Source organism: Festucalex cinctus, chromosome 12 (assembly GCF_051991245.1).
Source record: "Festucalex cinctus isolate MCC-2025b chromosome 12, RoL_Fcin_1.0, whole genome shotgun sequence".
Taxonomy (NCBI): domain Eukaryota; kingdom Metazoa; phylum Chordata; class Actinopteri; order Syngnathiformes; family Syngnathidae; genus Festucalex; species Festucalex cinctus.
Genome location: NC_135422.1, coordinates 17,947,352 through 18,002,612, shown reverse-complemented (window position 1 = coordinate 18,002,612; position 55,261 = coordinate 17,947,352). Strand labels below are relative to the sequence as shown.

The 55,261-nt window shown below is 39.7% G+C and overlaps 1 protein-coding gene and 3 long non-coding RNA genes across 5 annotated transcripts; 2 read left to right on the top strand and 2 right to left on the bottom strand.

Moving 5' to 3' along the window:
• Positions 1-2,197: 2,197 nt before the first annotated feature.
• Positions 2,198-5,169, top strand: LOC144031263 (uncharacterized). The gene is made up of 3 exons (XR_013287482.1): positions 2,198-2,613; positions 2,983-3,069; positions 3,151-5,169. It is a non-coding gene; the product is annotated as an uncharacterized LOC144031263 (long non-coding RNA).
• On the bottom strand, positions 3,859-5,201 carry LOC144031261 (uncharacterized). The gene is made up of 3 exons (XR_013287480.1): positions 4,906-5,201; positions 4,260-4,490; positions 3,859-3,983 (listed from the first exon to the last, which is right to left on the bottom strand). It is a non-coding gene; the product is annotated as an uncharacterized LOC144031261 (long non-coding RNA).
• Positions 5,202-25,851: 20,650 nt separating this feature from the next.
• On the bottom strand, positions 25,852-44,706 carry rab11fip5a (RAB11 family interacting protein 5a (class I)). 2 transcript variants are annotated; one of them, XM_077539074.1, is made up of 7 exons: positions 44,095-44,170; positions 34,332-34,389; positions 33,866-34,245; positions 31,951-32,395; positions 28,662-31,319; positions 26,635-26,731; positions 25,852-26,499 (listed from the first exon to the last, which is right to left on the bottom strand). In XM_077539074.1, the coding sequence occupies exons 3-7, from the start codon at positions 34,227-34,229 to the stop codon at positions 26,242-26,244; spliced, it is 3,822 nt and encodes a 1,273-aa protein (XP_077395200.1). In that variant the 5' UTR covers positions 34,230-34,245; positions 34,332-34,389; positions 44,095-44,170; the 3' UTR covers positions 25,852-26,241. The 2 variants fall into 2 exon arrangements, with proteins under 2 accessions (XP_077395200.1, XP_077395199.1); XM_077539073.1 differs by having other exon boundaries at positions 33,866-34,389; positions 44,095-44,706.
• Positions 44,707-45,091: 385 nt separating this feature from the next.
• LOC144032089 (uncharacterized) lies at positions 45,092-53,380 on the top strand. The gene is made up of 3 exons (XR_013287684.1): positions 45,092-45,141; positions 45,882-46,003; positions 53,355-53,380. It is a non-coding gene; the product is annotated as an uncharacterized LOC144032089 (long non-coding RNA).
• The last annotated feature ends 1,881 nt before the right edge of the window (positions 53,381-55,261 follow it).

The following is a 55,261-nucleotide window of genomic DNA, read 5'->3' as shown; positions in this document are numbered from 1 at the left end:
CATGTGGCCACTCCAAAATGTGTGGCATAGACCCCCATGTGTGGTCGTGTAACGTGGAGTAGACTCGACATGTAGTCGCTCCACAATGCTGTGTGCGCCCATGTTAACAGTCCAGTAGATTGACATGTGGTCACCACACGATATTGTGGACATCCATGTTAATATTACTAGTAACATGATTTTGATGAATGGTCGGTCCACTATTTTTTTGCAGTATCAACACTCAATGTGTGGTAACGGCGCAACGTTAATGTGAAATAGACTCAACATGTAGTCGCTCCATAATGTTGTGCATGTCCATGTTCACCTTTCAGTAGACTGACGTGGTTGCACCACAATGTTGTGTGCCATAGATTGTGATATGTGGTCACTTCACAATATTGTTTGGAGTTCATTCTGACTTATGGTCATGCCAAAATGTTGTGTGCCATGCGTGGTCGCTCTGCAATGTTAATGTGAAATAGACTCGACATGCAGCTGCTCCACAATGCTATGCACATCCATGTTCACGTTCCAGTAGATTGACGTGGTCACCACACAATATTGTGTAGATCCATGTTAATGTTACAGTAACATGACTGATGAATGGCCACTCCACAAGATTGTGAGGAGTACATTGTAACATGTGGCTGCTCCACAAGATATTGTGCTTCCATGTTTATATTCGAGTAGACTCCCACGTGATCGCTCCACAATGTTGTGTGAATCTTTGTTAACGTTTCAGTCAACTCGGAGATCTAGAAGCTCCATAATGTTGTCATTTTCAACCTAATTTCTCTAATATTTATATTTCAAGTCCAGTTTTCCTGACATAAATTGTAATATATTGCTAACCGTGTTTAATATTAGCCCACATAAAGGCCTCCCTCCTATTTGACGCCTCCTCCCCCTGCACATAACACCCCCAAGGCCACTATTGTCGTCGCGTTTCGCTATACTCCCACCCGTCGAGGCACAACAAGGTCTTTTAGCGCTTCTAGAGCCTCTTGAACAAATTGACACCAGAAGACAAAAAACCAGCGCGAACGTACACAGGAAGTGGCCTTCTGCGCCGATTTTAGACAAACGTGTCAGGAATGTCACCGGGCGGTTGCGCAGGTGTCAGGTGCGTTACCCGAGTCGCCAAATAAAACAGACGGGGAGAGGGAAAGTAGCCGGCCATTGTGCGGCAAAAGGCCTCAGTAATCACCTGTCAAAGGAAACGGAAGGAATCTGTCGCTAATGACCGCCAGGCTTTAGCGATGAGCCGTGACGTCTGACCTTGATGTCTTGTTTTGTAAACCAAGAGGAGCAGGGGCAATGGGGGCGGGGCTTAAAAAACAACACTTCGATTCTTCTCAGGTTTTGGACAAAGAGCACACAACGTGTGTTGTGAAGGACTGTTTTCCCTTTCAGGACATCCAAGTTGTATACACGCTAATGCACACGCATTCACTGAAGTTTCATCTGCTAGATAAATAAACAAAATCGCAGGTGCTTTCTCACGCTCACATGCACAACTTCTAGAAGACGACGAGAAGATGATATCGGTTTAGAATATAGATCACATTTAAAGTTGGTCTCATCTGTATGTTGGATCCTGACTACAAGGCGGAGCTCATCTGAGGTATAATCAGCAAGGCTGGGTTAAAAAAAATTGAATAATTGATATCGAATCAATTTTCCTTTTCGAACCTGATATCGTGTCATAAAACTATTAATTGATCATTTTAATATTTATTAAATATAAAAGAAAATATAATTTTATGGGCTGATTTTTATTTTATTTTACTGTTTTCTTGACATTTACTGTTCACATGAATTTAAAAGTATTTACTTACATTCATGAAAGACCTGACCTATTGCACAATACAATACATATTACAATACAATTATAATTATAATACAATTCAGAATCTTTTGAATTTATATTCATAATTATGAACACATTTTCATTTCATGCTCATCAGGACGAGGGCTGTGTTTAGAAAAAAAATGAATAATTGATATTGAATAAATTTTCCTTTTCGAGCCTGATACCGAGTCATAAAACCATGAGTTTGTTATTTTAATATTTCTTAAATATATAAGTAAATATAATTTTATGGGCTGATTTTTTTTTTGTATTTTACTGTTTTCTTGACGTTTACTGTTCACATGAATTGAACAGTATTTTCTGACATTTATGAAAGACCTGACATACTGCACTTGAAGACAATAGGTCGCTTGCACATCGTAATGCATCATGGGAGTTTTTCCTTCGGGCGCCATATTGGGTGTCCACCGGTTCACAAGGTACACTCGCGAGTTACACGGTAGAGCTTATCAACCTGATGTAATTTTCGCAGTATTTTCACGATTTACCGGAAGATCAAAAACAACGATACAGGCAGAAGGTGTCTCTGTGTGGCGGGATTGATCCTAATTACGTCCTGACCAAGGGTGATTTTTTTTTTTGACGGAGAAAGCTTGCTGGCCAAATGTGACTTCTCTGGACATTTTTCACTACCTCGTGTTGACAACATGCTCCATAACACGCCAACAAATCCCTGGAGGCTTACAATTATTTTGTAAGCGGGTGGATACAGAGTGTAAACTTTAACATCGCATCAGAAGAAACTGTTGCTGTTGCACGTAAGTAAACCACATGGTGTTGGTAATTCTGCACACAAAAATGTTGATTTGTTCTCAGGCTTCCTGTTATCATTGTGTTTACATGCACAGCTAGGTTTACCTGATGTGGTTTTTCTAACAATTTTATAACAGGCAAATATGGCAGAGCGTATAAGAATAAAAAGTAACTATGCACAGCCTCCCCGTGGCTTAATAAAATTTAATGCTACCCTTTCACTAGTTACATGTTACTTAATCAACTTATTCTAAATGGTTAAGGTTAACCACTCTCAGAGGACGTATTTTTAGTTTCAGTTTCCAGTACAATAAAACGTGTTCATGGTAACTACTGAGCATACTGACAGCTTTTCTTATGATCTCACGGTTAAGGAGGCTGTCACAACACCCAATTTCTGTCTGGTGCCGGATGGCAATAATTCCCATCACTTGTCACGACAACACCAATATTATTACCAGGTATGTATGGCTTTACTTTTTGTAGTTTCTTATTTAATTCTATGTTTCATATTTTCATTACAATGTTTGTAATATTTTCAGATTCAGGCACAGATGAGTTTAACTGGACGGGACTTCTGCGACTTTGTGGTGTGGACAAAGTGTGATTGAGCGAGTCCACCCAGATCGCTCGTTTTGGCCAGTTGGAAAAGCCAGAGTTTTTTTTCCCCCAAAGTCCCCTCCTTACCTGAACTGCTCGGGAGAGCATTTACTAGATCAGCAGTGGACTTCCAGTGTTCCTGCTCAGCCGCTGTCACCTACCACTTGCTCATGTACTTCAAAGATGCAGAATAAAGTAGTTTTTTGTGCTGCAGCAGATTGTAAAATCAAATGATATCACTTGAAGTGTGCCAATCTAGACTGCCAAAAGGACAGTGGTTTTGTGACAAGTGTGAAACAAGGATTATTGGGAAAACTGTAACACAGTACTGGTACTTGTCTTACATTAAACAAATTTAAAAGAGAGCAACTTTTTCCTCTGTACATAGCATAATGAAAGTCATTGCGTACCCCATCAACATTACATCATACCGTCATCTCAGGATGGTAGGCACCTGTGCTAAAATAAACTACATTAATTAACAGTTCAATTTTTAACCCTGAAATTACTACATCTAATCATTATTCACTTCATTTTTTGTGCTTTTAGAAATAATAGAGATTTATGCCATTACTTTAAGAGGGACCATATTGCACATTGAGTCAAATCCTGTCATTTGTATAGCTTTGTTAACAAACCCAACAATAGAATTTGTATAAACGCTGCCTTTATTAGCGCCAAACAAACAGTCGCATGTTGTCCTCCTCCAATGCTTTGATGCTCGCCTTCGTTACCATCATGTCATTGGCAATCAAGTCGGTGTGGCATGAGATCCCTAAAGAAAAAATAAAGAAAAAAAAAATCACAAAAAAATACGGTACCAGTAATAGGTTTAATATAGTAAAGTAGTATAGTTTTTTTGTCAGTGTAAAAGAAATGTACACATTTTGTTGCATTTTTTAATGTATGAACATTGCTACAGGCAAATACTTATTTCTATAAACACTTCCAAATGTCTCTAAAATATAAGGTGCGTGTACACACACAAACAAAAACACATACATTCACTCATGCATACAATATATCATGTAATGAATTCTGAGTGGCATACCAGAGTCAATGATGTCAGCAGTACTTGAGGGTACAGGTTACTGGAGCCATCTGGCTGCATAACTGCAACAATCTCTGCCACTTCGAGTCGTCTTTTCTTTGCTTGTCTCTCCTGTGCACGTTCATATCTTGGCACCGACTGGGCTGAGACATAGATGTTGTAACTTGGGACCCAACTTTAATGTTGGAGCCCAGTCGGGATGATTGGACAGAAAAACGGGCGCAGGGCGACCTGTTAAAATAAACAAATATATAAACAAATAAAATATGGAAAGACTGGTTATTTTACCGCAGTAGGGTGGCCGTGAATAAGTTCTTTAGCATGATGTGTAGGCTACCGGGGCTCTGTTTTCTTGCATCAGCCCCTTCTGTCTCTTTTTTTTTTCCAAGTTTACATTTTGCCACCAAAAAACATGTTATCGGCATTAAAAGCCCAAGACTAATCAATCCAATTTCAGCAGTAAACACTTTGCACTAGCACTACTTGGGTGAAAATGTTCGATGTTAGCTTTCGGCTAACGTCCGCTAGCCAGCTTGTACTACCGAACTTGCTTGCTCATGAATCCAAAACATAAGCAACTTGCCCATATATGGGCGGTCGAAACGTTATTAATCCTCATGCATTAAATAAAGGTAAACAAGCTTACCGCTCACAAAGTGATCGCTGCACACACGAGCCCAAAGTAACGACTTCCCTCCGGAGTCCGCACTCCTCTGTCTCCAGGCCCTGGTTCCTAATTATTTTCGGAATTCGGAAAAAAGACCGACCATTTTCCCCCTTGGCTTTGTTCGAACAGCCAACGATACAGCAACAATGTACCATTTTAAACGCAGAAAACAAACGTGATAGATACGTGTTAGACCGAATCGCTACGTAAATGGAGGCCACCCAGCATGGCGACTACGAGAAATCCGAGGCGGAAGTGACGACATGTGCAAGCGACCTATTCAGAATCTTTTTAATTTATACTCATAATTATTGAATTAGAATTATGAACATATGTTCATCTCATTCTCATCAGGATGAGGGTTGGGTTTAAAAAAAAAAAGAAGAAGAATAGACTATTTAATCAATTTTCCTTTTCCAGCCTGATATCGAGTCATAAAAGCATGAATTGATTATTTTAATATATCTTAAATATATAAGAAAATATAATTTTATAGGGTGATTTTTATTTTTATTTTACAGTTTTCTTGACATTTACCGTTCACATGAATCTAAAAGTATTTTCTTACATTTATAAAAGACCTGACATATTGCACTTGAAGACAATTCATAATCTTTTGAATTTATATTCATAATTATTGAATTAAGAACATATTTTCATCTCATCCTTGCTGATACCAATGTTTGTATTAATTAAGTTATTAATTTATAACACTAAATCAGTTACTTCCGCCGCAAAAAATAATTTGGAATTTAATATTGGTGGATTTTTTTTTTTAATCCTGTCCTTGATATTTAATGAGGAAGACTTGATGTTCTCTAATTCTAAGTTTGAAGTGAAGTGAATTGAATCGAAAAAATAATCTAAATCGAATCGAACTGAATTGTTGTGAATCGATTGAGGAAATTAGAATCGATACCCAGCCCTAATCAGGAGGTGAGATTTAAGTGCTTTCAGCCAGAAATGTGTGGATTTCATCTCTCAAAGTGTCTCATGTAGAAAAATCACCGTCAATTTCAAATCCAACAGGGATGAAGCGCTGCCTGCTTTGCTGAGCGCTAAGGAAACAATTCCGCTGAGAATCAAACAACACGTCTCTCGTCGCCTGCGTCAGCACAGAGGACGTTCGGGCATTGGAAATCCTCACGAGAGCGTGCATGCGTGCGTATCATCAGATGACAGACGCCTTTTGAGGAGAAGGCGGAGAAAGTGAAAGCGACTCCATCATTAGCTCGACACGCTCAACAGCAGATGTTATTTCCTTCATCCGCTTAACAAAACAACACCTCGCGCGCTAAACGTCACGTGGCATCAGTCGCGCCATGCTAAGTGCAATTAGCGACAGATCGCGGCTTTGTTAATTAGCATAGTACACAGCCGCCTTTTGGGATTATTGTTCTTATTAAGAAGGCATTGAAATTATGCAGTAAACATGCACAAAATGTTGAATTGCTTTTACAACTTCATAATACAACCCCTAGCAAAACGTATGGAATCAGCAGTCTTGGACGAGCACTCGCTTAGACGTTTTATTCTGTAGATCAAACTCATGAAACAGACATATGGTCATTCCAAAGTGCAACATCTTGGCTTTCAGAAACACGAAAAGAAATGAAGGAAAAACAATGTGCTGGTCAGTAAATGTTACTTTTATAGAGCAAGTGCAGGGAAATAAATATGGAATCACTCCATTCTGAGAAAAAAAATATGGAATCATGAAAAACAGACAAAGAAAAAAAAACAATCAAAACACATGACTAGTATTTAGTTGCACCACCTCTGGCTTTTATGACAGCTTGCAGTCTTTGAGGCACGGACTTGATGAGTGACAAACAGAATTCTTCATCAATCTGGTGCCAACTCTCTTTGAGTGTGTAAACCATACAAACAATACCAAGAGATGAATGCTGCAGTCGGAAGTCGGACTTTTCCGAGTTCAAATGCCCCCCTTGAACTCGGAAATTCCACTTGCGAAGTCGGGAAAAAAGAAGGACCCCCGACTACAAGTGACGTCACTCAACAATGGTGACCACAGACCATGAATGGTAAAACACAATTTACTCGAGTATAAAACTGCTCCTGCACATCAACGTCTCATTGGTGGTTGACTTTCGTTCTGCTGACCTTGTACATTGGACATTAGCTTAGCATCTAAGCATTTGTTTTGGAGGATTTCTATGATGATATTTTTGTTAAAGTAGTGTGTATACTAGTGACATAGTCAACACTCACAGGTGTTTTGTTGTTCATCAACCTGTTGCCATGGCGACTGAAGTCTGACTGAAACTAACCTGTAGTTGTCATGAGACAAGAACAAGCTAGCAAGCTAGCATGTCAAGTTATATGTCAAGATGTGAAAGTGTAGTCAAACAAATTGTCAGACTTTTAGACATTTTTAAACGTGCTACTAATGTGCAAAAAAAAAAAAAAAAGGGGGCAATTTGGCGCATTCAAGGTCTGAGTGGAGCTTTGCTAATCGTTGAAGCAGATGGCAGAAGCCAAGGTGTGAAGTAGGACAATTGTGTAGGTGAGGGATAGAAAGGGGGAGCGTTCAGGTGTCTTTCTTTTTTGGTGCGAGGTCTCTAATCTGCGAGAAAGTGCAAAACTGACTCCTCCACCGAAACGGAAGGTGACACATATGTCTGGTGTTTGTAACCGTATGGCTGCGGGAGCTATTTTCAGCCGTAATTATAAAACCGTCGGCAAATAGAAAGACGCCGTTTTTGTCTCATTTGGCGAGGAGAAAAAAAAAAGATGGTGACAGAACGCAATTGCCCTTCATGGACACACAAGGCTGATGTTAGCCACAAAAGCCAAACAGACCAATTAGGACCAGTAATTTAATTAACCACGTCACACCAACATACACCACAAGAGAAATGTGACTTACTGGCAAGGCTGTGCCTGCCTTCATCACCTTTTTTGCATCTTCATATCAGCTTTTTTGACAGTTGGTCACAGAAAGGTAAACAAGCTAGCTGGCGGCAAACAGCAAGCGCAGGAAAGTGATGCAGTCGGGATTTTAGTGTCTTCCAAATTGCGCACAACAGAAAAAGTTAAGGTGATTCCGTATCAGGGGTGTCTTCCTCTGGGGTACTTCACAATAGGGCTGCTCAATTATGGAAAAAATAATAATCAATATTATTTTTGGCAATAATTGAAATCACGATTATTCAAACAATTATTTGTTGGTACAAAACAAGAAAATGTCTAAGCATTTAAAAATATCATTAATTATGTGAGTTCATTTTGGACCAAACCGAATTTCTAATACTGTATTAATTAATGTTGGCAAAAACGAAGTTGGAGTGCAGTATGTGCACTGTGCAGTAGGACGATTTTTTTCGGTACAAAACAAGACAATGTTTAAAAGGTAAAAAAAAAAACAAAAAAAAAAACTATGACAAAATTCTTTGAAACACTATAATTATGTAAGTTCCTTTTGGATTTTTTTTCCAAATTAAATTAGTTATTTTACAATTTAAAAAAAGGTGCAAATGTGTACGTTTTAAAAAAAACTCAAAAATTAGTATTAATAATCTTTTACAATTATGATGATTTTGTAATTGTGGAGTATCATAATTCAAATTGTAAATGAATTTCGCTTAATTGCACAGTCCTACTTCACGATACGATACGATCAGGATAACGATTATCTCACGGTATGACGTGATTATCGATATATATCGGTCAGGTAATGAATCCACGATAATCTACGATAAAACTACTCAAGCCATAAACTGATGTTTTTTTTTTCCAATGAAAAAATCATTTCTTTTAGTAGCGTCACTGAAACGCAATATTAAAACTGGTGTCTTCTTCTTCACACTTTAGTGTATTTAAAAAAAAAAAAATATTAAATAAATATAAATTTGTATATTTATTAAACACTATTGTCATACATGTCAGTCAGTTACGTACTCATTTGTTTCATTTTATAAACTGACATTTTTTTGTGTAACATCGCAAAACTAAATAAATAAAATGACTTGAATATTAAATCCAATTAAATCAATATTTCTCAGAAATTGTGTGCTTCAAAAAATCCAAACTGTTAAAATTGAAGATATAATACACATTTTTCATAGAAACGTATGCAAAACGGAGTCAGTTGCTGGGCAGATAAAATGTCTTCCACAAGTCAAAGTAAAATCATGAGTCTTCTTCACCTGAAGACTTCGTCCATTTCCCCGCCACACTTATGAGGTACGCCCCCTAGCGGCTCGCCAAGTAATTGCTCAATAACACATAAACAATGGAGCCGTTATAGTGGCTGTATATTAAAGGGATCGTTCGGCTTTTTTAACATGAATCTCAATTTGATCCTCACCTCCCGTGTGTGCGATCAGCACTGACTTACCCCTGACAGCGTTCGGTGACACCAGTTCTGGTCCGGCGTTGGATGAGAGGAAAATAGTCCAGCAAGCTGGCTGGGGTCTCGGAAATAAAGCGTTTTTCTTCTAAAAACTATTTATTTTCAAAAGCGTGATACATTTCCATCACAATTCTCTTTCCTCAATAAAGTCAGACGCCATTACCGCCAGCCACTACTTTTCTGTTCGTTCGTATCACTGCGCGGCGCCCTGTAGAGCGCTAACCGACGCACTGCAGCCAGCTAGCTGATACTTCCGCCGAAAAGGCAAACAACTTCAGGCTGGGCAAATATCCCCATACTTGCGTGGGCGTATCAATATTCTATCGGGAGACAAAGTATCACAATTTTTTATTTTTTTTTATCGCAATATTGATATATCGTCACACTCCTGTTCTGTATTGTAGAAAAAATGAGCCTGAAATGGCCGCTTCAAAAAAAACCAAAAAACTTCCTGTATATTTTCGAGTGTGGGCTCTTGAGAGTTAAAAAGAAATATTTTAAAATAATTGATTAATTCTTGGTAAGCCTGCAACATTTATTTATTTATTTATTTTTTTAGACCACTAACGTGATTTTGTCCAGATTCTGTCAGTTTCCAAAATTGCATTGCCTTCACCTGAACCAACACAGCCACCAGAAAAAGAAAAAAAAAAGAAAAAAAATCCCAAAATATGTTCTTTCGCCATGTGGGGACGGCGAACGCAGCGGGAGCTCTTGAGAAGGCGCCCACTCCCGTCGCTCCTCCGCCTCTTCGCCTAACGAGGAAGAGCTTCTGCCTAACGAGGGAGCTCATTAACACGTCGGGCTGCCTTGTCTTAATTAGGCTGCGCGCACATATTCGCATCTGAACCTGAGAAGAGGCGGCGTCACAAAGGGTCAATGGCAGAGAGTGGATTTTCTTGCGCTATGACGCTAATGCGCTAATTCCGGCACAACTTGATTGACTACGACACGTGGTTTGTATTTTGTAGGATGAACGCACATAATAACGCGTTTGTGTTGACAAGATTTAGTACGTTCGTTAGCGAACGCTAGCTAGCTTTCTAGCTCGACTTTAAATCTAGCTTGCGCAGGTGTCGATTATATTATTATATTTGTCTACGTGACCAAAAGTGACGCTGTGCCCACTTGGAGACTCTTTGTACTGGTCTTATTCCAATTCACGAAAAATATGAAAGCAAAATATGAACGTGAAATAGTGCAATGTGGAAAAAAAAATCGAGAGCTAGCAACAAAATGTGAGTATGGTTACGGAGCTATTTTGGGTGGGTTATGGTCCACAGACGGGTAATAAAAAAAATTACAGAGAGACTACCACCAACTACAACGTTCGCTAAGAAAATGTATCCTGATTTGATCGATCATGTTTTTGTTTCTTTTTGCATATTATTAGAATTAAAAGTGTTTTATTTAATGAAAGAACATTGAAAAAAAAAATCAAAAAATTCTACACAGGTTCCCTTTAATTACACATCAGAAAACCATTTTAGTAGTGTTGTTCCGATGCTGTTTTTTGGCTCCCGATACCGATACCGATACCCAGCTTTGCAGTATCGGCCGATACCGATACCATACCGATATTTAAGTTTTTTTTCCTCAACATGAAAAAGCTGTCCTGCCATTGGTTCAGAGCATTCAAAGGCCAATAGGATATCTTAGATCGGCATGCAGTGAACATGTCACATACCAGTTAATGTCGTACACCAGCAAGACACAAGATGCTGCATCCAAAATCCTATATTAGCGTTGGAATGAATGGTATCGGCATGTTACTTGTGAGTAGTCACCGATACCGATACCACTGTTTTAATGCAGTATCGGCACCTTTGCCGATACTAGTATCGGTATCGGAACAACACTACATTTTAGCGCATTGGTACGTTTTTGACATACCGTATTTATTTGCAAACCGTGTTTCAGTTCGTGCTGTCACGATTGAATATTTTTAGAATCAATTAATCTATCGATTATTCAATCAATCAATTGACTAATAGGATTAATTTTGTGTGTATTACAAAAGCATTTTTTTTGTTTATTAACTCATTCACTTCCAGCTATTTTCACAGAAACAATCCCGTTCGCTCCCTGCTGTTGCATTGGGTTTTGACTGATTTTGCAAGGCCCACAGAATATTGTGTTCTATTGCTATAAAAATATGGAACCGACCAAATGAAAAATGAAAGTTTCTTCTTTCATCAGGAAAAAAAAGTATATTTATATCTGTTTATGATTTGCAGCAATTAGCATTAGAGTATAGCTAAGTCTCGACATTATTCACAAATCTGTTTAAAACTGTGGGAAAAACAGCTTGTTTGCAACATGGCCCTGGTTGATCTCTTATACTCTGTTGCCACTTGCTGGCCGTTTTTGTAACAACTACCATTGCTTCAACCGTTCTCTGCAGTTCAGAGGCTGCATCAAAGCCTTCTGTATGCTCTAGCATTAAAAAAAACAACCAAAAAACGGATACATACGTCTTTGGGACACAAAACACTTAAAATAGAACATATTTAAACGTTTTTGGGAGCAAATGAGGTAAAAAAGGTTTGCAAATGTCTTATTTTGATTAAACACAAAAGAACTACAGAAATCAGTGAACAATTACTGTTGATACGCTGAAATCAGAAAATGTGGACAATTAAAAATTCGATTACTCGATTATTAAAATAATTGTCGACTAATTGGATAATCGATTACTTGTCAATTAATCGGTTAACTTTGATAGCTCTAGTTTCAGTAATTTGAATTTTCTGTAACGCCATTGATGTTTGACCTTGATGTTTTTGTTTTAACACAGCTAGCATAGCATTTGCCTGGTCAAGGTTTATCGATCGCTTCGAACCATACGATCAAACTGATGACATCTTTTAACATATTGATTAGTCAGTCAGTGTACGCGTTTTGATGGACTCACTTTGCCGAGTTTGCTCTCAGCAGTGTGATCCATCACTGAGGGGGGCCTCCCTTCGCACGACCACCTTGTTCTCGCTCTATTGAACGCCAGTGAGGGCGAGCTGACATTGAGGAGTTGCTGCAAACGTCCCCCTAACCCCCCCACACCTCCTTATTCACTCGGCAGTCAGAAATCCCAAACACACCTGGCCAGAGGACTTAATGCTTGTCAGGCCTTCACAAAAGAGGCAGCTGGAAGAAGGGCTTTGTTGTCCGCCACATGATGGACCGGAGTGGCACGATTGATATCGGCGACAGTCTGGTGTCTTTGACCACCAAAGACCATTTTTACAGCAGCCCAGTTTTGACATTCCCGCCACATTCTGGTCAGGCGTGAGACACACTCTGACAGTTAGCATGAACGTCGTATCACGCCGGCGTTGATAAAGCCGAGAGGCTGCGATCACACTTGCCCATATTTTATGATTTCGCAAATGAGCGATAGACCTGGATTCGCCTGCCATCTGATTTCAATCCAAAGTGGAATCTCTGTGTGGAATGATCGGTTGTAGTCTAGGGCTTGGGTATTGCCAACGACCTTTGTGATCAAATTGGATTTTTCATTATGTTGGACTATGAAGTGATTTTCAGGAGAAGTACAATAAGTTAAGTGATTCAGGGCTAATGCTAATCACAATTGTTTTTTTTGTTTTTTTTAATTTATTTATTTAATCTGCTAATCATGATTTTTTAATGTATTTATTTATTTATGTATTTATTTATTTGTTTTTAATTTGCTAATCGCGATTGTGTTTTTTTTAATATTTTTCTTTTTTTTAAAATTAATTAATTAATTATTTATTTTTTATTTGCTAATCGCGATTGTTAATCGTTTAGCATAGTTTAATTTTGTTGGTGTTTGTCTAATATGTACATATGTGTGCAGAAGATAAGGAACAATGAGTTCAATTCAGGTTTAACCTTAGTGGACTTAAAAAAAAAAAAAGACAAAAAACATTTTTTTTTGGGGGGGGGGGGGGGGGGGGGCTATTAGTCGATTAATCGATGGAATAATAGGTGACTATTTTTTTTTTTAACTCGTTAGTGACAGCACTAAACCTCACGATATGACACATATCACGATACATATGTATCCCAATACATGGTCTTCAAGGCGATACGTGTCCCGATATTTTACATGAATTTACTTGCATTTTTATTCTAACGGTCATATGTATACCTAAATGATATGTTTATTATGTTGGATGGCAAAAATGTATTTGTTTCACAGACACACGGGGTAACATTATGAATAGGCATGGGCCGATATGAACAAAAATATCAAAGCATTAAAATGACTGCTCTAAAATGTGCTTATTTGAAATGTTTGGGGAAATAAAAACGGCTTTTTTCATGAAACACATTCTATTCAGTTTTTGAATATACTGAATATATATATATAGGAAAAATATAGGAAAATTGGTACATTAAGAAACATGTACGATTTATGTTAAGTTTAGAATGTTGATAATAAGTTTTGATAATAGATGTTGATATTTTTTCTCTGTTTTATTTATTTTATTTTTTTATTTTTTTTTAGCAAGACAGTATCCAATCACTGGTGGGCTACTTTTTTAAAACAGACTTCACTTGTACACTTTTTTTTTTCTTTTTTTTTTTTTTAATAAGTTGGCTACAATGCAAACTAAACACCCAAGGCACTCATGTCCCTTTCGTCTGCTTCCCCACCACCTCCCGCTCATGCAACACGTGGACCAATTGAAGGCAATTAACTTCAAAGACGCTGCCTTGTTTTAGTCGAACCAAGAATGACTCAACTTTGAAAGTAGTATAAAAGATTTAGCAGGGACGGTATCTGGCAATTTTGCTGGAATCTCAGCGTGAAAGATACTTAGGAATAATTTTCACCGCGTTTAACAATCGTAATCAGTTAGCATAGCCTAGAATCATGGAACGCTGCAGTCATTTGGAATGATTTGAAACTGGTGGCCTTTTCCAATATGCTAATTTTCCCGCACACATTTGAAACTGCGTCAAATAGTCGTGCGTGGTGTTCACTTCCAAATTGCTGCGGGTCACAATTCCAACAAACGGCAAACTAATCACGCAACGCTAGCTGTTGTCTCTGCCGCCGGTCGAGCTCTTTATCGTCTAATTGATTGACAGGCCAGCGCTTGATTAGGTTATTACAAATAAATATCGCCCTAAGTAAGCAAACAAACAAAAATTCAAACGCCACTTTGCTCGCGCGCCATCCAATTAGCTTTTTTTAATTACCTATTATGCCGAGGCGCACGGCAAAACGACAACAATGCGCCAACTCGAATCGGCAAAACGGGGCCCTGACATAGACGCCACTTTAGGGGTAATTACCCAATTTGTTTGCGGCGGCAGAGTTCTAACGAGCGACCCAATTACCGCAGAGGAAGGCTGCCGCCGTGCAAACCTGTTGATTTAATTAGATCAACCGTGTGCGGGGCGAAGCAGGCAAACAATTTAATTACCAGCCAGCGGCCCCGGGGGGGGCATTGCGGGAACGAGGGGTCTGTGTACCCACAAGGGCCAATGCCGCAGACAGAAATTAAACACAAAGGAGATGCTGTGTTTGCGTGTGTGTAAGGTGGTTGACATCGACAGACGAATTTGCTGGCTTCTGACGTAGTAACCGAAGTCCCTTTCACACTGCCCTTATGCCAAATTGGCACATCAGAGACATAAAAACTGATTGGAAGACTGCAAATTATTTGGCTGACTTCTACCCGCCATCTTTCATTGGTACCTTACACACAGGATGCACACGGGAAAATGATGGTCAGTGTGAAAGGGGTAAAATACTTTATATATACACACACACAGACACACACACACATACAAAAGGAAAATTACACATTTGTTTAACATAGAATGTAGTTGCATTCTATTAATTTTGCGGAAACTGTGTGAAAGGAAATCTATGTCTGACCTAAATTTTGTGGGATCTCACCACGGAAGAGAAATTCCTGTCGCTGGATGGAATTTTGTGGGTCTCTGCATGAAAATAAATTCAAGTCTTTGAAATGAATTTTGCAGGATTTTGCATGAAAGAGCATTTCAAGTTTTGTGGGTCTGTGCGTGAAAGAAATTTAGAATTTTGTGGGATTTTTGCATTCTAGAGAATTTCAAATCTCACTAAAATTCTGTGGAATGTGTGTGAAAGAGACATTAAAGTCTGTCAGAGTTGAATTTTGTAGGATCCCTGTGTGAAAGAGAAATTTAGAATTTTGTGGGATTTTTGCATGAAAAAATGAATAAAACTCTGTGCAATCTGTGTGAAAGAGAAATTGAAGGTTATCTCTCCGAGTTTAATTTTGGGGCATTGTTGCGTGAAATAGTAACTCAAGTCTATGCCTCCAACTTGAATTTGGTGGGTTCTCTGCGTGAAACAGAAATGTAACGTCTTGAATTTTGTGGGACCTCCACATGAAAAGAAGTTACAAGTCTACATTTCTGCTCTGAATTTTGTGGGATTTTGCATGAAAGAGAATTTCAAGTATCTGACTAAAATTCTGTTGGTCTCTGCACAAAAGAAATGTAGAATTTTGTGAGATTTTTGCATGAAAAAGAATTTCAATTCTCTGACGAAAATATCGGGTCTTTGCGTAAAATAAATGTTGAATTTTGTGGGATTTTTGCATGAAAGAGAATTTCCATTCTCACTAAAGTTCTGTGGAATCTGCGTGAACGAGAAATTTAAGTCTATCTCTGAGTTGAATTTTGTGGGATCTTTGTGTGAAACAGAAATTTAGAATTTTGTGGGTTTTTTTGCTTGAAAGAGAACTTCAAATCTCTGAATAAAACTCTGTGGAATCTGTGTGAAAGAGAAATTGAAGGTTACAGTATCTCTCCAAGGTGAATTTTATGGGAGTGTTGCGTAAAATAGTAAATAAAGTCTATGCCTCTGACTTGAATTTGGTGGGTTCTCTGCGTGAAACAAAAATGTAAGGTCTTGAATTTTGCGGGACCTCTCCATGAAAAGAACTTACAAGTCTACATTTCTGCTTTGAATGTTGTGGGATGCTTTTGTGTGAAACAGAAATTTGAATCTCTGACTTGGATTTTGTGGGATCTCTGCATGAAAGAGAAATTCAAGTCTGTGTCTCTGACTTGAATCTTGCAGGTTCTCTACTCCAAAGAACAATTGAAGTACTGTACATGTCTCTGATGTGTATTTTGTGGGATTCTTGTCTGAATGAGAAATTCAAATCGATTTCTGACACGAACTTTGTGGGATCTCTGCATGAATGAATACTTCAAGTCTATGTCTGTTACTTGAATTTTGCAGGGTCTCTGCGTGAAAAAGAAATGTAACTAGGTTACTCTGACTTGATTTTTGTGTGACCTCTACATGAAAGAGAAATCCAAGCTCAATCTCAAATTCTTGTCATTTCTTCGTTGTGGTACTTCAAACTGGTTGAAAAATGTCCTTTTTGACGTCTTGTTCAGTGCTAACGCGCTAACCGCCGTCTTGGAGCGCACTCGGTATTGAAACCAAAATAACTCCTCCGACTTGTGGCCAGCAGAAGCTTCCGTCACACGACGGGAGACGGATCTTAATCAGCGACCAGCCGAGCGTGACCTTTTTTCCAGGTCGGAGACAACCTGACGCGGTGCCGCGAGGCTTCCCGGGGGGTCGAACACCGCCGCCCTCCCTGTTGGACCACATGACAAGCTCTCAGATCCAACATTAAGTTTCACAGTAAGACGCCGCCGGTGTCACTGGAAGCAAACGTCTTCTTTTGGACTCGCTAAAACCTTTCACACATACACTCTCAATGGCTCGCCTCGATTTTCTGACCCAAAATTTGCAGGTGTCAAGCTCAAAGCGAGCTAATAAGTCGTCCTTTAGCGACTGCACCCCAGGGTTTAATGAATAATGGCGCGGGTGCTCGGAGGGGGCGGACCCGCAGGCCGGGTCCCGGGAGGGGGTTGGGAGGTCTCCAATTAAGGGTCTTGCTTGGCTGACATTGGCATCTTATCAAAGAAGGCCCTTTTTGGTACTTTATTTAAAAAAAAACGTGAGGTTTACTATTTTGGTTTTTGCACAAAATGAGCTCAAGCTATCTTGATTTGATTTGAGTCCAGTTGACTTTCCACATAGTGTGAATGAGTTTGGGTCATATTGGTCCCCCCCCCCGCAGACGTGACTGAATGAGAGGCGGGTGCGTTCAGTGTGCTTCCGGTTGCTCCGGTTTCCCAGCACGTCCCTCATTTGCATTGGTTTAATGGCAATCGTTAACCAGGGAAGACTTTTTACGCCTCGCGCTAATGAGCCGGTCAACAACTGCTTATCAGAACACAAGCTCGATTTAGTCCATCCTGGATTCAAACCCTACTTTCAAATCTTACCTCAGTACTTCAAACCTTCATTTGAAGCCCTAACGTGTGGCTTGAAACCGTCATTTAACTCATTCACTCGCAGCCATTTTCACTTAAGCAACCCCCTTCGCTCCTGGATGTTTTCCTGGATTTTGACTGCAAGGTCCACAGAATATTCTGTTCTATTGCTAATAAAACAGAGAGCCTACCAAAAGAAAGATTAGAGTCTCTTCTTTCATCAGGAAAAAAAAGTATATTTCTATCTGTTTCCGTTTTGCAGCAATTAGCATTAGAATATCGCTAAGTTTCATCATTATTCACAAATCCGCTTAGAACTATGGGGAAATCAGCTTGTTTTAACATGGCCTTGGTTGATCTCTTATACTCTGCTGCCACTTGCTGGCTGTTTTTGTAAGAACTACCATTGCTTCAACCATTCTCTGCAGTAGAGAGGGTGTATCAAAACTTTCTGTGTTCTCTAGCCTAAAAAAACATAAAAAAAAAAACAAAACGTATAAATACATCTTTGGGACACTTAAAGATGAAAATAGAACATATTTATACGTTTTTGGGAGCAATGAGTTAACTACTTGAAACACAAACCAGGAAGCCGTAACCCTGACTAAGCTGAGACCCAATTTTAGAACTCTGACCAATGAATCCTTATTTGAAACCCTAATCTTGACATTAAACCTGAACTTTTCTGCTTAGAGTAGAAGCCAACTGTAAACATTTCTCGACAACAATATGTTATTTGTGACCTCACTGGTCTAAACGTGCCAGTCTGACTAATATTACATTTGTGGAATATGAGTTATGAGGCAAAATCTAGCCATCTCAGGGGGTGGCCATTTTGCCACTTGCTGTCGACTGAAGATGACATCACGGTTGCTCGGGTCTTGGGTAATGACCAATCACAGCTCAGCTTCAGAAAACAGGAGGGATGTAACGATATCCAAACATCACGATACGATATCACAATATGAAGGTCACGATACGGTAATTATCACGATATTGTGAGGAGGTTGGAGATACATAGAAATGTCACAATAATGCAAAAAATGAGCTCATACTAAAAAACAAAAAACAAAAAAAAACACACACAATTTTGTGCTTTTGTACAGCCACATATTAACTCGGTTCAAAAGTGTCTTACGTGCCCCTTGCTCTGACCATTAGTGTGAATTTTAAACATAGGGCCAAAACATTCCTTGCAAAAATTATACTGTATTAAAAAAAAACTAGCCACAGAAATGAAAATCAGCCTGACTTTTTTTTTTTTTTAACAGATATGCTTCTTTTAGTATCGTGACATGACGACGACAATATATTGTGGCAGTTAAAATCACGATATCGCGATATTGCCGTTAACATTACGTTCCTAAAACAGGTGAGCTGTGATTGGTTGTTGTATGAGCAACTGTGATGTCATCTTCAGTTGACAGCAAGCGGCCAAATGGCCGCCCCCGGATATGGATAAAAACGGCTGGATTTTGCTTCATAACTCATATTCCGGAGCGTGTGCGAGCTTGGTCGGCTGGCCGCTCTGGCGAGGTGACAAATGAGTTTTCTAAAAAGGTGATGAGCGCCACTCGACGGCACCGTCACGGCAAAAATATGAAGAATATGAAATATGCATATAACGCCCGCCCGCCGTCCAATCTACACTAATTAGTTCGACATCAGGTTGGGAGAGCGCCGCGGTCCCCGGCCGGCCCCCTTTTTCCGCACTCGTCATTAGGAACAAGTCCAGGCGAGACCCCGCCCGGCGGGGGTGCACGGGCTGTGTGTGTGTGTGTGTGTGCGTCCACAACTCATCATGTCGCGATTACTGTCAGCAGAGAGACTCCCCCACCCCACACCACCCGATAACAATCCTTCAGAGCCCTGAAATGACCACCACACATGTTGACACCATTTTCTAGTTGGTCCAAAGTAAGCCATTTACTTAGACTTATAACTAAAAGGGTATGTTTCATAAATATTTCCATCTCAACTCATCCATATTCAGGTTGCAGAGTTCATTTTATCGCAGGTGTATTGCTGGACATGAGGTATTAACTTAACTGTGCAATACATCTTAACCAAACGTCATCATTTGAGTTTTTGTCTGTCAGTCAACATATCATATCATCGTCATATTAGCGGCAAGCCAGATGTTTTCACACACCAGGTGGCGCCTGCTCATTAATGCCTCTGACAAACTGTTTCTTGTCACCCTCTGTCATGGAACCCAAAATCAGCTCGCACCATTTGCAATTAAATTCTGTAATGTCGCGCTGCCAGCAACTTCCCTCAAATCACGATAATTATTATTATTAATAACGCAGCATAAGGAATCATTTCGGAGCGCCGAGCTGCCGCCACCCGCCTCCTAACTTGAGTTTAATTGCAGTAACTGCTAATTTGGATGAAAAATCTGCGCTGTGACTATGTTGACATATGGATGATGAAAATTCTAGGTCATCCCTATCAGTTTTCAAGGCCCCGATTAGCAGGAAAAATCCAATTAATACTTCTAATAACGTTCTCAACTTGTTTACCGGATAAAACGATACATATGGTTGGACTAATTCCATGCATATTCAATTACAAACATAAGTGTGTTGCGTCTGTGGTTTCATTCTCAACTTATTAAACATCTTAAGATTGTAATTATGTTTTTTTTTTTCTAGACGGATGGGATAGAAGGAAAATGTCTTTGGATAAATAATCCTGTTTAGCACACTTCTTTAAGGTTTGGCATTGTTGACTACACGATGTCCAATTGTCCACTCACCCAAGTATGATGGCCTGCTTTGCTCTGAAAAGAGCTTAATATTATTTTCGGGAACATTATTTGTTGCTTATGCATGGAAGGGAGGGCAAGGGAGGGGGGTGTCATTTATTTGCCCTCAAAACCTACGCCCATCTGCCCAGTGAATATTTGAGGCTCATAAGGCTCAAAGTAAGTAGTTTTACACACTATTATATGATATATATATAAAAAAGTCGTTACAACAAAAACGCAACTTCATATAAGAATATTAAGTTAAAGATATCAACATTTTCATTGTCAAACATCGGATAAATAAATATTATCTGCCCGAAATGGGTCTTTCACATTGTGACAAGATATTCTTGTGTATTTAGCAAATATTATTTGAAATAACGAACAAACTGGGGGGTTAAGCTTCTTTTTTAAGCTAACAGGCGCATTACCTTTAACCCACCCGAGGTGTACTGTGGGTAGTGTAGTTCTTCAACCAAGCTTTTCATATGACTCGGTTTGTCTGGGCTCGGATGGGGGTTCTTCTGACTGCATTTCCCAAGTAGCCCAATGTTTTGTCATGTTTTATGGCTATTTATGTTTCGGTGACGAACAAAGTCTCAATTTGGCAGCAATTTTAACTTCTTTTGTCGCGTACCACCACACCGGCTTACCTTTCGCTTATCACAGAGGTGCATTGTGGGTAGTTCTTCAGACTTCTCAGTTGGTTTGTCCATAGGGTTTTACCAAGAAACGCGTGTTTGGCGATTTTCATTAACTATTTCAATATTGTGTCAAACTATTCTTAATTTCAAAAACCCCTTAATGTTTTAATGACGAACAAAACCGCTGGTCGGCAACACTTTTGCTTTTTATTTTTAGTTTACGTTACCTTCCCAATGGCTAGGTGCATCATGGGTACTGTAGTTCTTCAATACGGCTTTTCTTCTAGGTCAGTCGGTTTGACCAGGGCGATTGGCTACATTTCCCAGGGAAACGTGCATTTTAACAATTAGGGACATATTGCAATAACTACTGGAGACAAATTCCTTCTGTGTTTTACATATTTGCCAACAAAAATTATTGTGATGATAAAATGAGCAATTTGCTGTATTTTATAAACATATAAACTTTTGAGTACAAAGCATACTGTCATGTTTAGTTTTTTGTTTGTTTTTTTAAATCACAAAAGACATCACAGAGAAGGATTTCCAGACGAACATACAGTGAGGAAGAAACACTAAATATTCTTTATTAAATATACAAAATTGTGTGAAACAGAATTGCATCATCACGGCTTGTAAACGTTCCTTTCTGACACGCGGACCTAGCGAGGCCTGCATCGTCAACGACAAAATACATTCGACTAAATAAGATGCTTTCAAAAAGGAAGACATGGTATACAGTGCATCCGGAAAGTATTCAAAGCTTTTCCCACATTTTGTTATTCCAAAATGGAGTCAATAAATGTTACCTGACATGAATGTTGAATCTGGAGAGACCTGAAAATAGCAGTGAATCGACACGACCCTTTCAACCTGACGGAGCTTGAGAAGTATTGTAGGATAGATCATCACACAATCTTTTACCATAATAGGGGTTTGGCAAGTAACACGTTTTTGTATAATGTGATGAATTTAAATTATTGATATTCTCCCCACACAATGCAAGCATTCCCAACATTTTAATCAATCAATCAATCAATTAATACATTTTGGTACCAGACTGTAACTTGAGCTGCAGCTAATTATTTTAGTAAACGATTATCCTGGCAATATATATATTTTTTCGGTTAATCGTTTAAATTGTTTTTTTTTTTATTTACATCCCTTTATTAAAAAACAGAGCATTATTTCAATTAATACATTTTGGAACCAGGCTGTAACTAGAGCTGCAACTAATAATTATTTGAGTAAACGATAATCCTGGCAATATTTTTTTTACGGTCAATCGTTTAATCTTTTTTTTTTTCATCCCTTTATTAAAAAACAGAGCATTATTTCAAATTGAGAGTGCAGAAAATAAATTGATTATGATTATGAACAAAGATAATATATTTTCAGGGAGGACGATATAAATCAGAGAACATTAACTATACCGTTGAGAGGCTAAAATTGAGACGATTATGCAAAATAATTGTAATAATTTGATAATTTATTAGTTGTCAAATAATCATTTAATTTTTGCACCTCTCTAGCTGTAACATAAAATGTGCAAAAAAACCAAACAAAAAAACAAAAAACGAAGCGCTGCAAAAACCTTCCGGATGCACTGCAAGTATTTTGTTGATAAGTGCAGAGTCACGTGTACTGTATGGCGACTGCAACGTCGAAGCCCAAGTGCGTTTGCGGCGAACGTCGTCTACTACCACTGGCAGGACTCTCACATTGTGATAATTGGAGTGAGAATACGCTCCGTGGAATACGATGCTACGTTATCGTTACTGTTGTGCGGTGATCTAAATGTGGTTCTCAAACTGTTGGAAGTGCTCAATTAAAATCAAACAAACAAAAAACAAAATCATTGAAAGAAAACCAAAACTAAGGCGCATTTGGCATTTGGGTATAAGCTGTATGCTTAAATGTGTTAGATGCTTCGAAGCAGCAATGGGCGTGGCCACAGCTAGTGACGCTAACATTAGCCAGTTAGCTTTGTGTCTCATGTGCACTCAAAAAAAACACAAACAATGAAGGATACACAAATGAGGAAAAAGCTTAAAGAATAGAAAGAAGTATTTGCAACGGCACACGCTCTTGTATCGGTTTTCGTCAGTGCGTGACAAGTGAGAATTTGTGGAAAACTAAATTTTCACCAACCATACATACAGAATTTCCTGTTGCACACAGCTTTTCAACAGCGAAATTGAGATGTATAAATGAAGCTAACAAATGCTATATATATTTTTTTTTTAGTCATTTCCTTCATTAAACAGCTGAGTGGCCGTGCTAATGATCGCACGTTGTCCTATATAGGGGGCACTTACGACTGAGCCCCGTGAATTCTGCCTAGCAACAAGTGGCCGAGCAAACCACCAGCGACAACAATCGAGCTACGTTAGCTAGTACGTCTGCTCAAAAAAAAAAAAAAAAAAAAAAAAGTTTTTGACTTTTTTTTTTTTTTTTTTTACTAAAAAAAAATGTTTTTTTTTATGAGAATAAAGTTGTATATTTATGAGAAAAAAAAATCATGATATAATATATTTTTTGGAAATAAACCACAGATATCCGTGATTGCAAATAAAATTTGGAATAATAATAACAATAAAAAATTCCTCCAGTATTTAGCCCATTTAAGTGGTCAGTGCCCCTCCATTTTCCACCCGCGTGAAACCTAAGTGAAGTTCAAGCTGTCAACTTTGATTGCCTTCAGTTGTGTCGTCTTCCACACACACCGCTGTAAAAAATGTTCAGGATGACAGTGACAAAAAAAAAGAAAAAAGGACGGACTTTCTGCATTTGCTCTCATTTGTGTTCAAAACAGGCAAGGTGAAGCGAAAAGAAGTTTTTCTTTCTTTCTTTTTTTTCCCCCCCTCCACGTCAGCATCCAACAACATGGGTGCTCACATGCCCACCATCTTAAAACCAACCAAACTTGCCGGGTGAGTTGAAAACAACCTGAGGACTAGCTAGCACATTCGTCACATGTCCGAATTTCAAATGCAGCGGTTCTCAAACTGGCGGGGTTCTGGGAAAAAATTATGTTGGATATTTATTTTAAAAAAAAGGGCATACCAGTTACCAAATTGAAGATCTGCTATAATTGTGACGTATCATCGCATAAATGCAATAACAGCGCTTAGGTAGTCTTCATTTCCTAAAATGAAAAGATTAACTTTACAGTATTAGTCCTATGATTTGACGAATAAAATGCATATTTTTTTTCAAGAAGTGAGGTGTCATTTCCAGAATAGAAATATGCGAATCAAGTTGCAGTTTGGGAATTAAAATGTGAAAATATGACTGTTGACTTCAATATTGTGATTTCATCTTAGAAAAACATGACGACTTTTTGTTCCCATATTCTAATGAATATCAGGACTGCTTTTCCTCCTTCCAAAAAAAATATCAATTTGTTATCGTAATGTTCCACATTTTTTTCATCGTAAATAGGCAACATCTCTCCAATCTTGATACAAGAATGATTTTTAAAGGGATTCTTGACTCATTGAGCCATTTTCAGCAGTAAAAACTTCATATTTAACTTATAATTAACTAATTAGCTCCCCAAAAATTTATAAATACATTCTATTTTTAATATTACCAGTGTCCCAAAGACATATTTATACATTTATCATGTTTGTTTTTTTTGTTTTTTTTTATACAGAAGGCTTTGATGCAGCCTCTGAACTGAAGACAACGGTTGAACCAATGGTAGCTATTACAAAAACGGCCAGTAGGATGCAGCAGTGTATAAGAGCTCAACCAGAGCCATGTTGCATCTAGTTGTTTTCCCCACAGTTTTAAACAAATTTGTGAATAATGATGAAACTTAGCTATATTCTAATGCTGCAAAACAGAAACAGATACAAATACACTTTTTTTTTCTTTTTTTTTTACTGATGAAAGAAGATACACTAATCTTTCTTTAAGTAGGTTCCATGTTTTTATAGCAATAGAACACAATATTCTGTGGGCCTTGCACAATCAGTCAAAATCCAGTAAAACAGCCGGGAGCGAAGGTGAAAATGGCTGGGACTGGGAGTGAATGAGTTAATGTGGTAACTTCATTATTTTTCATGTACAATTAATACCTTTAAAAAGTAATTTTTCTACTTGCTGTCGATTGATGATGACGACATCACCTGTGCTGAGACGTAGTTCACGACCAATCATGGCTCAGTTTACTGACCAAACTCAGAAAACAGGTGAGCCGTAATTGCCTACTTCCTCAGCACGGGTGATGTCATTATCAGTCGACAGCAAGTAGAAAAATTACTTTTTAAAGGTATGAATTGTACATGAAAAATAACTACTGTAAGTTATCAAATGAATTCTGGACAAAATATTACCTTTTTACTTCTGAAAATTATTCAATGAGTCAAGTATCCCTTTAAATTGAACAATTTCATTCAATTAAATGGGATTACCAATCGATTCGATATGACGTGTAAACTGACTATTCAATAGGGATGTAACGATAACAGATAATATCGTGATATCGCGACATTAAAACTGCCACAATATATCGTCGTGGCCATGTCACGATATTAAAAGCGGCACATTTGTTTAAAAAAAGTCAGGTTGATTTCAATTTGTGCAGTTGTAGTACCCTCTGGTGGCTAGTTTTTTAGTGCAGTTAAATTTTTACGAGGCATGTTTTGGCCCTTCTATGTTTAAAATCCACGCTAATGGTCAGATGAAGGGCCACGTAATATGCTTGTGAAACGAGTTGATATGCGCAGGAAATCGATGTTTGCAGGCATTAGCAAGTAAGTCCCTCAATATTAGGTCTTATTAGAGATTGTAGGTTGTTTATAATCATTGCTGTAATGTACAAAAGCACAATATTGTCTTTTTTTTTTTTTTAGTATGAGCCCTTTTTTTTTTTTTTTTTTACAATATTGTGACCTTTTTTGTCCCTCCAACCTCCCCACGATATTGTGCTAATTATCGTATCGTGACCTTCATATCGTGATAATATCGTATCGTGATGTTTGGATATCGTTACACCCCTACTATTCAAGTTAGTGTAACAATTAGATTTGGTTGGTTTAATTCAAAACACCCCTTGTTACACCGTTGTTCCTGTGGCATGTTGGTTCTGTTAAATTGCCATTAGGTTTATGAGGGGGGCTCCCTGGACCCCAAAAAGTTTGAGAACCCCTGCACACGCGCTCGTATCAAAAAAGGGACAGCGTAGCAGTGAAAAGACTAAAAAAAGCTGTTGGGGTATATCCAAACCTCCCCGGGGGGGAAGCGCGCCGTCATTTGAGCCTGGATCGAACCTGCAGGAGGGTGGGCTTCTGCTCCATGATGCGCACCAGAAGCGTGTCAATGTAGTCCTCCAGGTCGCGGACCTGCGGCTTCAGCTTGCGCAGCTCCACCTCCCGCTTGGCCAGCAGGGCGCGCTGCTGCCGAAACTCCGCCTTCTGCTGCTCCAGCTCGGCCTCGCGCCGCACCAGCAGACTGATCAGCTCGCTGTGGGTCAGGTGGTAGTACGAGCCGGCGCCCTCCGTCAGGATCTGGACACAGTGACAATGTCAATGACATCATTGACTGGATCGGCAAAATTTCCATTTATTTAATTTTTTTGGTGGGGTGTTTCCCGAATGCGCATCAGATTTAAAATATATACATTAAAATAAATGAAATTTGACCTTCTCGTTGGTCTGGCTGCTCCTGCTAGGGTGGATGCTGGACTTGATCTTCTCCAGGACAGAGCGGCCTTCAGCCAGGGGCCGCACAGGGTGGGGGCTGCAATGGAACGCAATGGAACGCAAATAAGAGGTTGTGTTACAGCAGGTTCAGAGGGTTTATAAGGGGCTCAGTCTGTGTGCCATCCAGGGGTGGTTGCGGGAGTTCGCTGCCCGAGAAAAGCTACAGAATATGGTGTAGTATGCACCCCAGACCTGTAGATGGCGATGTGCTTCATTTTCACGGCTTCTTTTTTTTCTATTTTTTATTTTTTTTGGATAAGGAACAATATTTGCAATCAATATTTTTGCAAAAATTGCATTGAATAATTGTGACTTTTTTTTTTTTTTTTTTTTAAATCTATCAGTATCAGATTTTGTAATTATCAGATTGTAAAGAATTTTTACGCATTTTATTACAGGATCTTGGGAGAATATTTTGAGGATTTTTTTTGGTGATAATTGTGTAAAGTTTTTGTGAAAATATGTAGAAATGTTTAAGAACATGATGATTTTTGTATATAATATATATGAAGAATTTTGTGAAGATTTTTTTGGGGATTTTTAAAAAATGTTTTGTGAAAACGTTAAAATGGTGAATATTTTGTACTTTTGGAGAGAAGCTGTACACATTTTGTTCAGCTTTTTATAGAAACTGTTGTATACATTTTTTAATTCTTTTTGGAAACATTTAAGTTAAAAAAATAATTTTCAAAAGAAAGATTTTTTATTTTTTTTTTACAGATGAAAGGGTTTTCTGAACTTTAGATTTTAAGAATCTCTGTAATAATATAAAATCGATTTTCTTTTTGCAAAAATCACATAATTAAAATCTGAAAATGACAGAATTTGTGTTTGTCGGAATTTTTTTTTAAAAAAAGGTAAAAATGCTGTTAAAAAAAATTCTCTGAAAATTAAATAGAAATGTTAAAACGATTTTTTCCCCCCCACAAAAACATTCCCCAAATCATCTACGAAAACTTCCTGACCTTACTCTAAATGTACACTTTTCAAATCACTTATCTCAGTTATCAAACTTGTTATCTTGGTAACAAAAGGGCAAAAACAACATTAGTCTGTCAATTCTGCCTTGTTTTTTTTTGTGCCGGAGTCACCAAATTTGTATTCAATTGTTTTTGGTGCAGGCATGTTACAGAGATGCAGGGGGACCTCAGAATGTTCCGTATGAAACAATGAGTAAGGGACATGGTTAGGAATATGCTTAGACTTAAATTTCAATTTTGTTCTGGTTGTGTATTTGGCTTTTTTTTTTTTTTTGGTTGTTTTTGTCATTTTACATGTCACCGATTCCTCCAGGATGACACCAGACAGTTCTACCTTCCACGATCTCAGAACGTTCACCAAGAGAAGAAGGTTAGAGCAGGTGCGCCTCCTTAAAGCGGTGCAAATTAAAAGTTAAATGAGGCCAAAGTCGTTTTAATTGCATGCCTTTATGCAAAACAAGTAGAAATGTGTTAAGAAGTGTGTTATTGCCCCAGGTTGAAAAGGAAACGCTATCGGTGACACAACAACACCTTTTTTGGGAGGGGATGGGGGGGCAAAAAAAAAAGTGTGAGAACAGGTCCTGTGAGGAGGGGGTTGGTGTGTATACATGTGTGTGTGCATGTGTGTGTGTATAAGGCACAACAGGAAGGGGTGCAGGTGGGGAGAGGGGGTTGTGTTAGGAATCGGAGGGCAAAATAATAACTGCGAATTGGCCCGAGGCAGTGTTTCCCCTCCCATTACCACAGAGACAGGACACACACACAAGACACCCACGGAGGAAGTCCCGGCAGGATTAGTGAGTGTGTGCGTGTTAACTGAGAGATAAAAAAAACAAGAAGGTCACACCACCACCACCACCACCAGCAAGAGGATACCCCTCGGAGGGTCGACGGCACAAAGGAAGAAGCAGCTGAAAGGGCCAGAAAAGTCTGGAAAACTGCAAGGATACCAGGAAAAGGCTTCCCCACTTGAACGAGCAACCTCACCTGAGTTCCTGACGGGCGGCTGCGTCCTGCTGCCGGCATTCCTGTGCCTCCTGGGGGTTCAGTGCAGCAGGTGGCAGCGAGGCATCGGAAAAGGAGGAAAGGAAAGAGGGGAAGCAACTACTTTGACGAGTTAGCGGAGGGGCGGAGGCTATTGAAAGGGAGGGGGAGGCAGGGGGGGTGGATGGCGGCTTGAAGGCGCAGGACTCGTTCCAGAAGGACAGTGGAAGGGCGTTGTCCACGTCAAACGGGAGCGTGCTCTCAGACTGGGTGCGGTGCAATGCGGGGTGTCGCGGTGCCGGCGTCATGTCATCAAGGACCTGATCGGGCTTCGAGTCTGTTGGAGTTGCGTCGAGAACTTGAGAACTCCCGTGGTCACCTCCAGTCAAACCTGTATCTAGTTTGTCTTTCATCACCAGAGACAACCAGTCGGTGATGTGTGTGTTAATGTTTACTCCGCTTGTTGAAGCCCTACGGTTCACTGAAGCACAGGCAGCTTTTGGAGCCTCTCCAATCTCCCCAAAGTAAGTGGAGTTCTCTGAGCCCCGGGTCCCAGTGGGGTTGGATATGCCGTGACGGTTTTGAGATAAAAGGCACGAGGGAACGCTCAATGTTCTCTGGAATATTTTGGGAAGTCGCGGTGGAGGTTTTGCCACATACATGTCATCGAAAGCAGTGAAATGATCGGCTCCGACAGGATTCGGATATGATTCTGTTGAGATCACAGGGAGAGCTTGGGGACTCCCATTAACCCCTGCTGTGAAACTTGACTCACAAGTATCTAAGAAACCTGGCTCATGAGGATCTGGTCTGTTCTCTGTCACTAGAGACAACCAGTCGTCTTCTTTTTTTGAGTCATCAAGTAAACCCTCTGGGACCACTGAAGCACTGGCGTTATTTGGAATCTCCCCAAACTCCTCACAGTTGGTAGAGTTCTTCGAGATAACCCACTCAGGGGGTGTGGATATGTCATGATGGTGATTGCCGTCAAGGCTTTGGAGACAGCTCATAGTGCTCTGGGATATTTGAGTAAGTTCTGGCGAAGGTTTATTCACATCATCGAGAATGGTGAACTGTTCACCCTCAAGGGCATTCGAATATGAGTCTGTATGAGTCACATGGAGGACTTCAGAACTCCCATAAATTGCTGTGAAGCCTACATCATAAGGATCTGTGAAACCTGGCTCAAAAATATCTGGTCTGTCTGCCTTCACCAAAGACAAACAGTCATTTTGGTTGCTTGGATCTTCAGTAGAACCCTTTTGGCTAACTGAAACACTGGCGAATTCTGATATCTGTCCTGGTTCCCCAAAGAAAGTAGATTTTTCTAAGTCGGGTGTCTCTGATAGGTCAGATTGGTTTTGGTGGAACAGCAAGTTGCCATCACGGTTTTCGAGAAAGCTCCTGTCGCTCTGGGACGTGTTGGACTTTGGCTGTAGGTCCAGGTTCTCTGGTGTCTGCATATCTGCAGCTTCTAAACCTGTCGTCATTGCGTTAGATATGGTCGGCGGTGGCGTCAAGACCAACGACCGCTCAGAATCCCACCATTCCGAATCTTCACTCTGAATCACAGTTTGTTGAGGCACCCCTTCATTCTTGTAGTCTGACTGCAGTGAGACGTTGGAGTCTGACTGTAGATCCACGTTCTCTGGTGTCTGCATGTCTGCAGCTTCTAAACCTGTTAACATTGCGGTCGGTGGTGGTGTGAAGACTAACGACCCCTCCGAATCCCACCATTCCGAATCATCACTCTGAATCACGGTTTGTTGGGCTGCCTCAGTCAAAAGCTCATCTGCAGAACTACCACCCTTTGGACTGATAGCTGTTTTAGACAAGATCTCCAAGGCTGGAACAACGCTCTCGAACGTCTGTGGCTCTGTTTCGTCCAAAGAACACGCTGAGAACTTGTCCAATGCTGAATATGAAGAGAAACAGGAGAGGAAATCATCTTCAACTGAACTACCAATACCCGATGAGCCAGTGGGACCTGGGAAGCAGGAAGGCATGTCAGTGGTGCTGTTGGCTTGATGCCATTCAGGGGGAGGCTGTGATTCCAAAGAGACAGTCGAAGGGCGAAAGAATTCGTTGCAGTACTCAAAGCTTGCGTCCTCTGGGATTGGGTCCAGAGAGTGCGGTTGGCCGCAGTTTGCCACATAGTTGCTCAATGTGACACCTTTGGTATTCAGGGAGTCATTCCTTTCATCACTACCAAGTTCTCTCTCATGGGCGCTGGCTAAACTGTCAGATATTTGGTCTTTCGGCCCTTGCAGCCTGCAAGCGGCAAACTCCTCAAAGCAATCATCCCATTCTGTATCAGGTTCCTGTTCCTCGGCAGTTGTAAAAGGGTTTGAAGACTTCTTACTTAAAGGTATCGTCTTGCCCATGGACATTGTTGGTGAATCTCTAGCCAAGCCAACGATGTGGTCATTGGTTTGACTGTCCCAAGTCTGATTGACTGGATGACTCGCCTTTGGAAAGAGATGTTCTATGGGAGGCCGGGAACTGGAAAGAAAGGGCAGAGGGGGCGGCGAGGCATCATAGAAAGGGTCGTGCAAGAGGAAAGGGTTGATGGGTGACATGGGTGGTGAGGGACAGAAAGGGTTAGAGTGGTGCATCGTGTCAAGGGGTGGCTCAATGGCCACAGTGGCTCCTTCCACCGGGCTGTGGAAGGAAGCGAACACAGTCCTCTGGATTAGTGCAGGTGGTTCACACTGAACTGAACTGAGGGTCTCGCCAGGGTTTTACTCTTACATTCAGTCTGATCTATTGTAAATACCAGTGAAGAACCATCAGGGCCTAATTTCTAATGCCTAGTTTATTTTTTTTGTAGCAATTCTCTTGGCTTCTCTTGGCTCTTGTTTTTCTTTGTGCTGCCTTGTCAATCTAATCTGCCCAGGGTTTTCTGAATCATTAGAACTGGACCATGAAACTTAAAATTTATTAGTATTTCAAGTTCTTCCTCACAGCACTGACGTCAGCATTTTTCTGTCCTCTGGTTGGTCAAAGCGAAACTTGTTACAGACCACTCTGACTATAAAAACACATCAAAACACAATCCACTGAGTAATTACCATCTCTCGTGAGGGTAATGTACTTTTTTATAAACATTTTTCAATATGTCTGTCATGTTTGATAAATATAGATTGTGAACTGCTCCAGAGGATGTACTGTATGTGGCACAATATGTTATTTTGTAATACATAATCGTGGCAGTAGCAGTTAGATTGAGTACACATTGAAGGCTCAGGTACCAAAAGTACAGCCCACCACTGGTACAGATTGGGAAACTCACCTGGGTTTACTGTGAGACTCCTTGGACCCGAACCATCCTTTGTGTTTGCCGTTACTGCCAGAGTCTTCTTCGGTCTCCTCGCACTTGTCTTCTCTGCCCAGCACAGGGCAGTTTTTCTCCATAGCAGCTGCGATGGCCGCGCTTTCCTCCTCACCGGCTTTGTCAAAAGACCAGCGGCGTCCGTCGCCCACGGTGCCATGCAGGGGGTCGGCAGAGGGCCGCGGGTGAAGGTTCTGCAACGATACGGAGTGAGGCAAAGTCTTCTGCAGGTGCCCCAGGCCCAAAGAAGCTTCCGGGGCCTCCGAGGCCTGATCCCGGGGCTGAAGCTTGTGCATTCCGTTGGCGCCCACGGGGAGCTGAGGCACGGCTATGGTGATTTCATTGATCTCATCACTGAAGTCACAGCGAAGTGGAGACAGCTTGGGTGATGTGTCTGCTGTGTGCTCTAAAGAGATGACAAGAGACAATCGTGGTCATGATGAAACGGCGTTAGTGGAATTCCAAACTTCCCTGTTCTTTCAAATGCTGCATCAGATCCAAGTTGGATCATTAAAACATGCCAGTTTTGATTGTACCATTAGACCCAAGTTGAATAGAGTGAATCTCCACTATCCTTGGGGATTCGGATCATGCCCGCAAATAGCAAAAATCCACGAGTGATTTTTGTAATTGCCTAAGGAACCTCTGAGTTTTACTGAAGGCAGCATGAGCTCCATTCTCATTTTAAATTTCCAAAAATTCCCAGGTTTGAAAATCCACCTTGGTTAAAAGCTGTATTTAATGAAACCCAAGAGTTTTGGTATATCTTAGTTGGTTGTTATGCTGCATTCAAGACAGTGAGTTTGCAATACTGTACGTTCCTTAGGGATAACGCTGCATTCAAGAAAACCAAGCTTTCACTTGGGTTTCTCGTTATTGTCAAGAAGACTGCAAACAAGTTTAAAATGCTGTATCCAACTTCGGTATAATGTGTCAGTCAGTAAAACTGGGGAATTTTTAAATATCTCATTTAGGCAATGTTGAATTCGTATTATGAGTTTTGTTGAATCCAAGTGGGATATTTCACATTTCTCAGTTTCCTCGAATGCAGGTTTCATCCATACATTTGGCTGATATGTTTATATCAAAGGTAAGTAAACAATGTCTTATCCATCTTTTCAGAGCTTTAGTGAAATTGACCCAAATGTGGTCCGAGTAAATTCAGGTTTGTCCCAAGAGGGTTGATGGTGCACCCAGAAAAACATGGAGAATTGATAGACCCCATTCTAGTCTAATGCTGTGTTTGGGAAAACGTAGTGGTTATAAGTATCACACTTGGTCTAATGTTGCATTCAAGAAAACTTGAAAGTTTGAAATACCTTACTTGGGACTGGTGCTGCATTTTTTTCCTCTTAACTCATTCACTCACTGCCATTTCACTGAAGCAAGCTCGCGGCTGTTTTACTGGATTTTGACCGATTTTGGAAGGTCCACAGAATATTCTGTCCATTGCTATAAAAACATGGAACCTACCAAAAGAAATATTAGAGTCTCTTCTTTCATCAGTAAAAAAACAAAAAAAAACAAAAAAAAACAACAACAAAAAAAACTCTGCTGCCACCTGCTGGCTGGTTTTTGTAATAACACTCTTTGCTTTAAGCGACCACTTCATGTCAGAAGCTGTATCAAAGCCTTCTGTATGCTCTTAGTCTAGCATAAATAAAATAAAAATAAAAAAAGAACATATAAATACATTTTTGGGAGTGCAGGACAAAGTATTAACAAACATATTTATACGTTTTTGGGGTTTGAATGAGTTAAAAGCAGCATGAGAAACAAGGGGGGAAAATTCAAACTTCCTAGTTCCCTTGAACGCAGCAATAGTCCATACCTTGATTTGACAAATAAATTGATGTGATGTCTGTATTTACGTCACCTGGGCTGTCGGCGGTCAGGTTGCTGCTGTTGCTGGGCGAGTTGGAGAGGTCGGAGACCACCACGCTGATGCCGGCTGTGGGGCTGAGACTGCCCCCCCGTGACGACGACTCGCTGCTCTCGGATCCCAGCGATGTGCTGGAGCGCGTGTCTGACGACTTTCTCAGCTTGCCTCGCAGGAAGAAGGTCCTCATCTTGCTGCGCCTCACCTCGCCGCCCTCGTCGTCCTCGTAGTCCTCCTCGCCGCCCCCGTCGCTGGGCAGACGTTGGCGCATGCGGCACAGCGGGCCCGTGCCCCCAGGCACAGTGGCGCCGGGCGGCGCCAAGGTCGAGTCGTCTTCACTGGATCGCCTCTTGCCCCTCATGCGCTCCTTCAGCTTGCTGAAAGTGGAAGCGCCCCCTTTATCCTTCATGACCAGGTCGTACATGCTAGCCGTCAGGTTGTTACGCGTGAACTGGACGCTGACTTGGATGTCGCCGCGCTCCTTCTCCTTCTTGCCTGTCTTGGAGTTGAGTCGGTACCACCTGGACACACACGTTAGATCAAAATCAACGTTTGCAAATTCAGGTTTTTGCAGATTTCTTGGGGGAACCGATCCTCCATGATTTGCTTAAGAATGTTTTAAGGCTCAGGTTGGCTGAATGTGGCACTTTTTTTTCTTTTTACGTCACTTTACTCGAGTCGTGGCGCCTCTGAGGCTCTAGCAAACATCAAATATTGGCTTGTAACTCAAAGTGTCATTTGCAGTTGCGGATGCAGAGACCACACTAATCCATTATTTATACAACTAAAAACTTTCAAATTTAATGAATTGATGGAGTTTAACCGTCTCAAAATAATGTTTACAGTCCATCATGAAATTTTACCAGTTAAATTGTAAATTTAAAAAAAGGGAAAGTGAGTATAAATTAAGAGGAACAGATATTTTCTCCGAACGATGTATTTCAACTCAAGGGTCAGCTTATGGAACAATCTGGATTGTAAAACAAAATCATCTCAGTCTATCTGTATTTTAAAAAATTGACAAAAGCCCAATTACTGGAAAAATACATATAGCTCAAGGACATGCTGTTGAATTATTTAATCAGATTGTTTTATCCTCCTGACTATCAGCAATTCAAATTTGTCCTCTGTAGTGGACATTTTTAAACCTGAATATCTCCCACCCAGTGCATACGATTGAATTAACTCCTTTTGTGCTCTATAGAGGACATTCAGAGCTTTCCAATGATACCACATGTGTAGGGGTGGGGCTTTGCTACCTTTGACTGCATCATAAAAGAAAATGGCTTCCCTTGTTGTATTGAACAATTTAGGCTTTTAAATGTTAGCATGTTTTCTATAACACTCTTAAGAACACATTAAAGTATTGTTTGAATTATTTTAACTGTATTTGAGCCTATCATGTAAGTTTAAAAAAAAAAGTCCTCTGTAGTGGACACATCATAGCTTAAAAATAAAAACTTTTTTTTTTCTCAAAAAATTATTTTGCGGTATTCCAGTTACTTCACAAAGAAAGGGGAATATCAAAATAAACATGATTGGACAATATTTTTTTTCCCCTGGTAGTCAGGAGGATATTGAAAGCATCTTGACTGCTCGCTGTCATTTATTCTGTGTTGATTATTTGTTGTTGTTGTTGTTGTTGATCAGGGGCAGATAACATAAGTTTTTTACTTTTTTCTGTCCCTTTTCATTTTTATTTTTTTAATTGGAATGAAATAAAATAAAATTGAATTGGGGGAAAAACAAAACAAAACAAAAAAAACGACCAGGCAATGGCTCGTACCTTGCAAGTCATGCACTGTAAATCACAATTGTCCATAGCTTCTCTTCCACGGTGCTCATTTTTGAAGCATAACTTTAAAACTGGGTCACTGGCTGAAGTGAATAAAAGTATTGTTAGTTTGAACGGGGGCTAATCCAGCCAAACAGAGCCCAAGTTCATGTGTGTGTGTCTGGCCAGACATCCCATAATACCTCACTACACACCCTGTACGAAATAACAATGAAGTGAAGCAACCATCACTCGGAGTACATAAACCAGTGGCATCCTAATACACATAAAAAGTGTTATGTAGAACACATACACAAATTTGTTATGCATGATGTCTGCCAAGTGCCAAGTTGCACAATAGAAATAAATACAACACACACAATGGCGTGATTAGTGTGTGCTTGGATGAGTTTGGTGTGGAAGAACGAGAAATACTGCAGTAACAGCGTGAGATGTCAAATCATTAGAAACAAAGGTAGGTGTGAACAAAAGTCCCTGCTTTTATGAAGACAAAAAACAAGAAATGAAACTGAGAGGTGGTGTTTGTTTGTTTTTTTCCCCTCTCTCGGACCACATGTCACCTCAACCACAGAAGAAGAACACAAACCATCACTCATGTGCTCAACTTATGTTATTTAGGTCTCTATTAAAAAAAGACTAGAATGGTCAGTGATCTGTAGGATCACATCAAGTCAAACATAGAAAGCATGAAAAAAAGGGCAAAAATAAACTAAAAAAAATGTATATAAAGTTTAAACCACATGTAGTTGATGTCTTTGTAGGCAATAACCACAACAGAGAGGATGTTCAACATCAAAAGAAGAAATGTAAGTGGTTTTGATGTTGCTTTAGTTTGTTACATTTCCTCACCTTAATACCATTTTCATCTTCATAAAAAAGTTGATGTTACAAAAAATCTCACTGCTTTCAAAAAACAATCACCATTTAAGAGAAAAACTAGTACAAAATAAGCATGAAAATGAATATAAACCACAGTGAAATCTGAGTTTTTGTATGAAAACCACATCAGAAGATTGTCATCTTCAAAAGAAACAAGCAACGAGTAGATTTTATGAGGTTTGGGTTTAGATGTTGCTCTAGTCTAGATGTCATCTTTTATTTAGAGATAGACCGATAATCGGTCGGGCCGATAATCGGGGCCGATATTTGACATATTGGTACATATCGGTATCGGTCTGTTTTATTAATCTGACGGCCGATATGAGCGATCCATTTAAAACTCCGTCTTTTCGCTTTGAATGCAGCCCAGAGCGTCTCTGTCTGTTATGGAGTCCAACTCCAGCAATGTAACGCCCATAGCAGCATTTGATTGGTTAGCCGTGCAAGAGCCAGAACCAATCAGTAGTGTATGCCTGTATCACAGTAGCCGGTCACACACGCACCCACGGACACAACGCGACAGACACATGCTTCGAAGGTAAGTTAAAAGAGAAGAGACTCCGCCGATCGTTTCACCATGATAAGCTAAACACATTGAATTATGTTGTGTATTAAATGCACTATATGAATGGAGCTGCATTGCCTTGCATTGAATCCCCGCTAGCTAACAGTGGTGTGTTCAGCTTAGCATGTAGGCTAACACCCAGTAGCTAATTCGCTACTTGAACTACTCGGGGAGGGAATCACACACATTTTCACTTAAGTAAATAATGTTTGTTAGAAAGGTTCCAAATATTAACAGTTGTCATTATTATATTGTCTAGTTCCATGTTAAGTGTAGAGTAACGTCATTATATTTACCTCTCGTGACGCACACATTGCATTCTGGGTCACGTCCACTACTTGTTGCATAGCGGTTATTATGCAGTGAGATGCCACAGTGACACTAAATAGCGTTTAGTTACTTTATATTGTGTTTATTTGTCGCACTGGTTTGCCATTGTGTGCCTTAAGCTTCGACGTCGATTTGATTGACAGCTCGTTGTGCACCTCGTTAAAGTCCGCTCCGTAACAAATTAAGTGTCTCAAACACCGTTTAACTACACGAACGTGTTCTCTTCCGTATGTTTGGCATTAGTAGAGAAGTGCACTAAAGTATAGTGTGCTTATTTGCTCGTTTTGTCTCTCTTTTCACGTCATGTCTGCCGTCATTTGGGACATTATCCTCTCAATGGATGCCACAATGTAACATCTACGGCCGTACACGGCTGCAATTAATGTTCAGTGATGTAATTTCGTTACGTGCATCATACTTTGAATAATGAGCTCATGTTTGGTGTGTTGTATAACTTTCTCGTGTGTTAGTAACTATTCATGTGGACAGCTAAGATAGTGCTTGTTAATGTGAATTAGCAATGTTGCAGCCCAGTTATTATTTAGACAAGTACATCTGTGCCATTAAGTGATACAGTACAGTACAGTAGTGAGAGAATAGTGTGCCCATATACACACACGTGTCTATAAGTGTAAAACACATTAAACAGCAGAAACTGGCAGCGGTCCACCGCAACAATGTCTGTTTAACCAAGTTATTCTTACTATTATTATAACCAAGTTATTTTACTCTACCTTTTTCTGCGTTGATTGGGGCATCCTAAGTGGCACTAAACTACATGATGAAGTGTGTTGTATCCTGAAGCTGTCTTTTGACAGCTCTTGTAGAGAGGAGTAGCATGATATTGCTGTTCTCGATTTAAGATCCTCAGCTTATCAAAACTGTCTATATGGTAACAATAACAATAATCATAATAAGGTGTTCAGGGATGAATAGTTTTTCTCATGGAATTTTTTTATTTATTTTTGCTGTAGTAATAAGTAATGCCACAGCTGATGCACATTTTGAATGACAGGGTTCCTCCTATTACTTCAAAATATAAAAATATAACATTTATAGAATAAAACTACAAGTATCCCAAATGCTATAAAAGGTAATGTCACATTGGCCCCCACATTTAACTCCCCCCGCCACCAACGTCTTATTGCAGATAGAAGGATGTAAAATGAAAAGTGTAGTGTGAGAATCCATTGTAAAGAACGGTTAGGGTTTGCATTATTCAAAAATTTGGTGCCAACATTTTAACTTTTACTGCAAATGAATATCGGCTTCAAATATCGGTTATCTGCCACCTTGACTACCGATAATCGGAATCGGTATCGTCCCTGAAAAAAGCATATCGGTCTATCTCTACTTTTATTTATTCAAATATTTTCATAATCGACAATGTGAGCAACATTGGCAACAATACAAAGTGCCAAAAAAAAACCATCTAAAATAGTCTACCTAAAAGTCTACTTCTTGCTGTATTGTAAGAGGAGTTAGCTTCTTCTGCAAACGTTGGAACGCTATCAAAATGGCCATGAAATTCAATTACAAATAGAAAACAAAGTAGATGAAATACACTTTGTTGACTTGCTAGTGATGTTTACGGATTTGATGAAAAAAATGGCCGCAACCCCCCCCCCCAAAAAAAAACAAACAAACAATGATTCGCTGTTAGTAAGTTCAGATATCAAGCTAACTAAAACAATCTATCTGCTAATATCTAGGTACACGCCTCAGTGTTGATTGATCTTAATTATCCAGCAACCGCTTAGCATGTGATAGCTTAAAAAGTAAGCATGCTACTGTTTAACTTCTTGTAAAATAGGGTGTGCTGATGACGAGTGCCACACTGTTTAGCCTACTTATACCTAAACAGGTTAACCTGATTGAATTCACGTACACAAGTAGCAGCTAACGCCTCGCACATTATGAGCGTATAACCCATAATTCCCCATGAAACAATGAATCAGTAAGTTACGAGTGAATTATCTGCATGTTAGCAAGTTAGCACACTATGTTGTGGCTTTGCACATATTAATGGTGAGTAGCATGAGCTAATAGTGAGTGAATCCGATGCTAAAATTGCTTTGATGACAAACAAGTGTAGCTACTTGCTGTAGTTTAGGCGCTAGGGAAAAACTAATATTTTTCAACGCCAAACCATTTACAAATGTTGACGAACTGGTTAGCACACATAGTGCTTGATGTTGCACTTTTAGTACACACCTAACTAGACTCTGACGTGTCAGTTCGCATGTGGTGTTTAGCTTTAAAGAAGGTAACGTGCTACCATTTAAATTTTATACTACATATCTCAACTGTTAGCATGTCTTGTTTTGCAATGATGACATAAGCGATGACATAAAAACATAAACATACTTGCATACTATCTCTTCTTGCAAAACAATTCACATTTGTGTCACCTTGAAAGGAATAACTTCTAAGCTAAAATAGCCAGAGAAGTAGTCAAACATACCAGTCAGGGTCGTTATGCTGTCCTAACGTTGACCTCCATTTCAGCACCGTGCACTCACTAGCACAGACGCATCGACACACACACAGTGAGACTGCCAGAGAAAACAATTATCTGCTCTGAGGTGGAGTCTCACGCACAAATTGGAATGCTGACGCTTTTGATAGCCGTACAACAACAACGAACACCTTGTAGAACAACTGGAAGAAAACATTTTTTTAACCTTAACCCCTAAATCTCAAATTACCATTACCAAACTCTCAACCCACCTAGGCCCAAACCTAATGGCAATTAATATTTTTACATTTATAAACCTGACGATAGTCCCTTAATGCCCAAACCCTAACCTAAACCTTGAGTCCAACACGTACTTTGCACTTACCCCAAACACAGTTAATTCTCAAAGTGTGGTAGTTACTAGTAGCACTTGTGGTACACGACAAAGGCTAATCACTGCATTAAATGTTCAAACATGCTTAAAATAATGTTAAATATACATTAATTAAAGAATAAAACATTGTTTTTGTTTAACCTGCAAAAAGTTTGAGAACCACAGCCTAGTCTAACGTTACCCTACCCTAACATTTTGTCTGGTACAGTACACCCGAGGGTGTAGACCATAAAACCAGCGAGCCTCAACGGAGACATAAAAAGCAACAATCGTGTAATATTTTTGTTTAATGTGTTTGAGGAGTTCTTCAGCCTACAGCATTACTGTACAAGGTGTGGACTCAAGTTTCCCGTCCAACAATAGAAGCATGGTAACTCCCAACAGCCAAGGTGGAGTTCACATTCCTAACACAGCAGCCGACTCGGGACTTTTCTCTTCATGGCCTACTTCCTCCTTCTTCCAAGAAGCATTCAGAATGACACAAGTGCTGCTGTGTGCAAACTGTGCAAAAAAGCCAACACTGCCACCATGTAAAAGATGCTAACGTTTGCAGCGAGTATTTTAGATCCAACTGCTTCAAGAAAAGATGAATAGTGTTTGGTCCCAACAATGGTGTACTGTACAGTTACTAGATTTCACCTCAATGTACGATTAGCGTTACCTTATCACTGTGGAATGCTTACAAAATGGCCAGGACCCCCAATTAAACAGCAGGACGTACACGCATGGCATGAACACCAACAACCGTTAGCTTCCAACTTTGAGTCAATGCTAATGTTTAGCATGTAGCTACCAAGCCAAACTATAACTACTAAGCAGTGTAGTTTAAGGTACACCGTACACCTCTGTGCTCTTGAGGTGCTGGAGAGAGTGCTTATATGGACTGTAATTGTGGGAATGCTGAGAGCATTCCCACATATGTTATTCGGCTTTTTAGTCTCCACACTTTTTTGCCGTTAATAACTCCAACATAATACTTCCGATTTACACCGTTCAAATTTCAACTTGCTTAAAAAATTCATGCCATCTTGGGAATATATCGTCTGATTTCACAGAACTTATAGTATTCACACAACTTAATGTTAATAAATATCAACTTTTCCCTCATTCATTTTCAATGGGACTGACATTGAACTTTCACTTTCCACGCCCACTTCCATACATAAAACTTCTTACCAGCTCTGTGCTACTGCTCATTGGTGCTAATGGTAAAATGCATTGTCCAGTAACCAGGAGGTCACAGGTTCGAATCCCACCTCCAACTGGACATTGCAAATGTATCCATGGCAATTATGCTAAATGATTACATGTATACCAACTATCTTAGTTTCACTTTTCCATCTAAATGAATGGCAGGTACTGCATGCCTAGGTGGCACTATTGCGTGAATTTTATTTATTTATTTTTTGCATTTTTCCATTGGATATCATTAGTTCCATTTTTCCATCTAAATGAATGGGGGGTACTTTCAGATAACAGTTTTACATAAAATAGGCCATTAGTCATTGTGATTTTCAAACAGCCAAGTTGGCTCACATGTTAAATACTTGCCTGGCTTTATGGAGACATATAAGTGCGCTGGTTCAAATCTTTCTTCGGAAATAAATTATTAGCATTCAGCTTTCAGCATTCCCACGGGATTTCTGCAGAAATTTCACTTTGTCTAGTTGTATTATCTAATCTCTGTATGTCTCTTTTATGTTTTGTTATTTTATGGACCTTCTTTGAGTCTGAAATAAAGTTCAATTGATATAGCCTTAGCCCTTGATCAATCATACTAGTTTTCAGTCATCCCATCACTGACTATGGACTGCTGTCTAATTATAAGTTGGAAAAAGCTAGTTAAACCGTGATTTAAATAGTTTGAAACACATTTCATGCCGAAAATGGCTATATTGGTTTGGCCATTACCAGCTTTCGAATCCAGTAAACATAAACGGGGAATAAGAATTTGGACGCTAATATCAAGCACACATTTTCAGTTTCCTCAAGTGGTGATGATACAGTATGTGTAATAAAGTTAGCATGTGACATTTAGCTTAAGTTCACATGCAGTTGCTTAGCTTATGCGAAACAGCAGTGAGAGAAGTAAACTGCTTTCCTTAGCAGCATCAACATTCCTGGTGCACAGATAGCAGAAACGTAGCTTACTTGGAGAAATGCACCAGTGAACGTGGGGCCTAAAAACAGACAGTGCAGCACATACAAAAAAAAAAAAGGTTTACTGCACCAATTTGCCCACGCACAAGCACACAAGTTAGCACGCCATGCTGGAGAGATCTTCTGCGACTGTGAACCTTTTGTTGTCATTTTGTTTTGTTTTTTTAAATAAATGTTCCAGATGCTACAGAGCGTAACGGCGCATCTGCTTCCCCATCTCTCAAAAACAGGAAGCCACAAGCCCCCTCCATGTCCCACGGTAGATACTTCTAGAACATGATAAACTGATAAAGTCTACTGGAATATAAACATGGATTTCACACAACATCGTGGAGTGACCAGAAGTCAGAGTCTATACAAGATTGCATAGCCACCATCAGAATCTACTCCATACAACAATGTCGAAAGTAAACATTTGTGTACACAACATTGTGGAGTAACCAGAAGTCAGTCGACTCTAACTCCACACAACATTAATGTGGATTGACCATGTGTGTGGATTGACCAGCAAGTCTGCCATTTTGATTGTCAAAACGTTACAGCTTATAAAAAGTTCAGGTTTGAAAATGTCTCAAATGGCAAAAGCAACAACAAATAAAGTGTAAACTCATTTGCTTGCCATATGGGGAGCCTGAGCATAAAAAAAAAAAAAAAAAACTATTTGAAAAAAAAAAAACTATTTGAAAAAAAAAAAAAAACATGGTCAAAATTGAGAAGTCTGCCATTTTGTTTTTCGTACCTAAATACTATAAACTAAACAAGCCGTGGGCTTGCAAAATGTCCCCCAGGCTGTGACATTTTGCTCTGTAAAGTGAGTTTGTGGTTCAAAATGTCTCAAACTACAAGAGCAATAATAAATTTAAACTTGATACAAACTAAAATGTAACTTTTGCTTTCGCTTTTTGGGGTGCCATAGCAGAGAACACCAGAATATTGGGGGACAAAAATTCCCTTCGCCCATCAGTTTCACAAGTGATGTAAAATTCGGCGGGGCCACCACATGAAAAAAATCTCAAGAACCTGTGACGCAAATTAATCAGGAAGTCGGCCATTTTGTTTCTTGTAATATTACGGCTAACAAGCTTGCAGGCCACAAAATGGCCCCTGGTGCTTACTTTGGACACCCTGCTAATTTGTGACTTCTGTCAAGTGTCAACTTGCATATTTTAATGTTGTGTTCAAATTATCTTTTCAAAAATGATTAAAGCGACATAGTTGAGCTCCGTGACGGGACATGTAAACAAAAACAACAAACTGGACATAGGGCAAATCTCTGCAAAGGCCTCAAGCTTTTTCTAAGTTAGTGTATGCTAAATGTGCTAAAAAAAAATAAAAAATGAAAAAGCTTTTAGTCAAGAGGGACCACCAAACTGTTAGATAATCCCTGGAATTGGGGCAGGGAACACGGCATAATCCCTCAGGGGAAACAACATCTTCAGCAGGCAAAACATCAACAAAAACAAACGAATCTGTGTTCTAGAATCTAGAAGGTTCTAGTAGGTGCAGAATTGTGTGTGTGTGTGTGTGATTGGTGGTGATGTGAGGGTGTGTCGATGCAGCAGCAAAGTGTTTACATCCCCAAACGTGGATGAGGAGAGCCGTGATGCGTTCACGGAACGTGGGAGAAAACACCGATCGTACGTACTGATTTTTCACGCCGCGGCTCTCGTGGAAGAGCTTCCGCAGCTGGATGACAGCCTGGCCCAGGAACACATCGAGCCCGATCACCGCGCGGTGCATGACGGTGAGGACGAGCTCCGGGCCGGGATCCATCTCCAGGACGCCGGGCTGCAGCTCGAAGCAACACTCCTCGCGCCACTCGGGCTCGGTGGTCTTCTCCGCCACGCACGTCGAGTACTTCTCCTTGGCCAGCTGGATGACGACGTACACGTCGCTGGTGCCGTGTTTGCCCTTGCCCCGCAGACCCCTGCCTCGGAGCACCGTCACCTGGACGTGTGTGGGCACCCATGGCTGCTCCATGTCACCCCCCAGCCCCCCTCCTCGTACCACCGTGTGTGGAGCCTGGTGGAGGTGGCTGGCGTGTCCCCCCCACCTCCACCACCACCACCAACTCCTCCTCCTCTTCCTTCACATCCGCCGTGCAGGCTGCAGCTCGCGTGGTCCAGCGGCTATTCTTCGTATTCTACCGCGGCTTCTGCTGCGTCTCTGCCGCCCGGCCCGGCCGAGGAGTGGGCCTCTCTGCGGGCAGCGACGTCACGCCTTCTCCATCCGCCCTCAACATCCTCCTCCTCCATCCGATGCTCCACTTCCGGGTCCTGCAGTAGCACGTGCACCCTCTGGACACTTCATTATGTATATTATACAAAGCTACATAACAAAAACAATAACAATAATAAAAAAAAGCTAACTAGATATATTTTTGTCTAAAAACAAAAACAAAAACAAACAAAAAACACGTTTTTGTCCTACATGTTTTAACTGTCTGTAGGGCCTGACAGTAGCATATTATTTAATAAATAAATAAATAAATAAATAAATAAATAAATATTTTTAAAAAACTCACTCTCTAGCCTCATTTCATGCCTGCTATTTAATTTAAATTATTATTTTAAAACTTCTCACGGCACAAGTATAGCCAATCAGAAATTGCCCAGAGTGAAGGCGTGACCGAGGGATGTGTCAATCATTTGCCATGCAGCCTTGGCGATGTAGCAACTTTTCTGCTCAACAGGTACATTTCTGATCACCTCTTGAGTCCCAAAACTATCATTTTAAACCGATATCTTTGGGTGTTATCGTAATACTACATGATAAAGTCATAACATTCCAATGTAGCACCTGCGGCTAACGATTAATGCTAGTGATACTAGAAGCTTGGAAAGCCTGGTGTGTATATTACCACATTTAGCTAACTCAGTGTTTCAACATTTTAAAACATCTACAACCAAAATAAGACATTTAAAGGAAATGTAAAGAAATAAAAAGCAGCTTACTAAAAACGTACAACATAAGAATAAGAGTTTGTGAAAAACTTTTTTTTTTTATAAATACTTTAAAATGCCTTTAAATGGCCGCTAGCTAAGGCTATAGGGATTATCTTGAAAATTCTGCGACTATTTGTATAAGGACAAGGAACCTGTACAAAAACTGAGGCTGTTGCGCCACCTAACATCTATGCTCATTTTGGGACATATTGCAAATTTCCCCATAGTGAGATTAAATAATAGAGGTTATCTTGTACTGGCTTTTTTTTTTGTTAGCCGCTTTACACACACACACACACATATATATATATATATATATATATATATATATATATATATATATATATATATATATATATATATATATATATATATATATATATATATATATATCAAGGGTTGAGGAATGATCACAACAGAACATTCTTGAGTGAGTATTTATTTATTTTAATTTTTATAAATTGAGACTCAATATAGTCTTTCTTAGTTCTGTTACAGTTTTTCAAAGCCTTGCAGTGACGAAGCGTTCCTCGAACCTCTTCCAACTTGGTTGTGGATCGCCAGCCGAGGAGCGCCATGACGTCATTGTCGTCCGATTGGCCGACAATTGTAGGTGTTTCTTTAATCGATGCGGCAAGGAACTCCACCAACACATGCCCATTTCCATTTCCTGGTTTTAAATGTTTGAGACAACCCTGGCCAGGCCAGGCCAAGTGAGTCCAAGGACAGAGAGGAACCTTCTGGAACCTGTAATGGAAAAGCACCATAAAAGTATTTGTGCTAGCTAAGACAACAGCTAAGAGAAGTTATTTTTGGTGCAATATTTCGAGTATTAGCTTCAAAATTCATTTGATTGTTCGATAAAATTACAAGAAATCTGTTACTTTTGAAGACCACAAACATCAAGGTTGTTGTGCTAGCTAACACCCTGGTTCATTTTCGGAACTTGTCAGCGGTTTACCAGTCGCACTTCTTGTCTGACGTTATTTTTTCCGTGTCAAAGCGAGAAAACGTATTGATTTGGAACGACACTCGGGGCAGGCGATTCTTTGAAGGCCCCATTGTTACAATTTCTCCTGTCATTTCGCTCTGCCGTCGCCCACATGCTAGCTCAAGTGTGTCGACAGGAAATGGCGGGCTTTGTGTGTGTGTGTGTGTGTGTGTTGGGGGGGGGGGGGGGGGGGCTGGCAGGTGATACACGCTGGGTAATTTGACAGAAAGCACTTGATATGTTCCATTTAGGTGATGACAGAGTAAACTCAACAATTCAAGTTGTTCATGTTTAGTATTACACTAAAGTAATTAGTGTTATAATTAAATGAATAGAAATGTGATTAATTAGTTCCAGCCCCCAACAAAAAAAACAAAAAACAAAGATGATTAATTAAACATTTTTGGACACATTTTATTTTTCTTCAATTTAATGGCCATTGTGCTGCTCCTCTGGTGTGATCACAGTGGCCACCTGGGGGCAGTATAATACAGACACGCAAAGAAGAATTTGAAGACCAGAAAAAAATATATATTCTCCATCCACCATATATTGTGGCAACAATTTGAAAAAAATTCCGTCACGTCTGGAACTTATCATTTTTCTGTCCGCAGCGGTCACTTAATGAAAAAATAAACACGAAACAGTGCACTGGCAGGGAGTTAATTGAAGTTAAATGAGATTTGGAAGTAAATGAAACACAATGAGTTTCAGTGGCGAGAAAACGCAGCAGCAGTGGCACTTAACGAGAAATATATGTAAAAAAAAACAACAAAAAAACATCTGACCTTTCCCGGTCTGAAATAAAATCACACGGCAACCTTGCGGGGTTAATTGCAGCAATTTAGACTTTGATGGAATTTTGTTTAATTTAAAGGGAATGGGTAACGCGTTACCCTAGTGGTTAGTATGTCTGCCTCACAGTTCATAGGTTCTGGTTCAAATCTCAGCTCAGGCGTCAAAGTGTTTAGTCTTTATGGGCTAAGATAATGTCAATGCCTCTGCAAGGTTGTGTACAGGAACTACTGCGCCCTCTGTTGCTCATGTCGGTGAATTGCAGTTGCCCATTGGCCTGAAGCAAGTGCAATTCGAGCTCAAACTGGACTCTTTAGGATTTATTATGTTTATGTAAATCCTGTCTGTCAAAAATCAGTATTATTAGGCCTTGGTGGAGGTCTGTCCACTGGTTTCTCCTCACTCTAATTTGGTAACCTGGAGTCGAGCCTGGCTGAACTGTACCGCTGTCGTGGTTCTTGAAAAGTCTCAAAGGTTCCAATCAGACGATGGCCTTTATTTCAACCACAGGAACTTAATGACCCAGAAACGAGGAACTTTTGTGGGTCATTGTTGGGAATTGTTGTTGTAATGTACTTTTGGGATAATTTATCAAGATAAAAGATGAGCCAAAGTACTTTGAGAGGTCCAGAATCTTTTGGGGGGTTCAGTATCTGCAGGGTCGAGGATATTGAAGCTGCATTTCCACCAGTTACAGTAACTTTTACTTTTTGATGCTTGGAGTTCCTGATAGCAAGATGTTCAGAGGTACAGACCTGCCCCAAATGTTCCTGGACATGTCAGAAGTTGATAGTTCTGGTGTAAAGTTCCATCTGTTCTTGGATCTCTCTCGAAAGAACAGTCCACCTCAAGCAGGGTCTTCATTTGACCCTAGTTAACTCATTCAAGCCCAAAAACGTGTAAAAACGTTTTTAATACTTTATCATTCACTCCCAAAAACGTGTTTACACGTTTTTTTGTTTTTGTTTTTTACGAAAGAGCATACAGACGGCTTTGATGCAGCTTCTGACATGAAGAGGTGGCTTAAAGCAATAATAGTTATTAAAAACACAGCCAGCAGGTGGCAGCAGAGTATAAGAGATCAGCCAGGGCCATGTTGCAACAAACTCAGTGTTTTCACCAGGAATGTGAATAATGATGAAACTTAGCTATATTCTAATGCTCATGGCTGCAAAATTGAAACAGCTACAAATATACATTTTTTTCCTGATGAAAGGAGAGACTCTAATCTTTCTTTTTGTAGGTTCCATGTTTTTTCTGTTTTTTTTATAGCAATAGAACACAATGTTCTGTGGCCTTGCAAAATCTGTCAAAAGGGGGTTTCTTCAATGAAAATGGCTGGGAGTCAATGAGTTAATTATCCCAGAACTTAATTTCCAGTCAGACCACAGTCTACAGTACACCAAAGGTTCTTGGAACTCTCAGTCTTCTGGACTGGGTCTTGTTTTGGCCCTTGTACTTTTTCCTCAAGCTTCAGACAACAGTTTCAATGTCCTTGATGTTGTCCCATGTTGTTTCAAAAGTTCCTAGTCTAGGGTTAAGTTTCAAATAAGCCATAAAGCAAAACTTGTAGTTCGTTATACCATAAAGCAAAACGTGTAGTTCGTCGCACTTGTTGGAACTAATAGTATCCAGTCAGCCAGAGGCGATGCTAGGATCAGCTATGTGATAAATAGCTTGTCATGGTTTGGATGTACTTTCCCATTCCAAAAATTGCATGGGGAAAGTCATTGAGCAAACTGAATCTGAAAAAGAACACAGTAAAAATATATCTAAATACAGCCTGTATGTACTCTAAAATTTTGGGGGTGCTATTGTTCACGTTGGGGGTGTTGAAGTACCCCCCAAAATGGGCTAAATACGCATCTGCAGTCAGCTATGTTGTTATTTTCCTGGACGTTTTGTGTTTTTTTTTGTGTTTTTTTTTAACTAGTTGCTTTGAGATCCTAGAGTCAGTAATTAATCTGTTCATAACACAGTCCCAGATGTTCCTAGACTTCTTGAAAGTGCTACCTCCACTAATCAGGGTCTTCTTTTTCGAACTAACTTTAGACACCAGTTCCATCAGTCCTCCAGAAGTTACTAGTTTTGGCTAAAGTTCCTGTAGTGGAAATGTCAGTCAGTGTTGAGAAGTTGACTTGTCAGGAGAAAGAGACTCGACCCGCGTGGACTAAAGAGGCCCCGAGAACTGGCGAGTGGCTAAAGTGTCTCCTTTGACAAACTAATCTGCCTCATTAGCAACTTTTATCCCGTCCAATCAAGCGGGACGCCGCCGAGATTCCGACACCGACGAGGCCTTGCTTTTGTCTTCTATTCCGGGAGGCCGGCTGTCAATCATCGCCTCATCGGGACGCGGATCTGCATGGCGCAGCTGTTACGTAACCGCTGGTAATCCACGTGCACACGTACACACACACACACACCAATGAGCGAAAAGCAGCTGTTACACACTCACACAAACGCACACACGCACGTATAGAGCCAAGAGAAACAGACATTGGAGTGCAGAGTGCAAATGACCTACTTAGAGTTTGAAGTGGCTAATTAGAAAGCTAATCAGGGCTCACTTTCTCACCCCCCGACGCTCGTAATGAAACGCTCCCGTCCTCAGTACGTCCCCGAGACAGCTGCCGAGGATGGCCCGCAAAAAAACACACGAGCACACCTTGTTTAGCGAAAGTGAATTTGGTAGAAAAACAAAGTTTTTTTTTTCTATAGGCAAGTGATTCTGGAGTTTCACTTAGCAAAATGAAATTTGGTAAACATGTCTATCGTGAGTAGACCCACAAAAATGTCTCAGGAAGCCATGCTTGTTGAGATACTGGACGTGCCATTTTGGTTTTAAGAGTCGATAGGTGTCAATATTAATCGATTAATCGACAAGTAGTCGATTGTCAGATTCATCGACAACTATTTTAACTCATTCACTTCCAGCCATTTTCACTGAAGCAAACCCCTTCGCTGGATTTTGATTGATTTTGCAAGGCCCGTAGAATATTGTGTTCTTTTCCTATAAAGACATGGAACCTACCAAAAGTCAATTAGAGTCTCTTCTTTCATCAGGAGAAAAAAAGTATATTTCTATCCATTTCCATTTTGCACCCCCCCCCCCCCAACACACACACACACACACACACACACACACACACACACACACACACACACACACACACACACACACACACACACACACACACACACACACAAAGCCCGCCATTTCCTGTCGACACACTTGAGCTAGCAAGTTTCATCATTATTCACAAATCTGTTTAAAACAGTGGGTAAAAGAGCTTGTTTCAACATGGCCCTGGTTGATCTCTTATACTCTGCTGCCACCTGCTGGCCGTTTTTGTAATTAATACCATTTTTCTCACCCGTTCACTGCAGTTGAGAGGCTGCATCAAAAAGCCTTCTGTATGCTCTAGCATAAAAAAATAAAATAATAAAAAAAATGTATAAAAACGTCTTTGGGACACTTAAAACATTTAAAATAGAACGTATTTATACGTTTTTGGGAGCAAATATTTTAATAATCAAGTAATCGTTTGTAGCCATTTTTTTATTTAAAATTGACCAAATCCTCTGATTTCAGACTATCAACAGTGATTCACTGATTTCTGTAGTCCTAATGAAAGAAGACTGATTATCATCTGTGTTTAATAAAAACAAGACATTTGCAAACATCTGTTTTTACTTTGGAAAACAATGACCAAAACCGGTAACATCGTACGTCATCTTTTTTTAATCACTATACGAATATGAAGTACGACATAAACACCAATCACAGGTTAATAAAACAGTAATCAGGGGCAAAAATGCTTCTGTAATACCCTTTAATGTAAAACTGAAATGAATCCGATTAGTTGATTATTCTAAAAAATATTCAATAGTGTCAATAGTGACAGCACGAGCCCCTGTATAAAAAAACAAAAACAAAAAAAAACTCCGCTCCAGTTTCACTTAAAAACATGTCATTAATTTGACATGGTAGATATTACTGATCCTCCCTTGGTGTGACGAAAACATAAATATAAATATATGGTCTTAAATGGCTTAGATTGAGCGAGCAGCTGCCTTACTGGTTCATATATTGGTCTAACTGGGTGTTGTGTAAATATTTAGGCTGCAGCGACAAGATCAAGTATCCCGCCGGGTTCATAAAGCACATATTGAACAGGTGTTTTTTTTTTTTTTTTCCAAGGCAATCTTTTATACTAAGTGAATTTGCATGTGTTATGAGAAAAAAAATCAACAGTCCACATCAAAAGTGACATTATTGTTGCATTGGCATAAAATGACTCCCACCAGCCAATTAAATGGCAATAATTGGGCTTGTGATCAGGAGGAAGCGCTGGAGGACTTTTATTCCGGTGTGTGCGTGTGCGCGTATATGTGCGTGTGTTATCGAGGCCGAGGAGATTAATTTAGCGCCACAAGCCACAAGATGAGCAGCAGCGTAGCAATAATCACCTGCTGCATTCAGGTGCCGGCAGGAAAAATGGGATTTTGCGATACCATCGAACGGATTCCAGTCGACCTTTTTACGCAAGGGTACTGAGAAAGACGTGCGCCACATACGCAGACATATATTTATTAGGGCTGAGTATCGAGTCAGATTTTTCTAAAATCGATTTGATTCGATTCACGAGGGCCCAATTCAATTCACGATTCACTTTGATTGATTTTTGATTCCGTTGAGGATTTCATGCAGTACCAATTTTTTAGTTTTTTTTTTTTGTATTTAAATAATTGTAAATATAAATTTAAAAAAAGATTCTGAATTGTCTCAAAGTGCAATAATTCATCTATTTTATAAATGTATGAAAATACTTTTAAATTATGTGAACAGGAAATTAAAGAAAAGAAAGCAAGATAAAAAAAAAAAAACTTCTATTTTCTCGTGAATTTATGGGAATCGATTTATTGTTTATCAATCGATATTAGGCTAGGAAAAAGAAAATCGATTTGATTCGATACAATATTGTGACCTTTTTTAAATATCACCGACCTTCCCCCAATATCGTGATAATTATCGGTATTGTGCCGTCATATCGTGATAATATCGTATCATGACGTTTGGATATCGGTACATCCCTTTTAGCTGCTGATATCAATATTCCATCCAGTTATATAGACGCTGCAACCTTCGGGATCACCATCTCGTTGAACCAAAACAGCTCGCCTCGGGCTCGGGAACCAAATTGCGCGTTTCCGAGTGGCGCCTGAACGCACCTCGCCTTTTGATGGCGCCAGGCCAGGCCACCGAAGTCCAGCTCTGCGCAGCGGAACAGCTGTGGCGGCTGGACGTGTTTGTGTTTGTCGGAGTCCGTCTCATGTGTCTCACGTCTCGTTTGCTTTAGCAGCTGTGCAGAAGACGAAGGAAGGCGCTTCGTCCTTTTGTCAGGAGACTTAGACGCGCTTTGTCCGCTTTACGTTTTAATTAGCTGCTAAACGGCGGCCCGGTGGACCTCCGGCCAGCTGTCAATCATTCGTTTAAGCAGCCGCCAGAAAAAACAAACAACAAGCAAAAAACGATTAGTTGTCTGAACTGTGTCTGGAACGCCACCTGTTGGTTGTAGACTGCATCTCAGCACATTTGTCCATTTAAGAGAAGACAGAATTTCATAATGCACATACTGTAAATTAATTTACATAAATCAAATGATTGAACTGTACTAAAGTGCATTATAATTTATTGATTAGTCTTATTGAAATACATTTTATATCAAGTAACTTGAAGTCAAAATTGTTGCCTAGAAAATGATTAATTACAATTATTAGTGATTATCATTTTTGCATTGATGTGTAGTAAATTAATTGTTTTATAATTTCTGTGGTTAAAATGTAGCAGTACAATACATGCTTACAGTATTCAGACAACAGTTTTATTCATAAATTTAAATAATGCAAGTTATTTTTTGTATTTAATATATCAGATTTATTTTTTACATTTTTTATGTTACATTACAACGAATTTCTGTCATGAAAACAGTAGTAAAAAAAATCCATTAGTATTTTAAACATTGCTCATTTAAATTATCAATTATAATTATGAGTCATTACTTGTTTTGATTTGTGTTTTTGTATGTGATTCAGGAAATGTATTTTTTTGGTGAAAGTAATGACTATACTATACTAATTGTAATTATTCATATTTTTGCTATTTAATTTCAGATTCATTCGTTTGATGCCAGGGACGCTTTTTCACGTCTTTTAAGAATCCAGACAGGTATTTATGTATTTTTAATTTCTTTTCACGTGGTAGAGTAAAGGAGGCTCTTTTAAATTAACAATTACAATTATGAGATATTACTTGTCATGATTTGTGTTTTTGTATTTGATTCAGGAAATGTATTTTTTGGTGAAAGTAATGACTATAGTATACTAATTGTAATTATTCATATTTTTGCTATTTAGTTTCAGATTCATTCATTCGATGCCAGGGACGCATTTTCACGTCTTTTAATAATCCAGACAGGTATTTATGTATTTTTAATTTCTTTTCACGCAGTAGGGTAAAGGAGGGTCTGAAATTGTCTGGCACTGAATCATCATTTGCATTATACGATTTTGTTTTTTTTGTAGTACAATGTAGTATTAATTTGTTATTTGTTTGGATTCCGATTCAAATTGCTTCATTTGAAAGGGGACAGTACAGTTTCACAAAACACATCATAAAACATGAACAGAATTAGATGAGTGGAAGAAGAAGTAGCTGCAAACGAAATGGAAAGGTCGAACGTCAACTTGTGTTGACATCCGTGTTGAATCGGAAATGACGACCTGCTGCTTCGTCCTCCATGCCGCTGTGACAAAAAAAAAAAGATCATCCTCCTCCTTCACTCCCCAAATGACCGCTTCATTCTTCATTTTGGAAGGGGTCGAGAGGTCAAAATATTCGAGACATCTCACTCCCAGTGTCATTCTAGATCTATCTGCCTGTCTATTGACCTATTCTAGATTGAACCAGCTATTCTAGAGCCTTCTGTCTGTGTGTCTGTCATAGATCTATCTATTCTAGATCAGTCTAGCGACTTGTCTGCCCTGTCCTTTTTATTAGGTACACCTCGGAGCCACTTGATTAGGTACACGCGCAACACAACGATGAAGACACGAATGGCTCTGGGAGGGGATGACGGAGTTAATACGGCGCAACAAAAGCAAGAAGCGCAGACAAGAGGACCCCCCACCCCCACCCCTGAAAACCAGCAGCATCCTTTGATGTCCCCCAGGGACATGAGGAGGGGGTCGCGGGAGTCCGCCGGTAAGCCCCCCGTAATAGAGTGTTTGTGGTTGCTCGGGCAGAGATCATTTCCCACGAGGGTCTTCTCTACCGCTGCTTGTACAAAAGTGAGGATTTGTCCAGGACCGCCCCCCCCCCCTTCTTCATCCTTTCTCATTGACGCCCCCGTGGACGAATGAACTCTGAAACGCTCGGCAAACACGCCGCTAACAATTGTCGCGTTTAGAGACAGACATGTGGATATTGAGCCCTGGAAAAGGGCAATATTATGAATGCAGATGCTAGGATGAGATTTCATCACATTTCTTTCAAGCTTTCAAAGGGGGTGTTGAGTTGTTTACACGTTATTAATTCTAGTTTTCGATATTTTTGTGAAATATTTTATCTCTATTTTAGTCTCTCATGTTATGTTTCATATAGGAAAAAAAACTAGATTATTAGTAACTCATTCACTCCCAGCCATTTTCACTGAAGCAACCCAACCCCCTTCGCTCCCAGCTGTTTTACTGGATTTTGACTAATTTTGCAAGGCACACAGAATATTATTATTATTATTATTTTTAATAATTAGTAAATTAAAATTGTATTAATAATGAAATAAGTTTAAATATATTTAGTAAAAGGGGTAGGACTAGATAAGTTTTTAACTTCTTCCTACTCCCTTTTGAACATGTAAGTTATGATTAATTGAATGATTATGTTATTGGGATTTTCTTCTCTTTTGATTGTTGTTGTTTTTTGTTTTATCTCTGCTGTTCATCTGTTTATATGTTCAAAATAATAAAAGGAAAGGAAAAGGAAAGGAATATTGTGTTCTATTGCTATAAAAACATGGAAC

Excerpts from the sequence above, each read along its gene's own strand:
- rab11fip5a (XM_077539073.1), bottom strand. The coding sequence starts at position 44,429 with ATGGAGCAGCCATGGGTGCCCACACACGTCCAGGTGACGGTGCTCCGA. Across the intron at positions 32,396-33,865 it reads CCTGACCGCCGACAGCCCAG|AGCACACAGCAGACACATCA; the intron begins GTGACGTAAATA and ends TCATCTCTTTAG. Across the intron at positions 26,732-28,661 it reads GCCGCCCGTCAGGAACTCAG|CCCCCACCCTGTGCGGCCCC; the intron begins GTGAGGTTGCTC and ends GTTCCATTGCAG.